The sequence below is a fragment of the Desmodus rotundus genome, chromosome 3, assembly GCF_022682495.2.
Source record: "Desmodus rotundus isolate HL8 chromosome 3, HLdesRot8A.1, whole genome shotgun sequence".
Classification (NCBI taxonomy): Eukaryota; Metazoa; Chordata; class Mammalia; order Chiroptera; family Phyllostomidae; genus Desmodus; species Desmodus rotundus.
Genome location: NC_071389.1, coordinates 56,068,777 through 56,140,865, shown reverse-complemented (window position 1 = coordinate 56,140,865; position 72,089 = coordinate 56,068,777). Strand labels below are relative to the sequence as shown.

Below are 72,089 nucleotides of genomic sequence, written 5' to 3'. Positions count from 1 at the left end.
TTATTAATTTATCCAAGAATGAAAGCACTCTATTTATATTGTAAGAATAAATTAAATTATGCTATAAGAATAAATTTAAAAATTTGAGAGGAAACTACCTAAATGACTTTCCTCCTCAGCAAGTCACTTTCAGTTGAACTGTTCACATAATTGAAGGAGAAGTGGTTATCTTGGCCTGAATAATCCCAAAACTATCTCAGTTCTCCATATCACTTGCTTCCTCAGAAAATCACCCATATTTCTTCAACCTCTTAGATCTCAAATTCAGTTTTTATTATCATCAGTGCCATACACACCACTTGATGATTATAAAAATTCAAATTGGACTTTTTTCACAGCTTCTCTAGAAATACAGTAAATGGTTTCTAGATAGAGAGGGAGAATTCAGAATCATTTGGGGATAAATGCTAAAATCTCAGGCACGTAGACTGTTGTTGAGTGAGAAGGTACATCGCTGCCATAGCTGAGTAAACTAAACTGAAATGAAGGAAAATCAGATTAACAGTAGTCCGCATGACATTGCATCAGTACATGAAGGAAGTTTAGAAATATAAAGAACTCACCCTTCTGATTATATAAAACTGCAAATATAGTGAAGATCTTCAGTGTACCGCTCTCGGCCCTTCATGCCCACTCTCAGCTGATGAGGGATTGAGAGCATGAGTTCAGTCTCATCTTTGCCAGTTTCCTGGTTCAGTCATTAGTTAGTTTCTGGCCAAGTCATCTTGATTCGTATTTGTGGTTATTGTTTTATTCAATAGTTGGCATCATTTGTAATAGATCTGAATTGATGTTATTTTTCTGTCAAAAGCATATAAAAAGATTATAATAAATGGAAACAAACAAACCACAACATATGTGCCCTGAGAAGGAGCAAGTGAAATGAATGCTTTTTAACCTAATAATTAATTATGAAACTCATTTGTAATATTTAGAAAAAAAGTTTTTGATTTTTCATTAAAATATTGTCGGTCTCTCTCTCAACACCCCTTCTTTCCATTTGCAATTTAATGTTCACCCTTATCTCTGACATAGAAAAAAACAAAATGAAATTTATCTTTAAAACAATGGTTGCCATTTTTTTCTACCAAATTCAAGTCTTGTTCATGATATCTATCCTTCAGAAATCTCTGCTATTTTTAACTTTATTATCTCCTGCTCCAACATTCTAAAGGATCATTAATCTACATATCTTTTTCACAATATTAATGGAAGTATAAATTTTGTTATTATTTTTTAGGTAAGATTTATCACCACATATTTGTTTGCTAATCAAAGTGATTCAATAGAGAATGATAAAAGCAGGAGAGGCAAATTTATACGTTTCTCTTTCTTTTTTATGAGCTCTCCCACTGAATGGCAGAGACCCATTAGGGAAGTGTTGTCTGTTTATTGATTGCATTACCTACAGAGCCTAGAAAAGTGCCTGAAAAAAAACAGGTGTTCAATAAATACTTATTGAACAAATAAAACCTATGTTTAAAAAACTGTTTAACCTCCAAGAAACTATTGGAAGTCACCTTGTCCCTCCTCCTTAAAAAATTGGGTAACAAGCAAATAGGATTTAGAGGAAATGAACTTGAAATCCTGAATAAAGCTTAGACTTCCAGAGGATAAAGGAAGTCTGAGGGTGTGTGTGTGGTGGGGGGTAAGGTGCCCGCCTGGCAAAAGGAGTCAAAATAAAACCTGTGTGACCACTGTTGCTCGCTGTAGCAAGTGGAAAAAATAAGTATTAATAATAACAATAGCACTCTCCAAAGATCATTTGAAAAGTATTTCAGGAACAGCAAGTGCAGAAGTGCTTGGTGTACCCAGGGACCAACAAGGAAGCCAGCTGGCCTGGCTGTAGTGAAATGTGGAAAAGGGATAAGGTTAGCCCTTGTAGGTCTTCAGGGTCCATGGTCAAGGTTTACAGCAGGGAGAGGACATGAGAAGCCATTGTAAAATCTTGAGAAGAGAGGTCCAGGCTGCAATATGGGGAATATATTATGAAGGGATAAAGGTGGATACCTGGAGAACATTTGTGAGTCTAGTATAATAATCCAGGAAAGACTGATGGTGACATAGTGACTTAGACTAGGTTGTTGATAGAGTCAGAGTTAGTGAGAAATAGTTAGAATATGATTTAATATATTTGTAATAAGTATTTTAAAATAATTTTAGATTTTAAAAATGTCCAAATAATACAGAGTTCCCATATATCATTCACCCAGCTTCCCCTAATATTAATAACATCTATATGACCTTGATACATTTGTCATAAACAATATTGGTGTGTTACTATTACTTAACTTCAGACTTTATTTGGATTTCAGTAGTTCTTCCACTAATACCTTTTTTCTGTTTCCAGATCCAATCCAGGATACCACGTTGCCTTTAGTATCTCTGGCCTACGACAGTTTCTGTCTTTTCTTGTTTTTCATAGCACCGATAGTTTTGAGGGGCAGTAAGCAGGCATTTTATAGAAGGTCCTGCAATTTGAGTTTGTCTGATGTTTGCTCGGACAGTTAGACTAGGAATGTAATTATCAGAAAAGATACCACAGAAGTGAAGTTGAAATGCCCTCGTGACATCATCTCAGTGAGTACGAGTTATCTATATGACTTACAACTGGTGACGTTTATCAAGATCATTTGATTAAGGAAGTGTCTACCAAGTTATTATTTTCCCACACTCTGTCCTTTGGAAGCAAGTCATCAAGTCCAGGTCACACTTAGAAAAGAAGGGCAGCCTGGGTTGAATTCCACCTTGTGGGAGGGAGAGTAGCTTCATATAGTATTTGGAGTTATATAAGAAGGATTTGTCTCTTCTCACTCATTTATTTATTTATTCAACCATTTATTTGTATCAATATAAGTTCATAAATTTTTTATTTTATACTTTGGGTTTTAAGCCCAAATGTACAAAATAATTGTGAAATTATTTATTCTATGCTCAAATTATTTTAGTTTTCACAATTGTGAGCTCTTTCGGGTTGACTCTGGTGTCCCTTTGTCAGGCCCCCAGCTTTTGTTTTCTGAGCACTTCCTTAATTCTTGTCACTATAAGATATTCATCTTACATTTTCTCTGCCCCAACCCTAGAATAAACCATTTCTCTAAGAAACCCTGCTTCCTTTAGTTCAAGAATTACACAGAGAAACCAATATCTGGGCCCTAGGTGAGTGAGAAAAAAGTTAAAAGAGTAGGTTATTTCTTCTACTCTACAGTTTATTTATCCTGTAAAGATCTGCTTTGTTCTTATAATTTTTATTATTGGTTTGTAAAGCACTTTATTAAATGCTTTTAGCAAACAGGACTTTTTTTCACCCTGTGTCCTGGAACCAGGTAAATAAAACTTACTATGGAAGATCTTTTGCTAAAGATTTTAAATCATTAACCACTTATTTCTTTGATGCTTCAGTAATGTATTTCTGGAATCAATGTGGTTGATATTTTAGAGACATAGACTATGTTTTTGATGTTTTAAAGAAGTTTTAAAAATACTAGGATCTCCAAAAACCTACCCTTTACACAGTCGTCAGGCATATTAAGAACTAATAAAATGAACCTACTCTTTTTGGTGCAGACCTCTTCAATACTCCGTGATCACCACGGTTAGGCATTATGGAGCTCATCAGGTGAAGAAGATGCTACCAAATGTTTTAAAAATCAATGTGGAAAACTTTAAAAGTGGAAATGAAGGCAGTGAGAAGTAAATCAGGGGGAAATCCATTTGCAATGTGCTTTTTATTTACAAATCATGAGTCTTGTACCTTGATAAAATAAATAATAATGATTATTTAACAGATTTAGGCCAGAGACACTATTGCATTTGGGACAAACTCAAGCTGCTTTGAAGAGCATAAATGTGTATTAAATCTTAAATGATGGCTCAGAATCCTGTGTCTACAAAGCTAGGACTGGAACTATTTCTGATGTGCGTGAAATCAGTACGGAAATTTATCCAATCCAGCACATGGAGGATTCCACAAAGCAAACACCGAACACTTCTGTTCCCTGGGCAAGAGAGATGAGGACACTCGCACAAGCACAGATTGAAGCAGGCAGGAGATGTGGAAGCACAGCCGGGAAGGCGAGCACTTCATTCCCAATGGGTGTTGGGGATTATGTAAATCCAAGAGTTTTTGCCAAGTTTTTGGTGTTTAAGACTCCAGTGAAAGGTAAAAATTAGGTAAGTGGAACCCAAGTCTAAGATTGTTCTCCATTTCTTGAGGTGCTGCTTCGTCTAAATTGGAGCAGAAAGCTCAAAGAGACCTGAGAAATAATGAGTCTGATATTTTGATGACAATAACACCAAGGAGTGGCTCGTCAAGGGCTGCTTAGTTTCTGAAGTTAGCACACATGGCAGTGAGTGAGAATTGTTCCTGACAAACTGGTAAAGCACCTGTGTAGCACAGTGTCTGAGGTTTTGTGTATACAATATAGAAAAAAATGTGTATCTCATGAGTATAGAAATATGTTATATATAATAAACATTATTACATAAAACAGCCTTTGTCACTTTGTGTCCTTTTTAAAGAGAGGCAGAATCATCTATTTTTTGTTCCCTTTATATATGCATTCATTGGTTGATTCTTGCGTGTGCCCGTTTTGGGATTGAACCTGCAACCTTGGCCTGTAAGGACAACACTCTAACTGAGGTACCAGCCAGGGCTTACATACTATTTTCATTTCCTTTTTTCTTCTTTGCCAAGCATGCAGTTCAACTTCAAGTTAACTATGCAAATGATATGATTCCTCTGAAAAATATTAATAATTATTTTAGTAAAGCTTCCAGTTAAAGAGTGGCTTCATCTTTACCAGAACTATGCTGATGCTTTGGGATATACTATTTTATTTAATCCATACAGTAACACTGTGAGACAGGTATTCTTGGTCAGTTTCATAAATCCGATCAGATTACACATCTGACACTGGGAGAAGTTTATAATCATGTAGCCAGGATTTGCTCACAGTTCAGTCTGACTCTGAACCTAAGTTAACATGCCTGTCCATGTAACATGAATGTACATGTATGTTATACACACACACATGGTGCCATTATATTTCTCTCTGAATTGCATAACTTGAGTGTAATCAATAAAGTATTATAATTGAATTTAAGCTGCCCCACCTCTTACATTCTGAATTGCTGACTGGAAATCTGTTGGCGAGAAGAATTGATGTCCCAGGACTTCAAAGAGTAATAATGAGAATCTCTTTATATGTTAAATCTTTTTTTAATTTTATATATATTTTATATATAAGTAGTAATCACACTACATCTTTAAAGTGTTGAAAGAAAAAAGTCAACCTACAATATACCCAAATTATTCCTTAAAAAGAAATACAAAATAGATTTTTGGACATAAACAATGAGAGAATTTGTTGGCAGCTGACCCAAATGACAAAAAAAATGCTAAAGGAAAAATTCAGTCTTAAGAGAAATGATATCAGATTAAAAACCAGATCAGTAGGAAGAAATAAAAAGCACCAAAAGTCTAATATATCTTTGAAATATTCTTTTTCCCTTTTTTATTTATTTATTTTAATTATGTCAAATCCTGAAAAAAAAAACAGCAAGAAAACAGAGCACATAGATAAAGAGAACAGATTGGTGTCAAGAACAATTCTCCCAAACATAGGGGGTGGGAAGGGGAAATGGGTAAAAGAGTCAAAAGGTACAGATTTCCAGTTATAAAATAAATAAGTCACAGGAAGTTCAAGTACAGCATGATTATACAGTTAATATTAGTGTATTGTGTGTTTGAAAGTTTAAGAGAATAGACCTTAAAAATTCTCATCTTAAGAAAAAAATTATAATTCTATATGCTGACAAAGGTTTACTAGACTTACTGTACTTATCACTTTATAGTATATACAAATATCTAGTCATCATGGCATGTACCTAAATCTAAAATAGTGTTGTATGTCAACTACAATTCAATAAAAAAGAGTAATGAGAAAGCCACTGGTTCCATCCATGACAATATCCCTTAGAACACACTCTTTGCAGAAGCCTAATTATTGGCTATAGATATTGAAAATATAAATGAATAATATTTAATGAGGCCTGATTTACTCCAGAACTGGTTAATCTGTATAATATGGTTTCCAGTTAGTTTAGGTCATTTATTTGGCTCCCTTTCATATTTGGGTAAATTTGTTTAGTCACAATTTCTTAAACTTGCCCTTTTAAAAAAATTTATTGTCATTGCAATTTTACTCAAGCACTTCCTTTTAACTAAAACTCCCTCTTTACATTTCTGTCTTTTGAAATTCTATTCATGCTCTGCTGGCACAATGATTGCCTTGAAGTTTTCACAATGCGCAATTAAGGCTAGTTCTCCATTCTTTCTTTTCTGCCTCCCTTGCCCACCTCTGGCCACCTCCACCCATCCCCCCAGCTCAGGCCCTCGCCACACTGCTATCTGCATCCACGGGTCCTACGTAAATGCCCTTTGGCCAATCCTCTCACCCTCCTCCATCCTGTCCCCCTCCTCTACTCTCCACTTGAATGCCTATGGTACTTTATCTTATCATGTTATTGGTTATCTACCATATTTTCCACTCTAGTGATTTATATAGATTTTTAAATCTTCTGAAGGAAAAGTTCCTTGCTTCATTTGTCTTTACATTCTCCATAGAACCTACCTCCCAGAGCCCAGGATGTATTTACTAAATAAATGGCTGAGGAATGAAAATGGAAGCAATATACACAGTAATTCTGAGCCAAGTAAAGCAAAGAGTATTTTTTACTATTATTACCACATGAGGACCCGGACAAGATAAGCGTTTGTTCAAGGTCTCTTGGCTAGTTAGTCATGTAGCTGGTGATTCAGAGCTGTCCTGACTTCTGACTTGCCCAGCATGCTTTCTCTGCTAACCCACTTCCATGAGTCATATCAGTTCCAGAAAAGCATCACCTATGCCAAATTTTCATTGCTTTCCTAGTATAATATGGTTAGGAATATTGCAAAAGACAATCTTTATTTTTTTAACTACACTTATATTTCTCCTAAAATAGTTTTATATTCTACTTTTCAACAACTTTCTTACTGAGATGAAAACACATAGTTCAGTATTTTAAATTTAGAGAAAGGTATTAACTGGTTCAGGTAATCAAAAAATTTTAATTGTAAATATACATATCCATTTTCTTTGTTGTGTGAAGAATTTAATTATGACCTTTAACCTTGAAGATTTCTGATTAATTTATTCTGGGAGTGTAGTACCATAAAATGCACACCATTTTGCCCAAATTTTTGATGGAAAAATAAGGATGCACATTATAAATGTATATTACTAATTTCATACCTATATAAATGTTTTTTATTCTTTTATTTATGCTTAGGCACTAAAAACAACTCTAGAAAGCAATAACAATATCCATATGTTCACTAATAAATACTATAATTCCTTTATAGTACAAAAAACAAGTATCTAAATATAAATAAATAAATAATTGAATTTTAAAAATTGAAACAAAAGATTTTTTCCTGAAAGTTTGGACCAAAAACATGGGTGTGCATCATACAAGTAAAATATGGTATTTGATCCTCCCTGGCTATCCTACTTTTCCATGAATATGAATGTTCAGGAGGCAGTAGCCATCTTGACTTATTCTCTTAAAGATGAAGGATACATAGTAGTATTGATTACTCTTGGGATTTTTATTTTATGGCTTTCAGTTCCAGAACTTTTCTTATAAAATTAGTGTCTAAGGTAATAGTACACAGAAAAAGTCACAATTGAGAACAGGAAAAAAAAAAAAACATGCTCTGCTTATCTGCATACTTCCCAATATGATGTTAAGGACTTTTAGTATGCTATGCAAAACATTTTTGCTGCAGCTAAACCATTCTTTTAAAGTAGTAAACAAGTTAAACAGTCTTTTATCCTATTATAAATTTTGACCAAGGAAAACTTTGTTTAAACAACTTTGTTTATACATTTTAGTTTTGAAGACACTAGTGTATGAACACAGAAATCCTGAAGGCACAAAATACCAAAGTCAGAGAGAAAACACAAACATGGCACAAGAGCCCTTCCTAGTGTACGAGAAAGCGTCCATGTCCAGAGCTGAGTCATTTCTCTAACTGCACTTTCTGCTGGCTGCCCCCGAGTGCTGAGCTAAATCAATTCTTTGTGATTTCTCATTAGATAAATTTCTTCATCCATAGCAATAAAAGAAAGTGATACAGATCATTTTAAACTGGGATTTTGCAAGCCTCTAGTACCACATTTGGATACCACACTTTGGTAAGTAAGAGAGTAAAGTCACTTAGCATTACCATGATGAAAATTAAACTTAGATTGTGGAGAGATTGACTATCTCAGATTCTGTCTTGTCCTGCCAACCAACACTTTGTCGGTGTCATTCTCATAACAGTTTTTCACTGTCATTCCCCTAACAGTTTTTCAGGGGCTTTGCACGGCGTTGAGAAGTGTTACTAACATAATCCTCTGCAACGTTAACATTTAATACTACAGTTATGAGGCGATAAATGTACCAAACCTTTTTTTTCAGTTTCATTGTAAAATAGTGGTAATACATGTCTCATGGGGTTTCTTGAGGTTTAAAAAATGTGTATAACCAGAAATAAACCCACACATTTTTAATTAATCTATAACAAAGGATGAAAGAATACACAATGGGAAAAGACTGCCCCTTGAATAAAAGATTTTGGGAAAACAGAACAGTCACATGAAATTAGTGAAACTAGACCACCATTTTACATAATACACAAAAATTAACTCAAATAGATTAAAGTCTTGAATGTAAGACTTGAAACCATAAAACTCCAAGAAGAAAATATAGGCAGCAAGTTTCTGACATCAGTCTTGCCAGTGATGTTTTGGATTTGATTCCAAAGCGGAGGTAATAGAGGCTAAAATAAATCAGTGGGACTATATCACATTTACAAAGCTTCTGCACAGCAAAGGAAATCACCAACAGAATGAAAAGATAACCTACTGAATGGTATAAAATAGTTGGAAATCATATATCCAATAAGGGGTTAATATACAAAATATGTAAGAAACTTATACAATTCAATAGCCAAAAAACCATCTGATTAAAAAATGAGCAAAGGACTTGAATAGACATTTTGCTATAGAAGACCTACAGATGGCCAATGGGCACATGAAAAGATGCTCTGCATCACTCATCATAAGGGAAATGTAAATTAAAACCACAATGAGATATTACCTCACACCTGTTAAATGGCTATCATCAAAAATACAAGAAATACCAAGTGTTGGTAAGGATGTGCACAAATGGAATTATTGTGCAGTGTTGGCGGGATTGCAAATTAGTGCAGCCACTATGGAAAGCAGTATGGAGTTTCCTCAAAAAAAAAGAAAAGAAAATGAAAAATAAAAATAAAAGAAATGATCCAGCAATCCCATCAGGATTTATGTGAAGAAAATGATGACACTAATTCAAAAAGATATATTCCCCCACATGTTCTTTGCAGCATTATTTACAGTAGCCAAGATCTGGAAACAACCTAAGTGCCTGTTAACAGATGAATGAATAAAGATGTGGAATGTAATGGAATATTTCTCAACCATAAAAAAATGGAACCATAAAAAACATGGATGAACACTGAGGACATTATATTAACTGAAATAAGACAGAAAAAAAAACCATACGGTATAATTTTACTTATGTGTAAAATCTAAAACAAATAAACAAAAACAAAAATAAGCCAGACTCACAAATATAGAGAATAGATTTTTGGTTGCCAGAGGTGGGGGCAGGGGCACGAGATCAGTGAAGGGAATCAAAAGGTATTAAAAAAAGATATAAAATTCCAGTTATAAAATAAAATAGATAAGTTGCCCTGGCTCTTAAATAAGTTGGTTGGATCATTGTCCCATAGACCTAAGGATCACAGGTTCAATTCTTGCTCAGGGCACATACTCAGGTTCTGGGTTCGATCCCAGGTTGGGGTAAATAGGAGAAGGCAGCCAATAACTGTTTCTCTCTCACATCGATGTTTTTCTCTCTCTGTCTCTCTCTCTCTCCCTTTCTCCCTTCCTCTCTCTGAGAGCAATAAAAAAATGTCCTCAGGTGAGTATAAAATTTTTTTTAATAAATAAAATAGACAAGTCATAGAAATATAATGTACAGTATAGCAGCTATGGTTAACAACATGGTACTATTATTTGAAAAATAACATTTGAAAGTTACTAAGAGAGTAAACCTTAAAAATTCTCATGATAAGAAAACAATTTTTTTGTAATTGTGTATGGTGACAAATTGTAACTAGATATACTGCGGTGATCATTTTGCAGTGTATACAAATGTTGAATCGTTATGATGTACACCTGAAACTAATATAATGTATGTCAATTGCCCCTCTAATTAATTTAAGTAATTAAAAATTAAGCATTACATTAATTTAAAATTTATATATAGTAAACATGGATGCAGAGAAAGGATATAGCTTTATAAAAATATATTTTTCTTTTTCACCCTTCACATTTTCTCCAGTGGAAGTCTATTAAATTTGAGGCAATTAGAAAAATGAAAATAAGACTACTTACCCCTGCCACACCCCTCAAAAAAGAAATGTGCATCAAGCACAATGGCTAGAATAGAGTATATGTATTTTCTACTCTATGCCCTACACACACACATTTCCCCTTTCCTGGCTGGCCCCTTGCAACTGGTGTAGAAGTACATAAGCACTAGCAATGGCAAGTGATTTTACAAAACTTCTTAAAGCCAATTATCAACTGGAAACAAGTACTTATTTTAAAGAAAGTATATCCCTTCTGAATGTTTATTTATTAAACATATCTACAATGCAGATATTTCTGAAAAAATAAAACGAAAAAATTAATGAGTAGCATATGGCATAGATATACTAAATATAAAATCCTTTAAGAACTTTAATTAACATTAGACAAATGGGATTGTTGTTAATGCTTCCCATGTTCTGTTCAGTAAATTAGGTAATTTATATGCTCTTTAATTCTATCACCACATTTAAGTTTTTCTTTATGGCAGCAGCATAGCCAAAGCTTCAGAGAGTGGTTTTAATCCTTTCTCTCTGCTTTTAAGCTAACAGCACCTCCAAGCTATAGATTTTGTATATTTGAAATGACACACTAACATATGGAATAATCATACCAAGTAAAGGCAAATTAGATAATTGATATGTTTATGAATTTAAAATTTCAGGCAAGAGCATCTGATTTTCACAACTTGATAAAGAGACCTACTCATGGTCAAATCCAGTTGGTCTCAGGGTACAAGCACAGTTATTGGCAACCCTAGTAATGACAGAAGGAGAATCAGAAATCTCAGAGAAAGGCCTAGCTGGTGTGGCTTAGTGGATTGAGCCCCAGCCCATGAACCAAGAGGTCATGTGTTTGATTCCCAGTCAGGGTGCATGCCTGGGTTGTGGGCCAGGTCCCCAGTAGGAGGTGTGTGAGAGGCAACCACACATTGATGTTTCTCTCCCTGTCTTTCTCCCTCCTTCCCCCTCTCTAAAAACAAATAAATACAGTCTTTTTTTTTTAAACCTTTAAAAAATAAAAGAAATCTCAGAGGAGGGAGTATTGTTTTTAGGCTGCTCAGTCTCATCAGAAAGGATCCACTACAGATAAGATAAAGAAGAGCTTTGTATATCATGCTAAGTAGTTTGGACTTGATTTTGAAGGCAGTGAAAAAGAGAAGTAATTTGAAAGCAAGTAAGTAAAATACTCATAATAATTTTTTAAGAAGAAAACTCCGCATTCAATGTGAATGGTGAAAGTCGTTACCCTTTGGTGAACAAACTGGTGGGGGAAAACAGCTAGGCAGCTATAGATCAGGTGAAACTTGATCTGCAGTGGCAATTGCAAAGAACAAAATTAAGAAGCATATACGTTGGGACTCAGTACCCATTCACCGTCTCTTAGACAACAGAGCAAAGAATGGTTTATATCCTTAAATAGATGTATCAGGCAAGTAGAAGTTGAACTGTGGGGTTGGGTTTTTTTCTCAGATAGTACTAATAGCTACAAATTTAATAATGGCTGTCTCACCTACTTGCAAAATTTACTCAGAATTACAGTTGAAGTATTGAATTTCAGGGGATGATAATAATCTTGTAAGCAATTACTGGTAATGCTGATGGGAGTTGAATTCCAAGAGCAATCTTGTCCTGTAATGGTAGATCATCTTCCATTCTCGAAGTATGCAGAAACGTTTCTTCTAAAGCTAGAGACATTAAAACCATTTTCCCCACGTGCTTACCCTCCACAAATCAGGATTATGGAAAGTTCCTAAAGACACATACAGGTCTTCTAATGACAGCAATTCCAGTCCACAGGCTAAGGGGTTGTCATTCATTAGGTCAGAATGAATTGCTATCGCCATTCTGGATTGAATCACAAGCCAAGATAAATTCTCCATAAGTTCTCATGATAAAGGCAAACTGGTCCAAAATATTTTAGTTGAACATAAACTACAGTGGACGTAAATAAATGCAGCATGACTGACTGGCTTATTTCACTTAGCATAATATTCTCCAGGTCTATTCACACTGTCGCAAAAGGCAAGAGTTCCTTCCTTCTAACCGCATAGTATTCTATTGTGTAATGTATCACAGCTTTTTTATCCACTCATCTACTGATGGGCACTTAGGCTGTTTCCAGATCTGGGCTATTGTAAATAGAGCTTCTATGAACATAGGGGTATATATCTATTTTCTTTTGTATTGATAATTCAGGGTTCTTAGAATATATTCCCAGACATGGTAGCTCTGGGTCAAAAGGGAGTCCCATTTTTTTTATTTTTTAGAGGATACTCCATATTGTTTCCAATAGTGACTGCGCCAGTCTGTATCCCCACCAGCATTGCACTATACCACATGATTTCATTCATATGTGAAATCCAATAAAAAAGATAAACTAATAAGCAAAATAGAAACAGAAGCATAGATGCACGGAACAGACTGACAGCTGCCTGAGGGCAAGAGGAGACTGGATAAAAGATGGTAAAAGGATTAACCAAAGCACATTTGTGCCTGGCCCACAGACACACACAACAATACGGAGATGGACTGAGGCAAGGGAGGGTGTGGGGCTGGGTGGAGGTGGGCAGAGGGGGAGAGAGAGCAGAACAACTGTAATAGCATAAGCAATTTTAAAAAAGCAGATTGAAGGCTTAAAAAATAATAAAATAAATACAGCACCAAAGCACCCGCAACCTTATTTTCTCAGGCATGGAGGATGGGTTAGCATGTTTAAGGAAACATCTTGAGAGGCTAATATCATTAGAGACAAAAGCCAATTGTTATACCACTTTATCACAGAACAAAACCATAATCACCCATAACTCCAAGCTCCTTTTATTCAAGTCCTTGGCACATGGGGTTCTTCTTGAAAAACTCTCCTCAGTCATCACAAGTTTCTGATTATTGCAGTTAATAAGGGCTGGGAGGCAGGCGCCACAAATCAGAAAGAAGATAAGACCCACAGAAGCCTTAGATAGATCTGGAGAGGTCTATCTCATGGGAAATGCCATTATTTCTTAGGGTGTCACTAAAACACCACTAATGGACAATTTTAATATCTGCATAACCACAATTTGGAAAGCAGATCCTTATGTAGTACTTCTAATTTTAGGTCCTTTAATTCTTGCTGTATTTTTGAGCTCTCTGTTTTGCATTTTCCTTTGACACTTGCTCTGAGGAAATCTCTAATCTTATAAAACCAGAATCATAACGTGATGAAAAATTGTCACAATATTCAGGAGACTATCCTGTTGTTGTTTTCAACTCTTCTAATAATCCAAGTGTTACAAATTTTACACCAAGATTTCAGAATGATATATTTAAAGTGACTAGTTAAAACATTTTTATCTGTGTTTATGTTTGCCTTTGTTAGTCTCCCAGGAACCAAAGATATATGACTCTTAAAAGGGAGAGAAACTTTTTCCTGGGTAGAATTGTATTTTTAAAAAGCACAGCCTGGACTTTTATTTCTGTAGTGTTTTTCCCCCCCTTACCTTATAAATACCATTTATTTGGACTCATATGAATGACCTTGTACAGTATTTTTTTAATGCTTGTAGAATGCGATTTGTGTGCAAGTGTTTTTATTTAGTTTTGGCCCACTTATTCTCTAGTTTCATTCTGATTGTTTTTAATTCACCACACTGATAATTTAATTGTCTTGAAAGTATTAATATTATATTATATTTGAAAACTGAAAACGTTTCAGTATCCCTTTGGGAAGAAAACAACTGACTAAAGATGTATTGAATTAGAGCAGAAGATTGTTTTAACACCAGATGGACTCACACAAAAGTGGAAAATGCAACATCCAGGAAAATTATAAATGTTGGAAGTGTAAGAAGTAAAATGTAGAGTTTATCCAAATAGCCTTGTACTTTTTCTTTTAAAAAAAAGGAGGGGGGCTTTTGGTTAGAATTATAAAATGTAAGCAATATTTTCTGACTACGATGGAATTTTGCCTGTCTCCATAACAAAAATCCTTTTGACACCTGTAAAAGATTTGCAACCAGGTAACCATGGCCTCACTTAGGTCGGCTTTTCCTTTTTGTAAGGGACTTTCACTATCAATCTCTATCATCCCATGTTTGTCTGTCCCCTTTCTGCATAGTTCTTTCATTTTTCCAGGTCAACTTGTTTGGCGTTGGAGGAAAAAAAAAAACATATTTTGGAAAGAAATTAAGTTGCCAGTACTAAAATAGTGGTGCAATTTTGTATTGTCAAAAACTTGGCGGTTCTTTGTTAGTAAGATTCATATCATGCCGTCCATGGCTGCTTAGCCTAAATAGGCCAGGGTTCCCAAAGTGTGTTCCCGAGACCAGCATTACCGGAGACGTTCCCCTGGAACCTCATTAGAAATGTAAGTTCCCTGGGCCTACCCAAGAGCTACTGAATGAGTCATTGGGTCAGGGCCTTGCAATCTGACTTAGCAAGCCCTGCAAGTAAAAGTGATGCCTGCTAAGGTTTGAGAACCACTGGATAACAAACCTGAATAGGCTCAGTCCATGAGCAGGCCCCTTATTGTAACTTTACCTTAATGGCACTGTAACTTTAAGAGGCTTAAATCCTCTTGGCAGGGGCTAAATTGTATCCATCCAAAATGCCCATGTTTAAGTCCTAACCCTCAGAGTGTGACTGACTTTGGAGATAGAATTGTTGAAAAGGTAATTGAGGTGAAACAAGGTCACCATTCGAGTGGCTCTAATCCAATATGACTAGTGTCCTTATCAAAAAAGGACATTGGACCTGACCAAAAGAACATAAAGGGAAAAAGACAGCCATTGGTAAGACAAGGAGATAAGACTCAGAAAAAAAGTCTACCCTCCTGGCACCTTGATCTCAGACTTCTAACTTCCAGAATTGTGAAGAATTAAATCTCTGTTGTTTAAGCCACCCAGTCTGTAACACCTTGTTATAGCAGCCCTAGCAAGCTGATACACCTCCTAACTACCCACTTAACCATCTAGAAATTGTTGTTGGTCACAGAAAATATATATCAAAAAAGAAAAAGTAGCATTACATAACAGTATGTTCTTTATTAGGAAAATAACTCAAGGGCATGTCTTAATGGTGATAGGCCTTAGAGGTATTGTTGAATACTAAGAGTAATATTGTTACCAAACAACAGTAGGGTTCAGCTGCCTGTCACCACCCATAGGAAAATCCCGGTGGCACAGGTTGGTGGGGAAGGAAAAAGGTCTTTATTAAAATGTTGCACAATTTGGGAGGCTGAGACTCCCCATCTCCAGGCTCACCCCAACCACAAAACACAAAATCCAGCTGTTTTCAAAAGGACTAAAGCTCCCCCCCCAATACCCTAAATTCCCACTCCATCCTTCTCTGTCCTTCGGAGCCCAAGACTGCTACGCAGGTTGCTTTCCAGTTCAGGCTCCCTCCTGAAGTCTGAGTGTGTTGTCAGGACCGCCATCCACCGCCTGGCTTCCAGGACCAGGCAGTCTGCAAACACTCTGACCCACACACCTGCCAGCTGGACCCAAAAGGAATAGAGTATGTTTCTCTCTTCCCTCTGTTTAAATCTGCTATCTGTGTGGGCCAGCCGGGTCCTCAAATTTCCGCACGCTCTGGGAAGGTCTGTCCTCCCATCCCAGCCAATTCCATCTTTTTCCCAGGCTAGACTGACAGAACAGCAGCACCTCCCACTTCTGCTGTGCTGACTTCTACCGTCACATGCGACTGTGTCCTCTGGTCGCACCCACATCCAGAGACCAGAAGGGAGTAGGAGAGTTCTAACTCTATGCAGACTCAGCACAGTGACTTCTTCCTGGCGCATCTTTGCCCAGGGGGTGGGGAATCTGTGGTCAAGCACCGGGCTAGCCTCCTGTGGCCCCTCCCCTCTGCTCCCACTTGCACTCCTGGACCAACCAGGCTACTGGTGTCGATATTACTTTTATTATTGTACAATCCAGACTAGTGTTTTCCAGCTATAGTTCATAATGGAAGCCAAGTGAGCTAAGTTCAGTATTTCACAAAGCTTAATGGAAATTTACCCAAAGATTTCTAAGAATATAACTAAAAAATTGTTTTCTAAATTTGTAATCATGTTGAAGGGTCTGTTGGTTACACATCTAGGTTAAAAAGAAAAGTTAGATTCTCATCTCACAAGAAACAAAAACAAACTCCATGAAAAGTACAAAATCTAAGTGAAAAAACAAAACTTTTTTATTGTTGTTCAAGTACAGTTGTCTCCATTTTCACACCACCATGCCCCCCAACTCACCCATCCCCACCTCCCACCCTCCAACCTACCCCCCCTTGGTTTTGTCCATCTGTCCTTTATACACGTTCCTTGATGGCCCTTCCTCTATTATCCCTTATAATCCCCCTCTCCTCTCCTCTCTGCTTACTGGCAATTTGTTCTTCATTTCAATGTCTCTGGTTGTATTTTGCTTGCTTGTTTGTTTTGTTGAATATGTTCCAGTTAAAGGTGAGATCATATGGTATTTGTCTTTCACCACCTGGCTTATTTCACTTAGTATAATGCTCTCCAGTTCCATCCAAGCTGTTGCGAAGGGTAGACTCTTAATTGTAGAAAATGTTATAGGAAGATGTATTTATTATCTTTGAGGACAAGAAGACTTTATAAACAAGAAACAAAACAAAGAATTCATAAAAGATTAATTCTGTGCCTAAGTGCAAATGTAAAATTCTTATATAGTGAGACAACTTCAATGCAGAAGAAAATGGTAGCCTGGGAGAAAGGTACAGTCATACTTTGGTAGTTGTCAGCTTCAGAATTCATCATATCCTGTACTCATCACATTTTGACAAGAAAAAAAAAAAGTTTCAGCACTCAGCACTTGCTCAGGACTGGTCACACTTGTATGAGTCACAAGGCTGCCCTGGAGGAAAAAGTGCTTCAGCGCTCAGTACTTGTAAGTCTTGGCACCCATCACGAGTTCCAGAACAAATTAATAACAAGTACCTAGGTACCACTGTATTTGTAACATATATTTAAAACAAAGTGTTAATATCTGCTTTCAACTAAATTGTTTGCCTCCCCTCAATTACCAGTGATTGATGGTTTAATCATTCAAGCCTAGGTGATGAAGCACCCATAAAAACCTAAAAAGATGGGGTTCAGGGAGCTTCTGGGTTGGTAAACACATGGAGGTGCTTGAAGAGTGGGATTCCCAGAGAGAGAAAGAAGGGAATCTCCACACCCCTTTCCAAATACCTTGCCTTTTGTATCTCTTCCATCTGGCTTTCCCTGAGTTATATCCTTTTATAATAAACCTGCAATCTAGTAATTTGCTTCTCTGAGTTCTGCAAGTTGTTCTTGCAAATTAATTGAATATAAGGAGGGAGTTGTGGGAACCTCTGATTTATAGCCAGTTGATTGGAAGTACAGGTAACAACCTGGACTTGTGATTGTCATTCTGAGTTGGGGGATCATTGGAACCTCCAATCTGTAGCCAGTTAGTCGGAAGTACAAGTAAGAGCCTGAGCTTGCAGCTGGCATATGAAAGGGGGGGGCGGAAGGGAGAAGGAAGTGTTTTGGGAATTGAACCCTTAGCCTGTGGAATCTGATGCTATCTCTTGGTAGATGTTGTCAGAACTGAGTTGAATTCTTAGACACTAGCAGGGTGCACACACACACACACACACACAGGAACTGGGCCCAGGAACCCAAAAGACTAAGATAATATCCTTAACAAATAGTCTTCCCAAAAGTCAGTAAAAAAATTAATGTATTAAAAATGAATAAAGATCAGGAACAAGCAACAGACAAAAGAAAGGCAAATGACGAACAGAAGTATAAAAAGAAGCTCAACTTAATTGGCAAAGTGTGACACAAATATGATTTAGTTTTGGCAATCAGATCAGTAACAATAAAAAGATTACTGAAATACATGGTGGGTGATGTCAGGAATAGGGTGTTTTTCTCTAGAAGCACACATTGTACAATTTAGCAGTACGTATCAACAGTGAAAATGAGGATGCCTTAACCTGCCAATTCCACCACACACACACAAAGAAGGTAGAATGATATTCCTATTGAAATAGAGTTATTTGAAAAAAACAAGTAGCATTATTTGAAAGAGGGATGTAACTGGAAACAAAAACAGCTGTCCTTTAAGAGGAAATTGTTGAAGTATGGTACATTTACATTATGTAATACTATTTAGCTGTTGAGAAGAATATCCTCTGTGAGTTGACGTGAACTAAAAAAAGTGCAGAACACAACAGCACATCTAGTGTAATGTCATTTTTTAAAAATAAAATTATGTCGGTGTATGAAGGGGGATCAAAAAAACACAATTTATTTATAAAAAATTGTGTATTTATTCTTACATGTTTGAACTTCAGTCACATTTAAATTCCTCTCCATTTGATGCAATACACCTATTGAGACACTGTTTCCACTGTTCAAAACAGTTTTTGAACTCATCAATTTTGGTGCCTTTTAATGCTTCTACCATTTTTTTGTTTCACCTCTTCCACATCAGCAGAACCTTTCCCTTTGAGAATTTTTTCACCCAGGGAAACAGAAAAAGTCACTTGGGGAGAGATCAGGTGAGTAGAGAGGATGGGGTATGGAGGTCATGTCATTTTAGGTCAAAAACTGCTGAGCGCTCAGCACTCTGTGGGCAGGTGTGCTCATAAATCACCCATCATGAAATGGGCAAATATGTTGAAGTGTCTTCAAAAAAAAAAAAAAATTCACTAAAGCCTAACGAAACCTCTCACAACACCACCAGCAGGTACACTAATACAAATGGATTCCTAGAACACTCACCTAGTGGGAGAAGCCTGTACTACAAGGGCCTGCCCTCCAGAAGATAATTTCAGGTTTTGGGGGGTCCCCCTCATATTGAGTGTGTAGGATTGCTTCATTTAATGTGAGAAAGTTAGTATGACAACAACAGTGTATTTTTTAAATATTTGAATTTATTTGAGTAACATTTGGGGTATTGTCTTAATTTGGATTTTACAAAATGCTGAAATTAATTCACGTGAAATTAAATATGAAACATAGGACTGAGTTTATATTCTTTTGTAAGTAGAAATGTAAAATGCACTCCAAATCCAAAATATATTTCTTTTAGATTTCAATAAATCTGCCTCCATTTTATTAATAAGATGTATGTAAAATGGTCTTTTCATTATTTTTTTCATAAACTATCTAGATTATTAACTAAAAACCTAGCAAGTATGAGGTGTTTTGATAATGTAAAAACCTTCAAGCTATTTCTCATAATTGCATGTCATACCTTTATCACATTACATGCAGTTGATATTTTCGCATGGCAGACAGTTCCCTGTGGAAGCTTTAAGCAGAACACTTGATACATAAACTTACATCTCCAGATTACTAACATTTAATTTTAAACAAGATTCTGATTTACTTCCTCTACTGTCATGATTGGGATCAAAATGAAAAGACTGTTCTCACTTGGAGAAAAAGAAAAAAAAGTAGTTTCATCTTGTTCCAGTGCTATTATATTACTTCAGGCTTTCTGACAGTTTAATTAAATTCAATGCCATGGGGTATTTCAATTACAAAGAAACTGGAAGTGCAAAGACAAAAATATGTTTCAAACATCTTTATTAGAAAAGCAACAATTTCAGGCAATGCTGCCACTGGGCAATGCATGGGCATGATGCAGAAATGTCTCACTTCTTGCATTTTTAAGAACCAAGTTTTTCACTCTTTATTTTATAGTGGTTTTTCATCATCTAAAATTTCTATTAATTGAAAACAGCATATGTGGCATGTATTCTGCCTTTTCTTTATAAATTGTAAGATATTGAGAGGAATGAGTCTTGAGGGTTTTCATCTCCGGATATTCCCAAATAATAAAAATTTTTTAAAAGACAAACAAACGTGTTTCCAGTTTGAATTATATTAGGAAGGCAAGAATGAAAGAAGTTGTCACTTCATGTGGAAATCATTAGTGCTGTCCACCACTTATTTTCCGTTCTTCTCCTGGGCGTGTCAGAGTGTTGCACTTACCTGTCCCCCATGAAGCTGGTGGGACCGCATCACTTGCTTTGGCTAGAGGTGGAGCAAAAGTAGTATGTGTTACCTCCAGGTCCAAGCTCTGCCGTCCAGCGCATGACCCACCATGCTGTTTTTGCCCTGTAGCATGGTGAACAGCAACAGATAAGGTGGCAGCTGCTTTGTCACCTGTGTCTCCGAGTGCTTACATTGAGCAGAGGTTCCCCTCTGAGTGGACAGGGGCCATAGGTGAGATTCAAACCTTCATGGGTTTATGGCACAGAGATTTGGGGGCTGTTATAACAAATATACCCCAGCTATTCTGACTAACTCATCTAGGTCTTTGTGTCATAGAAATGATCAGATTCCCATCATAATTATCACCTACCTAGGTAAGGTGTGGCAGGAAAAAGAAAGAAAGCAGATATCACAGCAGAATAGGCAGAAAATGATAGCAAAAGGTAATGATGGAAAACAAGGTGAATTTCTTCCCATCTCCTAGCACAGTGATTTTCAACTGGTGTGCCACACACAGTGTACCGGTATGCCACAGAGTACTGGTGTGCCACAGGGTACCGGTGTGCCACAGGGTACCTATGTGCCACAAGAATTTTTAAAACATGCACTACCTGACTGTTTAGTCACGGGGCACTCCCTTAGGTTGACAAATTAAAAAATGACAACAGCCAACACAACAGTGACCATTTGGTGTGAATGAATCAAAATTGTACCTATTTTGCTGATCTGAAAGTCAGATTAGCAAAAAATATATTTTCTGGTGTGTCACAGAATTTCAGTAATTAGTTTATGTATGCCATGAGATGAAAAAGGTTGAAAACCTTTCATAGCAGATAAAAATGGAAGTTTAAGTTCAAGAGTTCTAACTTTTTTTAAAGATTTTATTTATTTTTAGAAGGGAAGGCAGGGAGAAAGAGAGGGAGAGAGACATGAATGCGTGGTTGCCTCTCATGTGCCTCCTACTGGAGACCTGGCCTGCAACCCAGGAATGTACCCTGACGGGGAATTGAACCAGTGACCCTTTGGTTTGAAGGCCCATGCTCAATCCACTGAGCTACACCAGCCAGGACAAGAGTTCCAACTTTTGTATGACTTTCTTAAACAATAACCACTCTTGATAAACACTGGTCCAAGTTTATTATAAAATCATTTGTTTGAAGTTTTAAACTAGTCATATCGCAAAAATTACTAATTGAATACCAATGAAAGCAACAAAATATATCATTATTTACCCTCTCACACAATCCAACAAGTATGAAGAACACAAAATATATTTATTCACATAGGACACAAAGCCACTGTCAGTTGATGTGTCAGTAACCAGTTATGTCAGTACCAAGTTGAAGTCCAACACTATCTGCTAGGTGGTAAAATATTCTGATACCAGATGAAGAATTAAGAAAATGTATGTTTCCATCCTGTTTATTCCGACCACAGTTTATTGATTTGGGGCAATAATGGCGACACAGGTGAACCTAGCAACGAGTGCCACAAAAAGTTCATTGTACGAATCTAACAAGCGCTCTTACTTGGGTTCTAAGATGAGGCACACAACTAAAGCAAGTTTTTGTTTTAAAGTCTGAAAATGAGCAAGCAAGACTATTTGTTACACAGGACAGGTTGTGTGTGTGTGTGTGTGTGTGTGTGAACTTTTAGGTATCTTCCACTTCAGCAATATGGATAAATAGAATCAAATTTCCGCCTTTAGAAAAAAGTCTGAAAGAGCATATTTCTGTCACCTTAGTAAACCCACCAGTAAAAAGTCTGATGTTTGGGATCACATCCATAGCTAATTATGAGTCATCATTATCTGTCTTTGTGTTCATAATTAGAAAACCCACTTGCTGTTGGATTTCTTTTTTTAATCTTATTTTTCTAAATTCATTAACATTAGGAAAAGCCTGGCATTTTCAAGTCATTTGCCTATAATAATATAATTACCCAGAAATAAGATAACAAATAATACGAGAAGTTGCTCACTACTTTACCCAAGGACAAGGGAAATTCAGTTACTCTGGTCTAATTGTGAATTTCAAAGTAGAGCTTGAAACTGCAAAATCAGTGAACTTGTTGAACACTATTTGTACTACTTATTTCCAGTAGTCAAACATATATACTTCTACTTAAAAAATATGTATAAAAGTTATTGGTGAGTGCTCCGCTCTATTATTTTTGATGTAATAAACTGCCTACCAATGCTGAGATATGATTAATAACAGGAGTAAAATTCTGAAATCAGATAGGCATATGGTTGTGTTACCTTTGTTTCATTTTCCTTGGGTGAAAGCCTAAAACAATGTAAACATATATTCTTCTACTAAACATTTTTTTCAATTTTCAGTGTCCACTTCTTGGGTTTAACATCATCATAAACCAAATATAGTTGTTCGAATCCTGTGCTCAGATAATAGAGATAATTCTTCCAGGATATGTGCAGAATGAGTCCCCGTCACTCCCCAAAACTTTGCGTGCTCATGCATTGCCACACGTGGTCACGTCCCCAATGTCCTCCCTACAGTCACACATGGCCAGGGTGACATCACAGCGACAGAGCAACAATTCTGCCAATCAATTAGAAAAGCCTCAAGGGGAAGAGGACTGGAACTCTGAATGAGGGTTTCTCCCCTGCCCCTCACCAGGGTCACCATACAAAAAGTGGTCACTGCAGCATCTTCCCCAGCCAGCATAAGGAAAACCAACAGAGGTCTGGTTCCCTGTGTCTCAGTTCACAGGGCACCCGTATGTTTAAGCAGCTGTGACAAATAGATAACACCTGCGAACTGGGCTTTAAGTCCTCTTAAAACACAAGAGAACACTTAGGAATATAACAGCAATCATAAATTGCAATGGCTTTTTTTAAGCATATACACTATACACACACACACAAATATATGTGCATATGTAAAAATATACAAGTACATATGCATATATACATATATACAAATACATATGCATACATCTCACAATTACTACATGTTAATTGTTAATTTAAATTAAAAATGTATAAAATCTTTGCACTTCCATGCTCTTTTCATATTTAGAAATTCTCGAGATTCAGTTTGGCAAGTATGTATCAAACCTCTACTGTGTGCTCTATAAATAGAACAACATAAATTTATGTGATTACTCATTTACTGATCTTGAATTAAGAATATCACATAGCAGTATGTATATGCAAGTTTCCCTTCTTTAAATTCACTGAATAAAATGGTTGCCATTAAATCTTCTTTGAGGCTATTCACTTAATCTTTTTTAACTTATTCATGAGAATTTTCCAAACTTCACAAAAGTAGACAACTTCTAATATACATTACCAGTTAAAAACCAAAACCTGTGAATATGACTTAAGTCTAGTTGAACTGCCCAGATTTCACAGAGAATCTGAAATCAGTCTCACAGGAAAGATTAACTCTGAAATTAGCCCCAGTTAATGAAGGCAATAGAAATGCATTTCACTGTTATAAAGCAGAACACCTACCCTATGTTCTGATGGACGTAGGACATTTTGAAAGGTTACTAAAGCTCCATGGGTTGAATTACACAAACAAGCAAAGAGAAAGTCTAAAGTATTCACAGGAAATTTGGGGAAAGATTATTACCCCTTGAGCTCTTGGTTAACCACTATTACAATCTCCAAACACCTAGCTACTTCCAATCCTTCCCGTAACACGGGGAGCACAGGCCTTAGAAGATGCCATCTGACAGATTCAATGAAGCCGCTTTCAACAGAAACGTTTGATGTCCTGTTGTTGCTGTGTGTGTGTTTGTAAGTGGAAAGCAGAAACATGCCACCTGCAGACAGAAACACACCACCTGCAGATAGTCTTCGTATATTTGTATATAGTGTTTCTTCTTTTCTCTGACACAAGTGTGATTACTCAAAGTAAAGTGCCTCCGTCAGTGCTCTTGGCACCCACCACTGCACTGAAGTTCTGTCTGCATTACCCATGGCAGAGCTGCTTAGGAACTGCTATAATGCAAATCACCTACCTCCACATGAGCTAAGATAGAGCCTTTGTTTCTCTGAAAATTATTCCTGTGCACTTCAATTTTCAAAGGAAACGGGGATTATGCGAAACCTATGCAAATCTATGACTTACCAAGAAAACCTTCAAATAACAATTGACCTTCATACCAATCCATGTCAGCAGTCATATCTGTCAAATATGACAAGGACAAGCTCATTCTAAACGGGGTCACTAGACCAGGCAACCTGACAGCAACACCTGGTGTGTACGGAGGTTGTTATAATAAACCACAGTGAAGGCCGTGTGACATGACTGTGCATATATTAACTGAGGGTACATAACGAAGGGTGAAACAGGCCAGATCAGAATATGAGGGTGCTCCGCTTCAATGAGCCTAGTCAAGAAGGAACAGCTACAGAGCAGTGGCCCCCAAAGAGTCATTTTACAATGCAGGTAGTTTTTAAGACATTCTTTGGCAAATAGGCCAAGTAAATGCTTTAGGACTTAACAGAGTCACTCATGCCAAAAGCATAAATAACACAGATAAGCCCAAAATTGTTTTCAATTTGACTTCCATGGCATTATTTCATCATGTTTATCTGCAGTTGACAAAACAAAGTGAAAATGTACAATTATACAATTAATTTTACAAATTTCAAAAGCTGAATCTAACCAAAGTGCTCCCCAAACTATTTGCTGACACCTAAATTTTACAGTTAGGCTTTATATACTTATCCAATTAACTAAAACATTGCCAAACTTCTCCTAATTTTGTCCTAAACTTACACTGAATTACTGCCCTATTAAACTAGGTGATTGCTGATTTATTTTCTCTGCAACTGGTGACTCAGAAATTGCAGAAACCTTTAAGGAATTTTTAATGGAGCTAAGCTCCCAAACATGTAAGCTGATGACATGCACTCCACAAAAGCGTCTGGCAACCTTGTAGAGATTCTTAAGGACAGCCTTCCGTAGAAGAATATACACCCAGGGATCTAAGATTTGATTCCATGTTGCCATTCGGAGAGCAAAAAGTGTTGTTTCACAGGTCTCGGTAGAATGACTTCCATTTATTCCAATGTTGGCCATGGTCAGCTGCAAAACGAACAACAAGGGAAATTAGTTGACAGACATTTTCTTAGTCCTACAGTTTTGTTTTTTTTTTTAACTTAACTAGCTATGCTACATGGTATTCATTTCACCTTCCACATTGTTATATTATTTTGCAAAATACTGACAAAAAGAAATGAACAATGTCAGGAACATTGATGCATACATCTGAATCCTTTGAATTGAAATTGAAATCAAAACTAAACAATGATAACTTATATGGTAACTCAAATGTGCGCAAATAAAAGACTCGAGAGGACAAACACTGACAGTAGTACCGTTTTTTTTTTTTACTTCTGAGAATAATAAGCTCAAAGCCAACATACATTTGTATATTTCAATTAAAAAAAATCTAAAATGTATTTGTGTGAACAAAATATAGTTAAGCTATATTATATATAACCTATTGATAAGGGTTTTTTAAAAATAAATTTAGAGCATCTAATAATTTGCACACGGCATTTGATATTTTTGTGAAATGTTACTTTTAGAAAATTCTTCTTGATAACTGCAATGATGCCAGTGTCTACCATTTCATTTTCCCTGTCCTGCCTCTGTCATAGCCTGAGCTCAGCTAAAACATTCCAAAGAGTCAATGGAATTTTCTAAAGGCTTTGAGGAAGTAAGTTCCCCTATGTGCTGCCATTGAGATTTAATGTAGATTGGTCTCATGTGTCCATTTTCTGACCACCCATAATGTAAGAGACCGTTCTGTGGAATGAGTTCCATAAATGGTCCAAGCTACATGTTAGAATTCAAATATGTTTGGTCTAATCCCTGAACCCAGCTTTGGACCCCAAATAAACAGTTTCAGAACAAACAATTGTTGAAAAGTTTGGCTATAAAAACAAATAAGAAAGAAATGGCCCTGACTGCTGTGGCTCTATTGGTGGGAATTGTCCCACAAAGCAAAAGGTCCCTATTCAATTCCTGGTCAGGGCACATGCCTGAGTTGTGGGTTCCGTCCCCAGTCAAGGCACATGGTAGAGGCAACCAATCAAGGCTTCTCTTTCATATCAATGTTTATTTCCCTGTCTTTCTCCTCCCTTGCCCCGTCTCTAAATAAATAAATTAATAATAATAATAATAATAATGAAATGAACAAAAGGTGAAACAAAAATTAAGATAGGCTTGGACCGTTATGCCTGCAGGATTAAGAGAGGATATAACAAAGACTAAAATCCAAATGAGAAGAAAATCAAGTCTTCTTGGTCTTCTTAACAGACATTATCAGAAAGAAATGTCTTAATTTGGCCTGATGATACTAATGGTTGCAGGATAAACATCCCTCATCAACACCTTCATTATTTACACAACAAAGTACAAATTCCTCAGCTGGTACCTTGATTATGCCTCTGCGCAGCTCTACAATCCACTCTCCCTGCAATACCCTATGCTCCAACCACTGTGAAGGCTTCACCTGTCCCCCATGCACCACATCTTTCTGAGCTCTGGCTTGTGTGACTCTGTTTTGAACTGCCTATTGCCACTTTCTCTGCCTGACATACTCTTATTCATATTTTGAACCCCATTGAAAAATGAGCTACCTCCATGAAACATTCCCCAGCTTCACTGAGATGAATTAGCAAGTAGCTCCCTCCTTTGTGCTTTCTCAGCATCCAGTACATACCAGTTATATCACTTATCACTCTGCAAGGTCATTATGCCGTGTATCTGCTGTGTGTACATATATGCTGTGTATATGCTAATTATACTGCAGTAATTGTCTGTATATCCATGAGCATCTCTTCTATATTCATTTCTAATACCCAGAATGAAGCTGACACCTAGGATTTATACAGGAGTGTTGGAACAAATAAAATTGTATTATTCTTATTCATTGAGGCTATTTCTAGAAGTCATCAGAGAAACATCTGGTCAGCCATCACAATAGTCTAATATTTTAAGCTTAAAATGTTTCTCAAATGTCAATACAACAGCACCCAATAGTGAAGGAGTTCAAGGTGGTTAGTTGTCACTAGAAGGGACAGGATCCTACAGACCATGCAGATCCCTCAGGACATGGTTCTTTCCCTCGAGGATCGTTTCCCAGGGGAATAACGTACCAAACAGCAGACCTGCAGATTCTGTCTATAAATCAGGTCAAGCAAGTTGCAACACAGAACAAATTACAGTCCCCACACAGTAGTACCGGGGTCAGGTAAGACTGCTGCTCCCCAAGTTAGCCAACAGGATTGAAGAAATAAACCTGCATGGGCCCAGTTTCCTTTAGCAAAAAGCAGAGTCAAGACCCAAGTGACAGTTGGTTGAGATAATATTACTAATATTTTTTCTTTACTCATCAAATATTTACTGATTATCTGCTATGAGCCAGGCAATGTGCTTGGCACTGAGGATACGATGGCAGAACAAGCAGATGCGTGCCTGCCTTCATGGAACTTAGTCTATTTGCTAGGTTTGGGGGTTGGGGGCCGGCGGGTGGTTCAAGAATGAATGAGTAAATATTTCTCTTGCCTCACAAGTATTAAATGCATGCATTTCCAGGTAATGACTAGGTGTGTTTCTGAGGATCCCAGAGCCCAGGCAAGATACTGCTCTGCAGAGACGGAACGAAGATGGTCATTAGAAATCACATGAAAGAGCTGGGCCTGGTTTAGAGATGAGCCAATGTGAAATGCCTGAGTTACCTGGCACGCACTCTTCTGACCCTCCTCTCTCTTCCGTGAATTGCAGTGTCCTGCATCGAGTCCTCTGCTGAGAGAAGTCAGGGCCCAGGCTTCTCTCCGGAACACCTGACAGTGCCCTGGCCTTTACGCTCACTCTCTCCCTCCTTCCACCCCTTGCCCGGCCTGGAAGAGAGGTTGCTCTAGGGCCTGGCTGGGAGAAGCACCAATCACTTAGCCACCAACAAAGATGTGGGTGGAGTATTTATGTCAAAGGATGATCATTAGTACATTATTGATAATAGTGTATCACTCAATGTTTGGGATGACTCATGTATCCAACAAAAAATAAAAACATGGTGATTTCATGTCATGGAAAAATATGCAAGCATTAATGTTTGTGATTCGGTAACATTTTAAAAAGCAAGTCACCAAATTATATTGACTGTGTGATCCCAATTTTGCAAATTTTATATGTGTATAAATATATATATATATGTAAAAAATATCTGTAATTTTGTGCATGCATAGGAAAAAGACTGGGGTATGGCAGTGTGTTCATTGGTAAACTCTAGATAGTAGAATTAGAGGATTTTTATTTTCTCCTTTGGTTTGTCTTTAATTTACTAATATTATTAGATAGATCATGCATTGTTTTTGTAATTTGTGCTTTTCCCCCCAAGTGATTTATTGAAATATACTATTGTACTAAAGAATCAGAACTAATGTGCATTATTTATGCACGTCTCTGTGTATGTGAGGGAGATACACAGACTTCCCTGAAAAATCCAATCCCTGACAAGACTGGCAGAAGCGAGGACGCGAGGGTGAGAACGAGGAAAGTCTGCCATTCCTCACGGGCTCTGTCAGCAGTCACTGCACGAGCCTCGACAGGCTTCTTCATCGGCCAGCACACGTCACGTACATAGTCTCGTCACACGTATAGCTTTTCATCTGGTTCCCGAGAGTTACCTGGCACAGTGAATTATTATGTGTTATTTTCTGAAATATCTTTCTCTGGACTTTGACATGTAACAATTGTTCATCATTGTTGGAATGATGAGTAGAATTCTGAGAAGTGGACAGGGCCAAGTGTTCAGATACCCTATGGAAAAATCAATTAATTAATAGGATACCTCTGAGCCACTCAAAACTAAGATAAGAAAGAAATACTGAGGTCCATGAAATGTATGAGAAGAAAAGTTTATGTTCATTAGCAGTTGCAAAGAATGAAATAGTTAACACTTGCAATAAAATCTCTACTTATGTAGGCCACATAATACAATTATGTCAATTGCTGAGATCACCAATATTAATGAATCTGCCAGGTCACTTTACTCATAGATAACAGAGCTCACGTTCACGAAAGTCGTATTCTGGAAGGCATTCCATTATCCCTCCCCCTACAAACTTCCTCTGTGTGTCTGTTGGTCAGTGTCAGGACTGCACTGCCTGTTTTCATTTAAAGCAATGGTCAATTCAAGAATTATGTGTGGGGGACCTTTCCAAGCGTGGGAAATGTGGCTCAGCTCCCACTTGGAAAAGCCAGTGGGGAGCCAGGTTGGCGGGCAGGACCCACGTCCATGGATAGGTTCTCCAGTGGGAAAGCAGGCCTGCATTGTACCTAGACTGCTATGAGACTTGCTCTTGCTACAACTCCCTCACTCTGAATTGAGGCAGCAAATGTTTACTGAGTATCTTTAACTTCCTAAAGTCTGTGCTAAACCACCCAAGTATGGAGTGTGAGCAGCTTCCCCCTTGAGCTGTAACATCCTTCTCTTTGAAGTAATTAGCGGTGTTCTGTCCTTTGTCATCCTTAAAAGGTAATCACCTGTGGTGAACCTGTGCATAGTAAATGAGGATCGCCCTGAATGTAATGTGCCCAGAAAAACAATAAAAGCCTGTCCATGTGGGGTCAGGAGCCCTCTCTCTAACTTGGAGAGCGGCCACGCAGCCCCTTTTCCTCCACAGGATTTCTGTAGTCCACGTGTATTTGAATATTGCAACCACAACAGATCCTGCTGGCCGGGATCTGCATCAATTATGCTTCTTTTTTTTTCTTTTGCATAATCATAAAAGTAAACCAAAAGAGCAGTGAGTAGTTTTTGAGTGTCTACTGTGTCCATGTATTGGGCTAGATGCTAGCGATGCACAGATGAATATTTAGAAGAATCTATCTAACATATGATATATTTTGTTTATTTATCTAGTTTTTTCTATCTCTCACACTAAAATGTACTCTTGAAAGCATATTTTTGTCTGATTCTTTCTCTGCAATAGTCCTAGTAACTGGCAGACAGTAAGGAAGTTGATATTTGTTGAATGAATGAAGTCCCTCTGAGGAAAGACTGACAAAAGCAAAATTATGATGCTTTAAGTGATATAATAAAGACATGTAACACATGTCACAGGCAGGGCTTTTTACTGGTATATGACCCCAGATGCAGTATTAAAAAGTGTACTTTTTTTGTAATTTTTCTAGTACATCAAAACTTCAGTTATTCAGACTGACTAATTTTGAATTCATGGCGATTCCACTGTAGTTTGTCTGAATTTCTCCTTGGCACTACTTTTTACGGAAATTTAAATGAAAATTTAATCAAAACCACTTCTGGTGGAATGTCCAACTTCTTTAGGTACAAAACCATCTTTAGAATATTATAAACATCTATCTTCACATGGACAATGTCTATCACAATTACACATGGTGTCATCCAGTCTCTGAAGTGGGTATTTCCTTCTTCCAAGAAGCAGACCATCCTTTCCTCCTTTGTGTCATCAAAGATGACTAACTCAGGGACAGTTCTTTGGGGAATGAAAGAGTACACAGAAGGGTAATTCACTGACGTACAGGTTATTGTCCCTTATAACATTATCATCCAAAGACTGACCTTTAGGGTTAGCACTTGAATAATCACAGAGATAGGGGGCTAACTGTGATTATGTGATTACAATCCAGCCCTACCGGACGATGAAAAAGTCCATCTGCAGGCTTTGCCAAGGGACCGTTCATTCTATGGCATCTCCATGTGAGAACATTAATCTATGTGTTAATTTGGATACTCCTGACTAAAGAACTATGTATAAATAGTTGGTTTTTTAATGTCACAGCACGTGTGAGTATTGGCAAAGGAGAAATTTCATTTTAATTTAACTTCAATGGCAGTTTTGGAAAAGGTACCAAACCACCAAATCTATATCAATTCAACAGATGACTTTTAGAGTTAAATATATTTGTGGTGATTTAATTTAATGGTGTTTATTCTTGAAATTGATTATTTTATCTCTGCAACAGGGATCACAAAAACCTTCAGGAAAAAACTTACTCTTGTGCAACTCCAGAATAGGCTTAAAAATAAAGTTAGTATGTTGAAATGTAGAGGCTCTGACAGTCTGTATCTTTTCAACTATGAATTTAGACATACCTAAATTTTATAAATGTCTGCATCGTTGAATATAGAAGGTAATATCATTTCAATCCATTTCATTTTCCATTTATTGAATATTCATTAAAACTAAGACATTATTTTACATATATGAATGATTTAGAGATAACAGAAATATTACAAGAGGAAGTAATAAAAAGGCAAAAGGGTATAGTAGTTCTTATATGCCAACTTGTGAACAGCTATGAAATGTTGCCCCCCCCCCAAAGTGTACTTCAGTGCTCCAAGATATAAATAGTGGTGCAGATGAACTTCTTTCTACTTGATTTGTTGGGAGAGAATTAACCAATGGCCAAAGGACACCACATTCCTGTCTTTGCCTGCAGACTTTGAAAGTTGCAAAGAAATGAGAAGACAGGACATTCAAACTACAGGTATATACAAACTACTCTCTTCAAAATGGGACGGTTCCAAATCATAAGAGTTTATATGCCTCTTCACTCCTTCATGTCGGCTGAGGAAAGAATGTGTAAAATTTTTTAAAAAATCAAGCTGAACAGTACATAGAGGAAAAATGATACCTGAAAAACCAAAAAGTTAATCTTTCTAGAGAAGGTTCGTGTGCAGAATCCATTTGTTTTCAGATCTGTACTTTTTTTTTCAGTCTGTTTAGTGGGAAGATCTGTGTCAGAACTCCAAGGAATAATTGTCCCCAGTTCCCTTCTGCTAATCCTTACAAAATAATGCTGTAATTTCCTTTTATGACATTTTTTGAGAGAACAAAATATAGTCATCTAACCTAGAATACAAAAATAATAAACATTAAAAATAAATAAAATTTATATATGTTACATTGCAGGGGGTGAATTAAGGGAAAAATAGGAAATATAAAATGAATACAATGATAAAATATGTTCTACAGACCAAACAGAGATTGTACTGAGTAACAGTGAAAGTAAATTAGCCAAAACTGAATGAGAACAACTGCAGACTCTATCACAGAACTTGACTGCTATCAAAACACAGGCTAGCACCAACTCATAAGAACTGGTCATTCTAGCAGTTCCAGCATCCTGAATCACAGGAAAGGCAGAAAGTCTCCTGTAAACCACAGCACCATGCGATCCCACCTAGGAGTGATAGATTTGGTCATCAATAATAACAACAGGAGCTAGAACTAGGTATTTTAATTCTAGCTTCTATTTATTTGGGACCGACATTTTGCTGAGTTGTACATTTAACAGCATTGTGAATTCTGGCTCTTTCTAGCCATGATCACCTACCTCAAACCCATAGTTAGGCTAACAAAATATTGGTTATGCTCTAAACACTGGCAATGATAGATGCATAAGACACTTCCATCTTAATCAAGAAATGTTTATCTAAAATGTGATAACTAAAGTAATTGTTAGTAACTCATATATGAAATAAAGAAAAAGCAACTAGTTAGAAATCACTTGAAGTATTGGAAGCACGCTGTTTTTGGAACAAAAGGCTATTTTGGTGGCAATACTGTGTTAATAGCAAAAACAGATTGTAGCAGTACAGTGTTTCAGTAAAACATCCACCCTGAAATGCATTATGTTTTGCCAAAGAGATCTTTCCAACTGGCAAAGCTGGTTTATTGCTACAGAAGTTTGTAGTGTTATGTCAATAACATTAGGGATAACTTTTATTACATCTTCTTTACAGATGAACGAATTGAGATGCACAACACAGCTAGAAAGGGTCTTGGCCAGGATTATAGCCAATGTCTAATTAACCCCAAAGTTTAATATGAGTACAGTTAAAAGTGAAATCAACATACACTTCTGGTCAGGCAAAAAATCAGACCTTGCAGATTACCAGTCGATTTAATTAAAAATAATTCCATTTCACGGTGACACTTGAGTCAGTCTGATAGTTTGGTCACAAAGATAAAACACAGCTGCTTGATCATTAAGATTTTTTTTCCTGAACTTATTTTTCTGGAATTACGTAGTTACACTTTTGATTTTTCTTTATGGCATCTAAATGGCAAACCGAAGTTCATCTTCCTTAGGTATAACTCAATTCATATTCCAGCATTCACCTGATAACATCCCAGCGGCCTAACTCTGATCAAATTTACCCTCTCTCATGTAATTCCCAGCACTTCAGATACGTATCTGACGTTGATTCAGTTCCCGAGTGGAGAGCACAGTTGAACCCACCCAGGCTTCTGACCTACAGAACTGGGAGATAATAAAGTGGGCACTGTACTGCTAAGTTAGTGGGGATTTGTTACGTAGCAATAGAAAACTAATATAGTACTTATGAGGGACTTAAATTAGGAAACAGTAAAGTTTATATACAAAAATCTACAATAGTCATTAGTGGAAAAAATATAGGTGCATTTTAAGATCTGGAACAAGACAAGTATACCCATTATTACCATCACTGCTTAACATAGTGTTATAATTCCTGGTTACTGCTATAAGAAAAAAAATGAGGTATATAAGAATTTGAAGAAAAGAGATAAACTTTTATTATCTGCTAGTGAGTAGCACCAATACATGATTAAAACCAGTAAAAGAGTTAAGCAAGTTGGTAAAGACACGACTGACTTAGAAAATCAAAAACACTTCTCTATACTAACATTACAAACCATAAACTAGAATAAAAATACCATGCAAAATAGCATAGAAATTATGAAGTATTTAGGAATTTACTAAAGAAATAAATAAAGCTTTTAAAGGGACTTACACTTTTAACTTCTTCTCTGTATTTCTCAAACTTTATACAATGAAAATACATTATTCTGCTAATAAAAATATATCATATCAATGGTAATATCTAACATATTGGAACAGTTGGCACCAATCAGAACAGCACAGGCAATAAACAAGTAGTTCAGCCACACAAGCATGTGCCTGGTGAAAAAAAAAGCCCGGCACCTTATTAATCAAATTGATTATTTGATTTAATTAAGTGATTATTATGCCTCTCCCAGACTTGACTGGGAAGGACAAACTGTAGTCTTCTACATGCTCTGAAGAATTTATCTCAGTATTTTTCCTGTAGTCAGGAAAAAGAGGCTAGGACACTTTTAAATCCATAGGACAAGACGGCTTACCTAAAAGACTGCAGGGAGCAAAATGCAGAGCTGGCATAAAAGGGAGAAGAAGGTCTCTATGGAGCTGGAGAATGGGAATGGAAGAAAGGGGAAGTATCACGTGGCATACCCCTAACCAGCAGGCTCCCCATCCTATCCAGACTGAGGGGACCAAGCAAAGAAGTGTAACAGCTCAGACTGCCCCCCCTCCCCCCGCATGAGCCCAGTTGTTCCCAGAATGTGAATGTTGCAGACCTTGACCTTACCTGTCTCCAAATTATGAAATAAGGTTGAAAATCCCTCATGGTGCTTGATTTTTCAGAACCAGGGAATAATCCATAGATAGTAATGAAAGCACATCAACAACCTTAAGTACTTTTACAAACAACACCAGAGTATTAAGTAAATTTAACATAAAAAAGCAGCTTAAGAGGTCAAATTGTTTTCACTTTATAAACACATTTAAGACTAGGCTATTGAGACACCCCCTATACACTTTGACTGTGATTGAGCCTAAACTGAAGGCAAATGTCACCAAACTGCACTAATGACTCACTCATATCCCTAACAAAGGTCTCAGTAATCTAACAGGTAGGTCTGAACGTGACCACCAAAGGCATCAAGATGGTTCTCCTTCCCTTGGGGAATCATCATCAAACCTCAGAAAATTTCTTCCTTGTACTACTGGGAAACTGTGGCTCCAATTCCAACTCCCTTCTTTCCATTGTATAAATTCTCTGTAATTTTTTCCATCAAGCTACCAAGTTTTGTGGTATTATTTGCAATACCAGAAATCCAAGCCCTTCTTCTGTGGTTATATAGAAGACATTGTATTCTTCAGAGGTTTTGCAAGTAACACCACAGAAATGGCCTCACTTAAAAGAACATGACTTTCCCCAGAATAAACAGGAGGAGATAAATATAGGAAATCCACAAGAAATTAGCTTTGCATTCAGGTGTGTGATTTGCTAAAGAAGATGGTCTGAACTAGCCTTCAGATTTCACTGGTGGGGTTAATGAGAAAAAGATACAAGATCCAAAACCCCTCTAATTTCCAATGGCAACGGGCTCCAAATCTGAAAAGGTAAAATTGTCTCTGGTTGGCACCTGAGAGAAGAACTGACCTTATTAAATGCATTCAAACTAAGAAGCACACCATGAAAACAAACGTGGTATTAAGCTAAAATGGCATTTGCTCCAAGTTTATGGAAAATAAATCAGCGTGAAAAAGATGAGGTGATTTAATCCAAGAACGAAAAGAAAAAAAGTTTATAAATCAATGATTAAATCAAAAGATAAGAACTGCATTTCTAGAAAAGAACTCACTACTTCAGTAAACCCAAAGACCACCAGAGACCATAATGAACCTGAACTCAAGAAAACTTTGCTCAAGAACTCTCTACCCTTATTCATTAGACGTAGGCTAAACAAAGACGGTTTCTCAGCAAAGCTGCTCCTTGGGAAGCCACGGGCACTTGCTCACAGGGTTCTTTTGTAACAAAGTGGTTCTGCTCATGCCTCCTCAAATAAACTATGAATTCCTTTGAAGTTGGGATCCCATTTTAGTCATGTTTATATACTCATGTAGCACATGTGCAAATGTCCATGGTAGTCACTCAATGAATGTTTTTCAAATTACCACTGAGTTTAGTAAAACTCAGTACCAAATGGAATACTTGTTATAATAGTAATAATAACAATCATACAGCACCTTTCACTAGATACTTACCAGGTGGGTATCATGTGAAAACTCAGATGTTACTGGATTAAATCAGTGATATATTCAGTGTTAGTGTCCATAGCTTTTTTAAAAAAGTTAAAATTGAAGCTTGCAAAGATCCTTAATAATTTGCCAAAGGACATGTGGCCAGTATGTCCCAACTCACACAGTCACATATTTCTACACCCTACAGTAGGCATCAGGAGCCCACCTAATTAGAAAGAGATTCAAATACAAGCTTAGGCGATTCAGCATAGTCCTATGTTGTAGCATCAACAATGGTAAAGATGCTCATTGGTATAGACAACATAAATTAAGATATCTTTGCATATAGTAGGTGCCTGTTAAATATTTGGTAAGTGAATGCAGAATTGAAGTGGGAAACTCAATTACTTTTTCAAGTCAGGACCTATGAAAGGCCTAACTCTGGAACAAATACCACCAACTCTTTCTTCCCAATAACACAGGGTGGAGAACAGTTAAGCACCTCGACTCAAAAAGCCCAGCCTCTTCTTGAGTCCGAATTTGCTGAGGCTCGTTAGGTGGAGCCATTTCTCTTTCTCTGCCCAGAAAGATTCACTTCTGTGGGGCATTCAAATTTTAAAATGTTTTAAGGCTCTATGGAAAAGTTCTGCAAAATAAAATGACATGCTTTGTTCATGTTTTACACAGTTTAAACAGTGAGAACTGTGATATTAAAATCAACAGTGTTTTTTTTTCATTCCAGAGTCAAAGGCTGCACAAACTCCAAACACAGGAAATGTCAGCTCCAGGCCCACGGCCCAGCTGACATGCGAGGCACACTCTCCCACCAGTGTGTGTGTGTGTGTGAGTGTGTGTCCTTCACAGTTTAGTCACCAATGCAGTAATGGCTTAAATGTTCTCTTTTGTAGTAGATAATTATCAGGGCATTTCTCTATGGTCAAGAAACAGAAAACAATTTATAACTAAAACACGGAATGTTCTCCTTCGTGTGTGTGCACGTGCACGCGATTAAAAGAGCCAAATAACTTCATCTCAAAAGCAAAATGCAACCGGATAATTTCATATTCTTAATTGAATGAATGCTCATCAAGATGCCCTTTTTATGAAACCAGCAGAGAAGATATATTGAGAGTATTAACCAAGTAAAATAAGGCATAAGTAAATATGTTTCTTTTAAAAATTTTGCCACAAAATATAATTTTATTTCATGCCTAGTGGAGAATAATTTTGAAAGTATTTCCTTTGTTACTCACAAGCTAATCTTTAGTTAACAATGATTTATCATTTACCTTACTTCCAAATGTAATTTTGAGCAAAGTAATTTATTCATTACTCATATGTGCAATGAATTTCCAGCAAACAACTTTCCTGCTATATTGCTGCTCCGTTGTAACCCATTCTCTGTCCAGCAGCCAAAGTGCTCTTTTTACACCATGTATCCGATCATATCATTCCCTTGTAAAGAAAGCCTTGAATGATTTTCAACCAAATTTTAACCCAAACTCACCATGAAATACAAAGTCCCTTCCTGTCTATCCTCAAATCCTACACTTTCACCCTGTGCTCCCCTTGGTCCAGTTAATGGCCTTCCTTTCATCTCTCACTATAAGCTCATTTCCACCACCCTGGGTTTTGTGCTGGTTGCTCCCTCTGCCTGACCACCCTGCTCACATATCTCTCCTTAGCTGCCTCCGTTTGTCATTCAGGGCTATCCCCATGATGAGACCTTCCTTGACCATCCAACCTAAAAGAGCCCTGTCTCCACCCTCAGTAACAGCATTTACCATTATTTGAAAACAGCCTGTTATTTGTTTATTTATTATCTCTCTCTGTCCAAATAGCCCCAACCCCTGGCAACCACCCCCCCCAGAAGAATGTAGCCTCCTTGGAAGAGGGGATGTTGCCTGTCTCATCCAGTTTCACGGCTTTAGCACCGACAACAGAGTCTGACACACGGGGGACACCAAGGAAAAGACTTAATGAATAAATGAATGAGCATTTTTAAACAGATTATATTTATGGATGGGTTGTAAGTGCTTCTTTGTAGTCAATTCTCACTAGGGTCATATCTTTGACTCTCTTTAAAAGTCGAGGACTATGGCATCCTCCAGCTGCAAACACGCCTGGGTATGACTGCAAACAGCAGTATCTTGGTGGCAAAACTACCACATTTTGCAAGACATTTGAAATCGACAGGCTGCTCGATTTCAGTGAGAGAAGAACTGTTCAGTGAGAGATGAACACATTTTCAAAATGAAAGTTTGTTTTCTTGTAATCGAAATTCTGAAACTGGTTCCTCTCTGGTTTTAATCAAAGCCCCACTGGTCCCACAAAACATTCAGCAAGGACTTTTCTTCCCTAGAAGGGGTTTAACCTTTCAATGACAAAAGAGAAAAAACATGTCTCAAAGGGTAAAAATATTCTGCACAAAATCTAGATCATTTTAATGCTCAAAAGAAACTAACAAAACTGTCAAATTTTTTTAATTTAGAATTTTTTAATTTATCCAGATAAATTAAGACCCATTTAGATTGGGGAGAGAGGAAGGTGGGCAACTAAGGCTGTTGTCAGTGCTCTGGAAGGAGGGAGAGAAGCAAATTTTTAAAACTTATTAAAGGCAGCTTTTTTGTCAAATTTCTTCAAAAATTTACTCTTCATCAGGCCGATGTAGTATAGCCATAAAGTATAAAATAATCCTTCTTCTAATCATGTTTATCTTTCTGCACAAATCCCAACCAGTTCCGTGTCTTTGTGCAGCCTTCATGTCAGAACTCCTCCTCACACACCTTGACTTAGACCTGAAGTTGTTTTCATTTTCACACAATTTCCGTTACAACACACGGCGATGATGCTGAACAGCTGCTCATGATGCTGAACGCAAATCATCCCAAGCCCTACATGATTGTACCCTTTGTCTAAGCCTTCTGAACATCCAGAGTTATAAATATTTGCCATGTCTGAGGACATACACAACTGAAAATGTAATAAGGCTTCAATGGGTTAACATCTATAAAGCGCTGATGTTGGCATAAAGTAGGAGCTATAGATGAGGGTTTTTAATTTCTTGCACTACAGAGCAAAATTTTAAGCAAAAACTTTATATTGAAAATGATCACCACAATTACAGTTTTACAGTTATATTTCAAAAACTTTACTCTTTTCTATCAAATAAAACATTTAAAAAATAAAATCCTTGTGTGATATCATATATCTTTAATAACCATAGCTATATGAATGTTCTTTAATTCACTGATTTCACTTATAGTTAAAGGATTCTAACAAATGAGTGGCATATTCCTTGAACCTTCCAGGTGGTGGACCAGGCACCGCAGGAAACAGAGTAGAAAAATGTGGCCCTGACTTTCTCACTAAGGAGCTCCCTATCCATTTAAGAGATTGGACAGTCACGAACAAAGAGTACAAATTTTATGATTACATAGAATTTGATGTTCTATTTTATCCATAGAAAGAGAGATAAGAATGAGCACTAGAATAATCAGAGAAGGTTTCCAGGTGAAAATTATTACAAATTAAATAGAAACACATCAAGGCTTTCAGAACTCATAAAAAGAAAGTCAGGTTTGGATCAATGTAATGTACTCTAGTAATATGTTCTTTGGGACATGGATTTTAGCCAGCAGCCACATATACATTTGACTACACTTCATGTTATACCATGGAATATTGGCATTATGTTTATGAAACACTGGACTTTCTAATAGCAAGTTTGGAAGAAAAAAATACCTGATACCTTTGCCAGCATTCATATGCGAGCATTCTGTTTTACTAATTTTAATTATAAAAGCATTGTTTAATGAATGATTTTTCCCTGTTCTTAAAGTCATAATAGCACATTCACCCCTCCCACCCCTCTGGAGGCTGGGTGGTAGGTCTGTCACTGAGTAGGGGGGGCTAAAGCCACGTCTCTCCCACTACCCACCACAGTGAAGGATCCTAACTGTTTTCCACAGATTCAAGTGGCCTCCCAAAACACTGACGTTTATCCTTAAGGCTAAAGCATTAGTGTTTTAGTGTTTAGTGTTTTGACCTTACAGTGGGGATGGTGTGGAGACAGGGGTAATAAAGAAATACCTCAGGACTCATTGGTCTCTAAGCTTTGCTCAGTACCTGAATAAACAGTGCACCATTCAGAACTTGTTCGGAAGCATCATTTTTTAACTGATAGCTTTCTTGTCTCTTTATACTGTTTACTAGATAAATAATCTCTAGGTGAGTTGAATTGATTTAAACTTGAGTGTTAGGCAACCATGTAAAACAAACCAAGAAATGCAAGAGAAAGGTGGCATCAGTGCTGAGGTTTCACATAAATGTCAATTTGTACTTAAGGGAGGTATTAGAGACAAGGGCACCAGTATGGGCAAAACAGGTTATTCATTCATCTTTATAACCAAATATAAAATAGCTTGCTAAACAAACCATGTGGAAATCCACGTCAGTTTAAAACTATCTAAATAAGCAGGCTGGCTCTTATACAACTACTATTTGCCTGAGACAGACAAACCTTAAGTGGGCGATTAGAAGGTAAATAGCACACACTGCTGTCGTTTCCATCATCCAGGAAAGCTTTTAGCAAGCTGGCTTCAGCATCTGTACCCATTGACCAGCCTGCTCTGAGCTTACAGAGATGAAAGAAAAGGGCAAAGATCTCCTCTAAATGCCGTGCATTTAGAACTGCTTGGTGTATTTTTGTTGACTGAAAACAGCAGTTCTTTATACTCCCTTGAAATAAGACACAGTCTGCCTTAGCTCTGTTTAGACTTTCCGTGGAGAAGAGAATCACTACATTCTATTAGAGCTTTAAAACCACCACTTGCTATCTAAGTTTATAAAAACTGTAGAATTGTTTAAATATATTTGGTATATCACGTAGTTGGGTTTTTTTTTTTTCAGAAATACTACATGAGAGAAGTATTGACCTTGTCCGTCACACGATGTCATTAGAGCAGCATGTAAAGATAGAACTGTATTGGAAACTAATTTCCCGTTCGCTGCCGTAAACACAGGAAAACTGATGGAGATATCTGTTGCTATTTTCATGTTGCAATTTGGAAAAAGCTTTTACATTAGGAAATAAGGAGGAAGAAGGCAATCACACAGTTTCTTTCTATACACAGTTCTCGTCCAGTTCCCCCCACCCACCCAAAAAGTGCATTTCTGATTGAAGCAGATCAAAGGAAATGCTAAGTTGGAGGAATGTTCTCAGAATGTTCCTTTCTAGTCTTGAACAATTTCAAACTAACACTTTGAGCAGAACTGGGTAAGAGACAGGGCACTTACGGCTGCTGAGGTCCACTGTTGTCTGCAGTAGAATTTTCCTGGGCCTAAGCAGAACTGACCCTGCTCTTCGATTCACTGACTCCCTTCTGATGTAACTTCATACTTCTCAAACTAGCAGAACTAAAGCAGCGGCCAGGATACAGGCAGCAGAATATAAGAAGAAATTTACTCCCCACATTGCATTTTTTTTCACTACCAGAATTCTGGAGCCTAACCAAGAGGTATTGGGGGCATAACAGAGGGGCAAGGGTGGGGAAGGTCTACTTGTTCTGTTTGAATATTATGATGATGCTGTATTGCATTAATAAGAATGTCATGAGAAGTTTCTTAGATGATACCAATAAGAGTAAATGCTCAAGAAAATCCAAATTACTCAAAAGGTCTATTGCCATTATTTCAATAGTAATACTTACCTTCAGTATGAGATGAAGAAGAATTCAAGGCAAAATGTTGCAAAGTGGAGATTTATAAAGTGGAGTATTTATAAAGGGAGTTATCCATAACAAAGATAGAACAGACATGAATTTTTAATCCCTAATGACACTAAATTAAAGTCTAAATCATCAAAATCCATTGAAAAACATTAGAAATACATATATAAACTAACAAAACACAAGTGTAACGGAATTTTAAGTTCTCATACACATTATTTGACAGAATAGTTTAAAAAGTAAAGAAATGGACCCTATAAAAATATCTTGATTTAATAGCTATGTGTTGAACTTTGTAACTAATAAAAAAGAGAGAATTTAGGTTCTTTTCAAAAGCCCATAAAATATTTACAAAATCTGATAAGAAGTCAACTAATTTGAAAACAGTAAGATTTATAAGTTGGTATAAGAAATTATTAAACTATTAAACTAGACAACCCTCTGTAAAGGCTCATTAAAAAAAAATACAAACGCTACAAATGTTAGTAGAGAGTAGGAAACAGGGAATGACTGCTTAATGGGTATGCGATTTTCTTTTGGGAGATAAAGATATTCTGGACAAGACAGCAGTGATGGGCGCACCGCATTGTGAATGTACTAAAGGTCACTGAATTATACCCTTTAAAATGGTCAAAATAGTAAAATTTTTGTTAGGTGAATTTTGCCACAATAAAAAATAAATGTGTCCAGATCAGTACTTTCTTATATACTGTTATGAAAAAACTACAAAATTATTATTCAAAACATGACTTTTATAACAGCGCAGCATGATAATGATAATGAAAGGGAGCAATCTAGACTGCAATTGATAAATTGAACACAAGTCTCAATAAATTGTGAAAAAGATGGTAATTGCACATAAAGTTAAAGATAACTCAGAGATAACTCAGGGGAATGTAACAAAGGATCCAGAAAGACCCAAACACATTGAATAATTTCAGGGATAGTAAAGGCAGAAATTTAAAACAGTTGCAGAAAGATCATTCAGTAAATGAGTTGGGGACAACCAGTTAACCATTCAAAAGAAAGTTCATATTATTAACTTGGAAGCTAAACTATAAATGTATTAAAACATAAATTAAAAAAATGAAAAGGCAAAAGTTCTATAAGAGAGATAAATATTGATACTATCTTAGCCTGGGGAAAGTATTTCTTAGCAATGAACAGAAAGCAGTAACCACAAAAGAAATTATTGTTTAATTTACTACTTTTATAAATTAAAATACTAAATTAAGAGGCTATACATGAGCCTGGAAAAACTATTCCTTTTATATTAATTTTTACATATTAACATCATCTGTTCTTTGTTAGCCAAAGAGTTCTTCAAAGTCATTTGCAAATTCCCCGCACATGCACAGAAGAAAAAAAGATAATATCCAATAATATAAGCAAAAAAAGTTTAAGTACTCTATTAACCAAAGAAATTAAACTAATATATTTTCCCTTACTGTAGGAGGAAAAGGAGGCACCCAGAATGCTAACACTGGTTATCTGTCGCAAGTATGATCTGAAAGGTTTTTCTATTTTAATTTATAGTTTATTTTATTTTTACAATAAAATTTTACAGTTGAAGAAAACGCTGTATTTTTTAAAGTAGCTTGAGGAAATATAACACACAAAATTTAATACTCCTCTATAAAGAGAGTATGTCCGTGGAAATAAAGGGAGGTCTTTTCTTTCTAATGGAGTTCCTCTCTCCACCCTTCTACCCATAACGGCCAGCTTTCTGCACCCTGGTCCCTGCCTCTCTCCCTCTCCTGCGTTCTCTTTCTCTGTCATTTATGTGGTCTTTATTTTCCTTGTTTTCTGGTCTTCTGTCATGAACATAAATGTAAGAAGCAAACTAAGGGAACATCCAATCAAAGTAATAATAAAAGCTGCTGCTGCTGCAGCTACAGCAATGTTATTGTTTAATACTCGTCAATGTGCCTTTGGGCCCGGAGGTCCCGCCACTTTTACCGCAGCAGTCAGTCCCCTGTCTTGTGCCCACACAAGGCCAGAAACACACCGTTATATTGTTCCATATTAAAAGTGGAAAGAAAGAAAAAGAATGATATGCATAAGAGTTAAAGGTTGGAGAAAAGAGTTCAAAGATCATGGATTAAATAAAGGAGCTAGAAAGTATTATTCTCAGAATTTGCCTCAGGATTATTTTACCAGGTCAGGTGTCTGTCTCTGTGATTTACTCTCCACCTGGAGAGACACCCAGCCTTTTGTCCAGCAAAAGCCTGCTGAGAGAATAAATCAATGAGCCAGATAACAAGTAAATTAAAGCATAAATGACTTTTAAAATTTTTTATTCATTTATATTATTAGTGTTCACAGCAATCTGTTTTTCCTTATTTTCAGTTTTCTCTAACACTTTCTTAACCTAAATTCTTTGAAAGAGTTGGTGATTTTTGTAATGTTCTATTTCACCATTTATTTCTTTTCCAAACTGAAGTCAGGTTACTTATCAAAAGGCTGTATAAAATACTAATTTGAATTATTAACTTTTTATTATCTGATTTAATGAAACATGTTTTATTACTCATGTTTTTATTAGAAAATGTTTCCAGCTTTTAATATTAATTTATTATAACCTGCTGTATTTTAATCTTGTTCAAGCCCGGCCCAAATTCTAAAGAGTTTCTTATTTATAGTTTTTTTTTTTACCTCTAGGAATTGTATACATTATCTCTTTTCTCCCTGGTTTTTACAACTTACATTATTTAACTTAGGATCACATTCATTTCCAGTAATTTTTCCTTATAAATGATACACTATAAAAATTTTCCCTTTTATAAGTAATCAAAAATAATCTCATTCCTATACATCTAACAACAGAATACTTGCTATTCTAACAGGAAATATAATTGAATATCTTCATATTTCAATTTCCGACCTGGCCTCTCTTTTCACTGTCTGTAAGTACTATTGCTTAAAGCCGTAGGTACTGTGAACAGTTAAATCCCAGAGCACCGGCTGGCACAGGGTCGGTGCTCAACAAATATTTGTCAAATAAATCAACACACTGTGCACCACCAAATAGGAAGCGACAGTTCCCTACTATAGCACCCATTATTCATTTAATAAGCGATTTAAAAGTGCTTTTGAACATCTTGTTGACAGACAAGATGGCTGACAGACAGCATTAACTTTTACTATCAATAGCAACAATAATGATAACAGTATAATAACTGAAACATATGGTAGGTAGTTTCTATGTCAGGCACTATTCCACTTACATATATTAATTCATTTAGTGCTCACAACAACCTAAGGAGACTATTACTATGCCTCCTTCACAGATGAGGACATTGAGGCACAGAGTGGTTAGAGTCACACAGCCAGCAAGTGGAAGAAACAGGACTTGAACCCAGACTCTTAACTAGTACATTATATTGCCTCTCCAAGAGCCAATATCTTAACTCTTGTCTTAAAAGACAGGATATGTCTTTTACTCAACTAAATGAGATGCTCTCTAAGGAAAGAACTTTATCTTTTAATCCCTAAAATATTACTCCAAGACTACTGCCTTATACATAACAGTCTCAATAATTTTTTGCTCATTTTAACTTGATTCTAGTAATTTATAAATTAACACCTTATAAATTACTATAACTATAAATTATTAGAATATTTAAATTTGAACAGCAGGTAAAAGATTAGCAGACACCTCCACGTCTGGTGAGATAGTGAAGTAACTTCAAGTGGAAATGTCCCAGAAAGTTTTCTGGAGCTATGAGCTCCCTCTGCTCCTTTCCACTGCAACCAAACCTTCATGAGAGGAGAAACTAGAACACATCCAAACTAAACACAGGCGATGATTTCTAAGTGAGATGGTGGGTGACAACAGTATCAAAAGACTTTTGGGGGTATTTTAGTTGTATTGAATATTTACCATGTGCCAGTGGCTGTGTTTATGGGATTATAGGAAGGTCAAATCATTTTTTTGGTTAGTAAGTAATGTTATTATTATAGTAAGTTCACAAATGTGCAAAATTGGCTTAGAGTGGCTACAGCTCACATCTAAGAGGGGGTGGGGCTGGGGCCCTGTCCTTTGTAGGTACTTGAGTAACCACAGCTTCCTAAGGAAAGGCTGAATTTGAGACTGCGCACAAAAAGCTAAAAGAAATCCCTCTACATAATCTGACTGTCTAGGTCTCCTTTACTGTCGCATGATAGCCACACTCCATTGTGGCATCCCAATCTGGATTGTATTTGGGAATTCAAGAACTTAGGAGGAATGAGGAGGAAAACACCATCCTCTCTGTATAAAGCCGTGATTATATCCATTCCTCTGTGGCACCACCCTTACACCCAGGAGAGAGGACAGACAGAATGACACATTTACACAAGCTTTGAAAGATAATATTTGCATTTCTCCTATTAGATAAAGTCCTTTCTAAATACAGATAAATGGCATTGATATACCAGGTAAAATTTGGTACGGTTATAAATGCCTTCCAAAGCAAATATAAATGGAATGCATTTTATATACCTGCTGTAAGGATAAGACTAAGCAAATACAGTTAAGACTGATAATGCAGAGAGATTTTAGTCAAATCAATATCTTGAATTGTTCTTCAAATGTTTTGGAGCTTAATAAAAAAACCCAAAATACATTTAGTTAGATTTTTATATCCATGAGGGTATAAATTTAATCTACATGTTTCTGATTTGTTTACACTGGAATCATTCACGTAGTGTTTTGTAAGTGCTGTCTCAATATCTACAATATCTTTGGGCATTTTTATAAATCTTTCTCCTTAAAAACAGGAAGTGATGCTTTGCCAAGAGTTAATGAACTTAAAACACCAAAGTATCCTAGACCTCCATGCATATCACAAGCCACAGACTTTTGTATAAATTCTTAACCTTTTATTGGCCTTTCCTGGGCCACTTTTACGCCATACACTTCCATGAAGGGGGATAATATACACAGCTCAATATATTTATCAAGCCACACTGTAAACCTGGGTGTAATAAAGTAGTCTATACTTTACATATGAACAAATGGACTTCTGGAAGATTGTCCTAAGTCAGACTCTGAGGGAAACAGACTTTGAGGCAGAGTTCTCACGTAGAAAGTTTTCTGGGGACTGGGAGGCAGTAAGGGGACAGGGTTTGGCAGAGGAAGCAAAACTGCAATGGAGGTGCAAGGAAGGCCTCAGCAAGCTCTGAAGCATGGGGAACCCTTCCGAAATGTCCCAGATGAGGCAAGGGGGTAAGCTCTCTGCATCTCCATATCCACCTGTCACTACACACAGCGTGACCAAAGACAGGGGTGCACAGCATGGGTAAGGCAGCTCCCCTTGGGAGAGGGTAACTTCTCCAAGAGCAAGACCCACCCAAAAGGCTATGCGGTTGGGGCACCACAGTGTCCACTAAATAGGGCTGTTGGAGTTGTCTGCGAATTAATCCTCTGTGAATATAAAACTTACCCAATCATTTAGTCTGATAAGCAATCAAAAATGAGCCATATATTTTCTCAAGCAGCTGGTAGAGACTCGAGGTAAGCAAACCCATTGTATAGAAAAATGTCAACACTTACTATAGAGATTTTATTTATGGTGATGAATGACCAATATCTGTAGTTCTTTACTCAAAGTTTTCTCCTTTTGTTTCCTGACAGGATCCCCTCGAAGATAAAACACCAGTAAAAATAAATGCACTGGGGGACGGGGGGTGTGCATGTACAGAGAAAGGCAGTGCTAAAGATAATGGAGCAAAAAATAACTTTGAATAAGTAATATCACCTAATTTAATACTTCCCATTCAATACTTGGTTCCTAGTTTATTCATTCAACAAACATTGGTTTATGGCCTACCATTTGTAGAAACTAAAACACAAACCAGTAATACAGAACCTAACCACCAAGGACCAATACTAACTGAGGATATTCACATGTAAACAAATAATTGCACTATCATCATAAGAGAATGATGTGATTGTAGTTTATCCATGAAATCCCTCTGAGTACTAACAAAATTACTAAATTCTGGCACCAAATTCATACGGTAGAACGTTCAGGATTCTCCAGGACTCCACTTTCAAGGAAACTCTGAACACAGCTGTACCTCTCAGATGTCTCCACTGCAAATTCCAATTAGAAGAAGGAGACGTATGCTTGGGGCTGACCAACCGAGTCCTGACCTCATCAGTAGAGTGGTTCCCAAGTGGCAAAGCATACTGTCACTGAGTGAGACCTCCTTTACAGGAGATCCATTTAGCAAATTGTTATTGACCCAAAAATGTGCCATTCGTTTCCTAATCAAGGAACTGGGACACACCAGTAAACAAGGTCCCTTTTTTCAAGGAGCTTCCACGATGGAGGCAGAAGCCAAAAAACACTAGAGAAACACAGAAATCCTGTGGTACTGGTTACTGCTAATATATCCTGAGAGAAATAAAGCAGAGGAAGGAAAGAGAGGAGAGAAAGCACACTTATAAAGATAGCCCAGATAGAGGAGGTGATGTTTAAGAGAGGAGTAAGGGAGAGAACACCAAGGCCCAGGAACAAGAATGTGCTTCCAAATATCCTAGAACCAGTCCTCTGCCAGCGTGTGTCATCGACTTCATGCCACTTACTCCATGCTCACGCAAACACGAAAGCAGCCCGAATTCTCATGCTGTAAACTGCATTACTACAGCTCTAAAATATACGTTTTCTGCTTGATATTAATGTTGAGTCATAAGTGTCTCAGCGTTTAAGAATTTTGTAGACTAGAACCCAGGTGTCATCACCAGTCCTTTATCCCAGACAGCATTTGCTGCTTCCACATCCCAAACACGGGAGCACATCCTACTTCACAAAGGAAACCGGCTAACACAATACATGGCAATGTTACCTCTGCAATCAGCAGCGATCCGGGACTAAAACAAGAAGACCTACTTTCCGAGACCTGACATAACACTTTAAAAGAGTCTATTTTGCTTTTCATTTTAGAATGAAACCCATTAGAAGCCCTTTCTTTCACTTAGATCTAATGGTGGATTGGTCAACTAACTTTCTTAACTTGGTAAACAATTTACACACGCACACATTATGATGTACATGTTTACGCGTTTCCCACACTTCCTTTTTACTTAAATGTGTACACCCACTCACCACCTTTTTTGGTGCAGTGGCAAATGCACATGATATTACACAGGTTTCCATGGCATAGTCATAAATATGAACATGAGGGCCCACCCTGCAAAGAAAACAGTCTTCACTCATAGCCAGGACCTGCGATGACACTGCTTTGCTCCATCATTTGCCATTAGCCGATATCTTCAGTAATTCAGTCAATTAACCACCCAAGTCTTTGGTTTCCATCTGACAAACATCTTGGTGACCAAATGTTTAACTACAAGGACTGGAAATACTAGCATAAGAGTAGCAACCTTACAAAAATCAAATTCAAACTCTGCATATGCAGGAGAACACATTTCTTAGGTGACCTCACCTACGTAAGAAACCATTTTGTTCTTCATATACTTTATTATTCTTTTTCCAGTTCAAAATGATCTTCTATCCCCAAGGAGAAGGTAAAAAGATCACTGAAGTTTAATAGTGTCAGAAGTCTACAGGTGCTAACTTAGGGAACAGATGAAAAATTACCATTTGGTTTCAGCATTGACTTAATTAACTCTTAACCAGCAAAACTCCGAATCCACATTCTGGTCAATCATTTGCAATCTCTTGACATCCGTGCTGCCTGTGTTACAGTCAAGCAGTCAACAAGTATTTATTGCTCTGCCAAACTGATGCACTAACCATGGCAATGGTAACGAGTTCTGTTGAGGGTTATATATTCTAGAAATAAAACTTCTAAAAGCATCGTTATCTGTATAAAGACAGAAACAAAGAATATTAAGAAAATGTCACCTGATAGCGCTAGTAAATGTCTTTTTCCTCCTCACTCGTGAAATACTGAAAGAATGTCTTCAAGACTCATTTTTTAAGGAAAGTGGTTCACCTAGTAGGCACAGAAAACAATTTTATAATTGTCATTTGACTCTCAAAGATCTTTCTGTCAACTTATTGCTAAAGGGAATTACCAGCTAATAAATGCCTATTGTCCTTTCCTGTATTTTTCAGTTGGAGCTATTGTTAATTTATATGTATTAACCATGTTTAAAATTTTAAAATCCAGACACTGTAAAATTTGAAAAGTCATTAAAAGTTATATTTTAAACTAATGTTATGTTTGTACTACATTTTGAAATCTCAATTCCTGACAACACACACATATTTTTCCCCTTAGGAAAAGTGACGCATTAAATTAAAAAAAGAAAGACACCACACGGGATTTCTAGGGCAATGAAATTATCCTGTATGACAGTGTAATGGTAGAAACATGTCAATAGACATTTATCAAAAACCACACAATGTAAACTAAGAGAAAACCCTAATATGAACTAGACTTTAATCAAGAACAATATATCAGTATTGGCTCATCAATTGTAACAAATGTACAACACCAGTGCAAGACGTTAACAATAAAGATGAGCGAGGGGCAGTGGGAGACAGAAGGGGGTAGATGTGAACTCTGTGCTTTCCACTCACTTTCCTGTAAACCTAAAACTAATCAAGAAAAAGAAAGCCTATTAAAAACAGAGAGAAAGAAAAAATTCAAACATCATGATCATCTCACCTTTGTATTTAAATTCAATCATCAAAATCCATAAAGTATCACCTTTGTCATCAGCTACGAATTTCAATCATTTTAGAAATGACGCTACTACTGACCAGTTTTGGTGCAATAAATCCTGTGAAGCACAAACCCCATCACCTGAATTTCCTCCTTTTAGTCTGTGCACCTGTCTTTTTGTTCCAGTTTCCAACTTGAAAATGACAGTGAACATGGGTCGAAGAGTGTGTGCAGATGTTCATTCAAATTACAAGTCCAACAACTCCTGCTTATCAATCAGGAGAGAGGGCACACGGTGTACGTTACAGCAATGACCAGGAAGCTGTCGCCAGTATAGTACCTCTGTGGGGATCCAGAGGCCTGGTTTCAGAGGTGTTCTTAAAACTAAGAAGCTATTAAAATAGAGGGTGGAGAATAATGCCTCAGTCCTTAACATCTATGCCATTCTTCTTAGGCATTTAAGGAAAAAGGAGAAATGTTCCAACTCAGATATTCATGCTGGGTGTTATTTTAGCGTTCCCAAGCCTGGGTTTTTTACTAGGGCTCCATCTAGAGCAATCTCAGTGGCCTCAACCTAATGCTCAAGGCCCTTGTGTCCAGGCCAGGGAAGGCATACATCCTTCAGCATGAACTTGCCAAGAAGACCCAAGTCTCCACGAGAAACACCAGGAGTGCAAAGAATGCTTGAAATAAAATATCGATCCACCAAGGAATATCTGTGGTGTACCTACTAGGCATCTAATGCAGAAATAATTTTCATACTAAATAGAAGTATTGATACATCGGGGTAATAGGTGTATCAATAATTCATAGATAAATACAATGATGACCTCTGAAAACGTTTCATGAAAATAAAATTGTTTCCACTGGGAAATATGTTCAGAACATAAGTGAAATTGTAATTTCCATGTTAACAGTGAAAGAAATTTAAAAATTTAGGAAAAACATAATTAACTATCCATGGTAAAACTGAAATTTGTTTTAAAGTAAATAAATAAATAAATATCATCTACAGTTAAGGAAAAAAAACCCGAAATTTGCTGTCTTCCGTGGTCTTAACAGTAGTTACCCCATCACTCTGATTTCTCAAAGTCAAAGCCAGAATTAAGCAAAATTTTAAAGGTGACTCAGCACAAATAAAACCAAAACAGCAATGAATACCTCAGTTTTCCAGATTATATCTCTCATGGATTCACAATTTCAAGTATTTCCGTTTTTTTCCATAACTATGACTTTCACTTAAAGAATGTCTTTAAATATTTTAATTACTTCTTTTCTTCCTTTCTTTGTATTCCCTTTCCAACCCCCAAATTAATTTGAAATCTACTCAGACTCACTTTTTATTTTAAAAAGCTACTCTATTTCAAAGTTTAAGGGGGGGGGGGGAAAGCATTTTTCTAAGGAAATTCCCTTTGTCAAGTGGAACAAATTAAACTCTTCCGAATGAACACTGGAGGGATTCCAAGTATTGATAGAACTGTTCTCTGCTACTGAGATTCAAATAACTACACCACAAGCGCAGGCCAGACCCCAGCGTGGGCTCCCCTAAGGCATTCTAAGCTGACAACAAGCAGGCCTCGAAATGTTAACTTGCCACTTACAGACTCACCTTAGCCTCCCTCCCCTTGGTTGGGTTCCTAGGGCCAACTCAGGAACATCATGAAAAAACACTTAAATGACTTAACCATTCAAGGAGCCAAATTCAAATGATGAGGAAATAATGTGAATAGAAATAAAGAAACATTCAGAAAGTCCAAATCCTTCTGTAAAATAAAATTGGCTATCATAGGATCTTTCTGTGGCAGCCGCTCTCACAAACCTCCCTGGGCATCAGGGTTGTTCATTAAACTCCACTGGCAGCAGTTTGCAGACAACGGACCTGTCGGGGGCTTAGGAAAACTGCAAGAGCAGTAAGCACCTTCACACTGCCATCAAGGTACGACCATGACCTTTGTGTTATGTTGACCTTCGTCTCATCCCTTTGCCTCACCTCTACCTGTGCATCACCTGTATCACCGTCACTGGGTACCAGTCTGTTTCCCCACTGGTACAGAAAAATGAATGAAAACAATCTTTGATGCCACCAGTAGCTATTTACAGAAGGATTTGTTTCTCTTTCATGGCATGTTGTCACTCTCTCCATCCTAAAGGAGACTGTTAAAGAGAGTTAAGGTCATACTGATCGATCTTAAGTATTTTTTTCTTCTACCTGGAAAATTACATAAATGACTTACGTTGTTGCCCATTCCTTAACTTTTGCCTTCATTTTGAAATAAAAATATCAAACTGTCAAATATAGATTTTGGCTAAATTATTTTTTTAAAAAGGAATGAATGATAAGGGAGGAATCCCTGGCTCTCCTGCTGATCGTACCTCTCCCTGAACTACTGGCATTGTTCCAGGGTTTGTGAACTCGTGATTTCTTCACCTGATCGATGCTGATAGTTCACCTGAACTATCCAGCTGTCTCCACTCATTGCCTCCCTTGGCAGGTTAAGACCTGGTTATTGTGTGTTTAGAAAACTGGTAGCTAATATGCCTTTTCTATAAAACAGAAGTTTATGTGACTTTCTACTAAGACTTGCAGGGGTCCATTCCAATATTGTATTTTTCACATTTAGGAAACTAACCATATTCAGCATATTAAAACTATGTTACTTCTGTAAAATTACTTCATACTGCACTGCAAGTAGGTAATAATACACTTAGAATTCTTTAGCAAGACATTCCTGTCAACACAGGGCTTATGGGGAAATAACTGTGTATTTCATAAATAGCTTAATTCAAAGCCAGAGCTGAGTGCTGAAATAAGTTGCAAGTAGGTGTAAATCCCAGCACTTACAAGATTGAATCGTGTTACCCATCAAGACTAATAATATTGAAAAAGACAACAAATCTTGTATTGAGCATGGAAATACAGAAGAAAGCAAAACTTGTCAAAACGTTAGGCTCTTACCAGAAACGGACTCCAGCAAATGCAGGAGACACACATGATAGCCAGGAGCTGGATGACCATTTCGAAATGATGAGACCTGCCTTGTCTGTGGTGCTGACTTTTAAATTTCAGTCTTAAGAGTGTAATTCCTGTGATGGCATTGCACAAGAATGAGACACCAAGGGCTAAGAGCCCCAGGAAAGAAAAAAGTAGAAGATAAAACCTATCTTCCCAGTCTTGGACATGTTCTGTTTTGTAGAAACACCAGGTCCTTGATGCTTGAATTTTATAGTCGTGATGCCCAAAGATGGGCAGCAAAGCTATGAAGACAGCAAACAAGCACACAGCACTCAACACCACTTTCACATGCTTGGACGTAATTTTTGTAGAATGAAATATTGGTTTGGTGACTCCAATACATCTCTCGATGGCCATCACACTGCCTAGGAAAAGTGGGCACAGACCAGAAAACACCATGGAGATACCAAAAATACTACAAAGGATGTTAGATTGGTCAAAGCGGATCCAGTCTTTATCAGAAGCATATACAAATACTGCTATAGTTCCGTTGACGAGGTGGCCGAAGAAGTCTGTGATCACCAGGCCACTAGCCAAGAGCAGAAACGATGCCTTGGACTTCTGTCTAAATCTCTGATAGGCTTTCATGAGTATGGCAATGGCAAGGCTGTTCGATAAGATTCCCACCGTCATGAAGATTACTGAAAAAAAGACTGAAAGCCGGTTTTCCGCCTGGCAAGTTGTATTTGAAAGAAGCCCAGCTGCAGGAGACACTGGCTGTTTGGAATTGTTCATGGACATCGTTGTGGGGAAGAAAAAAAAGCCGGCTGCTCAAGTCATCTCCCTCTCAGAATAGCGCAGGCTTGGAGTCCAGGCATCTGTGGCATAAAGACAGGGGGGGTTGAAAGTGTTTGAAAACTGCCTAACTGCTCATCTGACAGTGAAGACAGCAGGGCCCCAGCACCTTGTGGTAGGACTCAGATTTATCCAACCTATCATCAGCAAGGTTGTATCATCCTGAAAGCAGCACACCTCTGCCTCTGGTTCCACATTCCATTTTCAAGGTGAAGAAGCTGCCAAAATTGAGCTCCCTTGATTCAACTCTTCACAGGTTTACAAAATCACTAACAAGATTAGCTTTACACCCAATCATGTTTTTAAAAGTATAAGAGTCTATTTAAATAACTAGATGACCTTTTAAAGTTTCTGCTTTTTTCTCAACTGGGCTTTGTCCCCAAACTGCAGATTATTTCTTAAGTGAACTACCTTTTGTCAGATAGACAAAACCATCTTCTCCAAACCTTGGGAGGGGGCAGCAAGGTCACTCTGGAGCTTTCCTGAGTAAGTTCTAAACCTATTTGATTGAGATCAAATACCAGCACACCACACGCATCATTACCCATGGAAGGCAGAGGGGTGAGTCTCTAGGAAGGATTTCTGGTCCAGCTACCACCTGTGCAGAAAAAGAGGTGAGTTGTGCTTACTGTGAGCACATCTGCCCAGACGGTGTTGATTACGCTGCAGCCTGAGCGTAGCAACATCCAGAACGAAGTATTTACTGTCCCTCTTTCCCTAGTGAGTTGAAGCCTGAGTCACAGATTCTCCAAACCCACGACCACAGCCATCCCCCGCCCCGCCCCCGAGGTAATCCGATTGGCGTTTCCTAGCAGCTTTCCCGGAGGCTGGGAATTCTGGACCCAGCCTTTCCTGCGACCCATCTGGAGGGGTCTGCCCGAACTGCCCCGAGGACGGCCGCCTCCTTCAAATCTTCATCCCGGGCTTTCTCCCGTTACTATCCTGTCGCCCCCATACGTCTGCTTGCAACATCCTTCCCGAACCTCCTAACTTGGTGAAACTTTCTGCAATCGCTCAAATGCCAGGGGGCCGGTTTTCCCAATCCCATCCCAGGAGGGAGCCAAAGGCCTGCGCTGGCCGGGGTGCCGGACTCAAAGTGTGGTGGGCACGGAACCACGGGGCGCTAAGGGGATCTCTTTCTTGCCCATTTCTCTACTCTGAGACCTTGTCTACCTGGCCCCCAAGCCGCAGCTGAGAATCCGCACGGATCAGCCCGAGTACCCTCTCCCTACGGGTCTCCCCAGCTAGGGGCACCTGGTCCAAACTTGTTGCCACGCGCAAGCTAGGGTGCTCTCCAAGGGGGCAGTCTGCAGTTGGCGCCCGGCGCCCGGGGCTGGGTGGCTAAACTTCAGTTGCGTTGAGCGTCAGGAGGCCAACGCTCGGGAATCCAGGGGTTGGAGGAGTGGTTACCTTGGCATCCAGGGCCGCCGGCTGGTCTCACCGCGGAGCAGAAGAGCGCGCCCCTCCTCCCTCCGCTCCGCCACCGCGGAAGGCTCCCCTGCGTGCAGCGCCGCGCTCCCTCTCAGGCTCCCGGCTCCTTCTCCCGCCCGGTCTCGCCGCGCGTCAAGCCTCCTGCTCTTCCCGAGCGTAACCTGCCGATCGCACCCGCCTCTTCGGATCTCTCAGCACCTAGCGGCGCTCTCAGTGTGGGCGGGATGGAGGACAAGGGTGACCTCCGCCCCTTCCTCTCCTCTCTCCTCTCCGCCCCTTTTCCGTGAGCCGGGAGCCCGACTGGGAGAGAGGAGGGCTTTGCGCTCGGATGCTGTGGCCCCTAGCAGCATCGGGTTGCCTTCTTCTCAGCCCGATCACTTGGGGAAAAGTTTTGTTTTAAACTCATTTTCAAGCTAAAGGCGCCATGTCTAAGGCTGCAAAGTAGGAATCTGGAGATCTGAGGAAAGTCTACAGACAGCTGTGACAGCGTGTTGGACTGTCAGCCTGTAGCTTGCGGACTGAACTCATCCCAAACCCAGCTCGAAAATAAAGAAACCAGGTAGAAAGACGGAGATGATGTATTTGAGGACGGGCTTTGTGACCGATAGCCTCAGGCAGTTAAAAACAGGGATTCGAGCCACGTATTGTGAGTGGAAACAGTTACTGCTTACGACTCACTGTCACTTAGAGGACTGGACTATGCTGCAAGATTTCCAAGTAATGTGAGAAGAGAAGAGGATGTGAAATATTATTGAAGGATGCCTGCAGATAAGGGATTAGTTACATTTTAATGATTTAAGAATTTCTAGTGATATTTTTACCCAAAGAGATGTGAGCCTAGCAAATGTTGTGGAGATAATTTTACGATCAAGTAAAGAAATATCCACTACTTCATTGGAAATTATTATTTCAGCCATTTTAGTTCTGTGACTGCTTTTGCCAATATTGTTTTGACCCATACCTATTAATTAGTTCTCATTTTCCAGTTAAACAGGTACAGGAATCATTACTGATGTTTGCTCTTTTTATTTTAGTAAAATATCACCACCGTCTATGGGAAAAACCAGTGCCACATGGAAATAAATCCTCTTTTCTCCATTCTAAAATCAGAAGGAGCCTCTAAATTCCTGGAAATTAAAAAGGATCATAAAATGCTTAAGCAAGATAAAATAAATTAGCCATTTACTATAGAAAAGAACAATTGCAGTTTTCCCCTGTGGTAGATACTAAGATTTTTTTAATGATATGTTTATAACTTGTAAAATAAACAGATACTCAAGTATGGTCAGGAAATTGTCCAATTTGGTTAATCAAGTATTCTGGTTAGGATGGAAATATTACATGTGGATAGCTACTCTCCAAATATATATATGTAATGAACCACAGTAAAAATGTGAATGACCTAGAGCACTCTCTTTTAATGATTAATAGCACTTAATTACTTTACATTGCAATGATCTTCTATCTATGTCTTTCCCACTGAGCTGAATTCCTGCAGGTTTGTTCATCTCTTCATCTTCACATAGAGTCCTATGTGAACCATGCTTGGTCGCTTCTCAGACGATCTTTGAATTCATCGATGTTACAATCAGCATTTCCAGTATTGTAGTTCAATGTCTCTTACGGCAGCACCTCACTGACATCAGCAGTTCTATCTACTGAATAAAAAACAACAACAAAAAAAATTATTAATGCAATGTCACATCATAACATCAAATCATTCACTATGTAATATATTCAAAAATATTGATTTGGTTTTCAAACTACTAGATAAATCCAACTTTTAAAAAAACTTACCTATTTCATATGCATTCTTGGAGTTCCTTTTTTAGAATCCATCCCTTAATCAAGATATATTTAACCTGAGTATCTATAAAAGACTCTAAGGCATCCACACCTTTTCCCAAGATGGAAATGTAATAGTAATATATAGTTGTAATATGGGAACTCACAGTAATATTTAGTTATAATTTGGGAAATCAAACAACTTTGTACTCTTAAAAGAAAAAATAGACACACACAAGTGCTCAGGTTAGAAGAGCTGGTGAATCAGCAGATGAGGGAAATAAACAGATCAAAGGTTAGTGGATGTTGGGAGTGGCTGATAAACTCTTTTGATAAGTGGTAGCTGATATTGTCAGTTCTGAAAAGTGGAAACTCACATAAAACTATTCATTACCCCTTCATTCAACAAATTTCTTGAGCACCTACTTTGGGATAGGCACTGATTCTACGGAGCAGAGGTACAGCTGGGCAAGCAAAGCATACCAGCCCCCGCTCTGATGTGGCTTCTAGGCTGGGGGAAGGCACTTCTGTGGCTTGCATGCATGCTCAAAACCTTGATGTGATTTTAGAAGTCCAGGATTCCTTGTGTTAAATGCCAGCCCCTCTACAAGAGGATAACATACCAGGACCATTCAGGATTAGATACAGGACATTTTGCTCAAAAGATGTGTACGCTATAATTAAAATCAGAGAAGCAGGGACTCAGTGACACTGAGGTTGAAATAAAAACTCTATAAAAAATGAAAGGGAGTGTTGGAAGTTGATTTTTATAGTTTTAATAAAAATGTCAAGAAAAGCTTCTCTCTAATTTGCCATAAAAGACTAATAGTAGAAACATGCCCCAGTTTGGTAGTAATGGAAATAATAATAACTTCTTTTGTCATTTTATTTTTATTATGTGGCTATTTGTAGATAAGAAGTAACACATAATACACTTATGTGTTGAACAATAATATAAAATAAACACTCATGAACCAGCTACCTGCTAGTTTAAGGAGACATTCATTTCCTAGGGTTGCTCTAATAAAGTACCACAAACTGGGTGGTTTAAACAACAGAAATTTATTTATTTATTTACTTACTTATCATATTTTTCGGACTATAAGACACACCCCCCACCCAAATTTGGGAGGAAAATGGGGGTGCGTCCTATAGTCCGAAGGTAGCTTACCTGGCTCGCTGGGGCGAGGATGGGGGGTGCGGTGGTGGAGAAAGGTCACAGGAGGCAGGAGCAGGACCACACATTTTGCTTCAAAAATTTTTTTCCTATTTTCCTCCTCTAAAACCTAGGTGCGTCTTATGGTCCAGTGCGTCACATAATCTGAAAAACATGGTACTTACTTATGTACAGTCTGGAAGCTAGAAGTTCAAAAACAAGATGCTGGTGGGGCTGGTTCCTTCTAAGGGCTGTGAGGGAGAATCTGTTCCATGTCCTTTGTTTAGCTTCTGGTGATTTGCTGGCAGTCTTGGACATTTCTTAACTTGTTGTTGCATAATTTCAATCCCTCCCTTCATCTTCTCATCTCATTCTCCTTGTGTCTCTGTCCTCACATGATCATCTTCTAAAGACCCCAGTCATATTTAAGTAGGGGTCCGCCCTACTCCAGTATGACCCAATCTTAATCAATGACATCTGCGATGACCTTATTTCCAAATAAAGTCAAGTTCTGAAGTTCCGGGGGTTAGAACTTTGACATATCTTCTGGGGCTGAGGGGAGCAATTCAGTCCATAACAAGAACTATACTAGAACATTACTAACGTTATTGTATCTATCTGTATGTTTCTGCCTCCATTCAAACCCTCTGTACCCTTCCCCAGAGATAGCAGAGATAACCACTCTCCTAAATTGTTTTTGTCATCATTCTCTTCCATTTTATTGTTCTGTCACATCAATGTGCAGATAAGCCAATACAGAATTTAAGTGTTCTCGTTTCATAACTTAAACTTCTGGAACTTGCTTCTTCTATGTAACATTTATAAGATTCATGCATATTGTTGTATGTGGTAGTCGTTTATTCATTTACAAAGTTCTATAATACCTCACAGTCTGGATATCCAAATATTTTAAATATTATTCTGTGATTAACCATTGGGGTTATTTCTACTTTTTTGTCCTCGAGAAATATTCTACTATGAGTGTTCTTACACTCAACACCCTGTGCTGGAGTTTCTCTAGGACATATACCTGGAGAGATAGTACTGCTGCATGGGGTATGAGAATGCTCCACACTACAGGGGAATGCTAAAGTCAATTCATACCACTTCAAATCGTTCCCCTTCAGCCACATTCATTACCATGCTTGGAACTGTCTAGCTTCTTAATTATCATTAACTAGATGGTTGCAGAATGATATCACTTTGTGGACCTAAGTTATATTTCCTTTTGGATTCATTTTTCTTCTATGAAATATCTGCTCATCTCCTTCATCCAATTCTTTATTGGGTTGTTCATCTTTTTCTTAATTACTTATGTGTTCTAGACACTAATCCTCTATCAGTTATGTTTTGCAAACATCCTTTTCTAAATCACAGCTTGCCTTCATTTTTATGCTATCATTTTTTACAAAAAGTTCTTAAGTTTAGTGTAACCAAATTTAAATATATTACATCTCATTTTTATGTTTTATTTTAGCATTTTTGTGGTGAATCTTAAAAGTCCTTCCAGAATTATTTCATGGATTATAAAGATATTCTACTACATATTTTCTAAACATTTTAACATTTTTGCCTCCCACATTTAAGTCTTTAATATTTCAGATAATAATTTTTTAGTATTATGTGAATTAGAAATCCAAGGTTTTTCTCCATATGAATAACCAATTTTTGTGAGATCACTATTAGTTAATCCCCCCACTATGGGGTGGATTTTATACCCCCCAAATTTATGTATTTAAATTCTAATCCCTAGTACTTCAGAATATAATCTTATTTGGAGATAAGGTCTTTACAGAGGTAATCAAGTTCAAAGGAAGTCATCAAGGTGGGCCTCAATCCAATAGGACTACTATCCCGACAAAAAGGGGATTTGGAGACAAACATACAGGATCAGAGTGTGAACATAAAGATGGCCAACTACAAGCCACCGAGAGAGTCCTGGAACAGAACCTTCCCTCGCAGCCTTCAGAAGGAACCAACCCTGCTGACACCTTGATTTTGGACTTCTAGACTCCAGAACTGTGAGACGATAAATTTCTGCTGGTTTAATCCACCCATTTTGTGTTACTTTATTATGGCAGCAAATTTATTCACTCTCCCTCCTCCACTAATCTGGGATATATACATCTCTTATGTATCAAGTTTCATATATGCACAGAAAAATTATTATTTATTGACTGCTTACCATATCATAAAAACTATACTAGGTGCTTTAATCATGTTATGTATTTAATTCTCTAAACAAGTGTATGAAGTCCAAATGGCCATTTTCTCTCACCTGAATTATGGCTACCAGCTCCTCCTAATTGTCTCCTGCCTTGTTTGATTCCAACCCATTGCCCCATGCAGTTAGATTGATCTGCTGAGTATATGCCTCAAGACCAGACTGGCCAAGTTCATGTTCAGGACCCTCCACTTATAACTAGTTTCATAATCTTAGAAAATCACCGAATTCTTTTATGCCTTGGTTTCCTCATTTCAGCAATGCAAAAATAGCAATAATAACCACCTCATGAACTTCTTATAAAAATTAAATTAGTTAAGAATAAGTATCTGTTTAAAAATAAGTATCTGTTTAACATCTAAGTTTTCTAATTAAAATTTTGTTTCATTTAAAAAAATTAGTTAAATGCTTTGAAGAGTACCTGGTTGTTTTATATGTGGTAGATACTATGTCTTTATAAAATGCAAACACAGTTATGTTGGGCCCCAATTTACAACCATAAAATGGCTTCCCATTTCTCATCATTTCCCCCAAGCAGATTCTCAGAGCCTCAGTTCAGAAGCAATTAATTTTTAATATTAATTAGGTTTAGGAAAACTGTTCAATTTTTTTACCAAAGAGTGTTAATAGATACTGATGTGCACTGTGAATCTTCTAAAAGGGAGCAAACGCTCACTGGGCCCCACTGGATTCAGTCCCCCTGGGAAATACTGTTTGGAAAGTGTGTTTGTTGTCCTGAGGATAAACTCTGATTCAAGACAGCTATGCCTCCCCTGGAGCTTAACCCTCATTCCTCACCCCTAGAACTCCTTGCCTCAGCAGCACTGACATTGTCAGCTCCTGAAACCTGCCTCTTAGCCTTCATTCATCCTCGATTTTGAACAATCTTCCTTCAAAGCTTCACACATTGCTTGACTCCTGTTCAGGCTTCAGGGCTGAGCACCCATGGGTTAGTGTGCTTTCTGTACACCAGGCTAACCACATGTCTATCATCACCATCGTGTTTTCAGCACCCTGCACATGCTGTGGAGGCACTCAGGAATGAATGAATGAATGAATGAATGAACTAATGAATGAAAGGAGGCATACCACAGATGTGGAAACCCAGACACAAAGAAGTTAAGTAACTGAACTCGCCTGATTAGAATGGCAAGCACATGAGACAAAACCAAGTTTGTTTCACCACAAAACCTGTACACGTACCAACTTTTCACATTGCCTCTGGGTTTAATAAATCACAAAGTGCTGTCCTTTACACACAGGGCTTGTTGCTGCTAATCCTGCCACCAGAAGAACAGATGCCTGTATTGTTGGGGGTTTTTTTTTACGGCAGAAAATTTTTTAATAATCCATCTATGTTCTTTCGTAATATTCAAGATCAAGAGTGGCACCTTTTTTTAGCACTAACATTTTGTTAACTCTTCATGACAGGAGCAGAATAGAAAGTCTGTGAGGTGGAAAGAAGGGGAAGGTTGGAAGGCGGTGGAATAGAATGGTAATATGCATTCATTTCCTGCCTTGTGCCCAGCACTGTGACAGGCTCTCTTAATGCACACATTAACACCACCAGAAGGTTATTTTTATGTGCACTATACACAGGAGAGATGAGTAAACCAAGCCCAATGAGCATGAATTATTTGCCCAAGATCACAAAGCTATGCCGAAAGTACCATACAACACAAACCTGGAGTACTCAGCTCTTTCTGTCCCATTCGGAGGATACGGAGCAGTGCAGCCCTCTCAAACCTCCTGTGGACTTCCACCTGCCCTTCAGCCTGGACTCTGCTTCTGGCCACTCCCTTCAGAGCCTGGATGCCTACCTCTGTTTTTTATTTACTCTACCAGTTTGTTGGACTCTTACAGTGAGCAAGGCATTGTGCTAAGGACACTTAAATGCAAAGTCATGTAGCCCCAGTTCTCAAAGAACTTAAGATCTAGAGTGGCATGCTAGTTGTTATTAACAATTCCCTATTTTTTAAACTTGTTCTTATTTTTTTAATGTATTTATTTTTAGAGAGAGGGGAAGGGAGGGAGAAAGAAAGGAGAGAAACATCGATCTATGTGTGGTTGCCTCTCGCACATCCCCAACTGGGGACCTGGCCAGCAACCCAGGCATGTGCCCAGACTGGGAATCAAACCTGCAACCTTTGAGTTCACAGGCTGGCACTCAATCCACTGAGCCACACCAGCCAGGGTTTAACTTTTCTTTCCAGTTCACCTTCATCTTGTTCCATACTCCCATTTGCTCTTTTGGACTTTTTCTTCCTGACTTACCAGATTTCAATATTTTATATAGATGTCTAGGATTCAACTTAAAAATAAATTTAATCCATCCAGTGAACTAAATGGCCTTGAGCAGGTGGGACACAAGACACACAGTGTTTGACAGGAGAGAAAATAACAAGCAAGAGTTTGCTGCATGAAACAGAATGGACCAGACACAGCAGCACAGAAGTGCCTAAAGGCCCCGAAGCCCCCAGCACAGGGTGACCGAAAGGAGGACAGTGTTATGCAAAGCACTTTGCCTCCTTCACTTGTTTTGCTCACATTTGCATATGGAAAGATATAAAATTTACATCTATTGAAAACTAAGTCTCAAGGACCATGCTAAACACTTCACATGTATATTTAATTAACTTTTCACAAGAACGCTATAAAAAAAAGGCAAAACCGTGATTCTAATTTTGCACAGGACGCAACTGAGGTGCAGAAAGGTGAAGGTGTTAACTCACATTCCAGTAGAGGAGGAATTCAGTCCTAGGTCTGATCAACCCTGAGCCCCTTGACCTTCACCCCTGGCCCCTCCTGCCTCACTAAAAATGATAAGCAGCCAAGACTCCCCTGCACACTGTGCTGGGACACACAGGGTTTTCCGGGGGCTGGTGGCTGTCTGGCAATGTCTTTTTGTGGCTAAGTGGTAATCGGGGTCCTCTTGATTCCTTGACTGCATTTAATACTTGTCCACAGTTTTCACATGAACTTCATTTTAGTAAAGCTTCAAAACACCAACAACCAAATTCAAAGTGAATCTGAAACCACCATGAAGAATAATGAGATCACCCTTGGAGAAGTAAAAACACTGATCTCTTTTTAAAGAACTTGAGCATTAGTCTTTTTTTTCTTTTTTTTATAGGATTTTGTTGAACATCTAATTTGCTTTGGGAAGTATGATCGTTTTAGCAATTTGTTCTTTCCAATTTTTCTACACAATTTATTCTTCCATTTTTTTCTTGCCTTTAATTTTTTCTTCAGTGTCTTATATTGTTTTACTGTTGTTCAAATACAGTTGACCTCATTGCCTCCCCACCAACCCTCCTCTACCCCATCCCTCCCTGCCTTCCACCCTCAATCCTACTCCCTTTGGCTTTGTCCATGTGTCCTTTACACATCTTCCTTAGGGCTCTTCCCTTACTTTCCCCATTACCCCCCTCCCTCCACCTCTCTGGTTACTGTCAGTTTGTTCTTTATTTCAATGTCTCTGGTCATGTTCTGCTTGCTTGTTTGTTTTGTTGATTAGGTTCCACTTATAGGTGAGATCATATGGTATTTGTCTTTCACCACCTGGCTTATTTTACTTAGCATAATACTCTGCAGATCTGAACATTAGTCTTGAATGGCAATTCAAGTAGAGACTGAAAGGGGAAATACTGATAGGTTCCCAGTTCCTCTAACTCAGCGCAAAAACAAAACTGCTTTTCTAGAAGATGGAGCCCTCACTGTGGACAAAATAACAAAACCTGAACTCCAAGGTAGGACTGGCTTCTCAGGCATGCAGTCAGTGCCATCTTGAAATTCTGAGTCATTTTATCTTTGAAACTGTGTTTTGTAAGTGAAGTCCAGTGGGACAATAGAGCATGCACCAGGGCTTAGAATCTCTGGTTCCTTCCTGCACAATCCCTCCTCACTCTGATGAGCCTACTTGGGATAGGTTCTCAGCTACCAAGACCCCAGCCAGACTCCCCCTCCCTACTTCTACCCTATAATTGCTACCACTCTCCACCTAGGAAGGAGCCTGGCCAAGAGCTTGGGTAGGGTTGGAGTTAGGCACATAACCTGTGGCATCTCCAGCGCTGCTGCCAGTTCCACTCCAGGTGAGACTTGTCTGGGTGAAGGCAGAGACAAGCCTCCCACCCACCCTCATTCAGGTATTGAAAACATCTGGGCACAGAGGCTGAAGACATTTAGGGGTCACCCATCTATCATGGGCTGGGGTGGTGGGTCCATGGAAACAGGGGACACCTGGCCTGACTCCCTTGGCCCCCACCCCCTGCTGGGGCACTGTACATAGGTCCTTTGTCTGTTGGGAGGAGGAACTCAGTAGCCATGAAGCCCAAGCAAATACACACCCCAGATTATAGTGGGGGATCTTTAGGTAACTGTGAGGGTCTACACGGGCCCCATGAGTATCTCTGTGCCCCAAGTGTCCCTCTGCCTGCTCCATGCCTGGGGGATCCTCTCTTCTTCCAAACTTTCTCATTCATTCTGTCTTAAGTTTGTCTCTGACCAGCTAGAGGCACCCTCAAAGGACAAGCCCTAAAATACAAAACATGTGATTTCAGTGACTTCACACACCAGGTGAAGTCACTGACATTTGCATTTGAATCAGCACTGAACAATAGAGATAAACAATAAATGTCATGTTAATAATTAAGCATTTTTTATTTTCTTTACTTAGAACACCAAATAGCAAATAAATACCACCCTGACAAGATGCTAAAAAGATCACAAAAGAAAAGAAAAAGCTTTATATTTTTTACCTCTAACAGCACTTTTTTCTGCTTTTTCTCTTGGCTCCTATACATTGAACACTGGATCTTAGTCATCCATATATCCCTATTATTGTGCCTATGCTATAACATACAATCAATAAGAATTTGGTGAGTGGATAAATTCCTATAACAATTTTCCCTTTGGCACTAAAAACTTTCTACCTGCTAAATTGCCAAAGAGGCTCTGTCCCCTGTATTTTTGTCTCATCCATAAAACTTAGTATAATTCCTTTGTTGATGTTTATTAATGTATATTAAAAATCTATATATTTTTTTCATTTGTCTCAATGACCATATCTCTCTAGATAATATGAAGTAGAAATAAAAACCACAGACTGAATATATCAAAACAAAAAATACTCTCAAATTATCCAACATACCAGGGAGGAAAAAAAATCAGAGGAAAAGTGATTCTCAGCCTGAATTGTGCAACTGATTACCCACATTCTCCACAACGTGATGTCCAGGCAGAGCTGGAGCATCGCATCCCATTTTCTAACAGCCGGTTATTCCACACTCTAACGCGGCTGACATTGTTCCTTCCATTGTAAAATTTTTTAAAACAAATTGAAAATTAAAAACACCATATGGTCATGAATTTTTTGAAAGTTCAGAACCATCTTGGCTTTCAGAGCGTGGCTTTCTCTGACAATAAAAGGACCTCCTCTTGTGAAAGTGTCAGAGCCACTTATCTCTAAACAGAGAGAACAAAACCGCTGTCAGAACATTGTGTCCTTAACAAAGGGAAACTTCGACTTTTTCATGAATGTTGGAAGTTTGTTCTTTCATGTAATCAAGTCTTTATTCTCAATAGGATAATCATCAGACAGAAATGTCTCCCTTGCCAGAACTCCTCTCCTCTACATTGAATACCTTCAGCGTATCTCAGCCACAGTTGATGCTTTAAACACAACTGAATAAGACTAAAACTTTGTCTCAATGTAGATTCTCCTGACATCTCAATTCCTTTAAATAATCCCAGGTATCTAGCTGGTCAATATACTAGTCGTTGTCGAAGCCTCCTGTCTCCCCACCTCACCAATAGCTCCACACGCCAAGTCATGAATTAGCTGATTATCTTGGACACATCACTTGACTCTTCTGAGCTTCAAATGTCTTATCTACACACTGGACCGCAAAATGCAAAGGAAAAAGGAAAAATACCTAAACTAGAATGGTCTTTAGGATTCTGTATTAGTCAAAGTTCTCCAGAAACAGATCAATAACAGGTGTGTATGTGTGCATTCCTACATCAGGGTTAGCCACGGTGGGGATCCAGAAGAGCCGTGCTCCAGGCTCAGTCCCAAGGCAGTCTTCTGTAGAATTCTCTCTTGCTTGCGGAAGCCTTTTGCTCAAGGCCAGTGTTCAGTATGCATATACACACACACATATCCTATTTGTTCTATTTTTTCTGGACAACCTTGCTACAAATTTCTAATCCTGCTCATTGGCCTGCTAAATGAAATGGGCCCACCCATATACCATACAGGAGGGCAGGGCACCAGCCAGTTGGGAAAGCATTCCATACAGAGAACCAGCCACACAAGCAACTAGAGCATAGAATAAGAAACCAGGAGAAAAGCCTGTTTGTAAAGACTGGGTGAATGTAGTGAAATCAGTGAAAGATTCATCTCACTGGACGTGCAGGTACCTGGGCCTCATCCCTCATACCCCATATACAAGGTCTGCTGCAGTAACCCTTGGCTACTGGTCTCAGTCCACTAATACACCCCTATCTAACATTAGAACAGGCCCAGGGATCTGCAAAGAGTCACTGGAGAGTACAAGAATAAGGCACTCCTTGCTAATATTGGTTTATTCATTTATTTGACAAATATATACTTGTTTAGCTTAAGCAAAACTCTGGATGCAATGATTCTAGACTGTTTCTGGAGTGAGTTTGCCATGAAATTATAAAGTCAAATTTTAAGTGGGCAAGAGACCTTTAGTGAAACTGGCATGGTAGACATAATCCAAGTCTAACATGGGAAAAGGCAGGAAGTTCAGCTCATAATCTCACCGTGTCTGCAGGTGATTTTAGATTGTAACCATGTCAGGATGCGGAATGGAAAACACATAGGATAAAGCCTGCTGCCATTGCAAGGCTGCAAGTGCTTGGAATATCGAACGAGCCACTAGGCCAGGACTGTGCTGACAGCCACTGCGTTGTTGCCATCAGTCCAGGCCGTTCTGCCATACAGGTCTGCGGCTGACCAGGCCACAACTTAGTTCTTAAACTTTGACGCCTATGCCTCACACATGGAGTCTGCCACAGTTTCAAATGCCTTAAATCCATATATAAACTACACCAAAATTGGGTACTGTCATCCAAAACCATGTGCCCAAAGAAGAAAAACATGTAAGAAGAAATTATTTCCTCAAAATTATGAGTTTGACCTTAAAATAAGCAATCAAAAATTTATAAAATAAAAGAAGGCATTGATATCAGGGCTGAAATTCAGCTGGCTTCAAGTAGAGTCCTTATATACTTACACTCAAGAGCAATGGATTATATAATGTCTAATTACTGTGTTGTACTTCTGAAGCTAATATTATATGTCAACTGTAATTCAAAAGTAAAAAGTTATTTAAAGTCACAAAAGAATAAATAAATAAGTTGCAAAAAAAAAGATGAAAAACTTTTGTTTGACACACATAAGCAGTTGATTGATATTATTCTTCCAAACTGTTTGATGTTCTAAAACTAGTTTAGATGTCTGTGTGTCCATGGTTATCCTCTGGTTTACCCAATCAATAATATATTTCAACTGAAAACCATTAGGCTGAACTGACCAGATAGGTATTTTCTCGGAGAAAATAGCTGCTGGTAAATCTGTAAAGTGGCTTCCTCTCCCCAATGGCAGGTTTTTCCAGGCCTGTGCCATCAGCCTGCAGCCACCTATCTGGTCCTCTGTCACTGTCCCTGTCCTTTAATCCCCCTGGCCTTTTTTCATTAAATGCCTCAGGACATTTGTACTGTGGTTCTCTCCACCTGGAGTAATTTTCCCACAGATATCCACTTAGCTAACTCCTTTACCGACTTCCCGTCTGTGCTCAAATCTCACCCTCTCAGTGAGTCTATTCTGTGGATACTGGTTATGCCGTAAACCATCCCCCCACCCGCCACACCTCAGCAGCACCTCTGCATGGATCAGGTCCCCTCTGTCCCTCTCACCCAGTGCTTCTTTTCTTCCTTCTCACTGTACTTTTTACCTTCTAACATATCATGTGATTTATTTATTTATCGTCATTGCTGTTTACTGTCCATCTCCTTCTGTAGAATGAAATCTCCATGAATGCTTTTGTTTTTCCAGGCTGCTATAACAAATTACCACAAAATTCGTGGCTTATCCCAACACAAATTTGCTCTCCCACAGTTCTGGAGGTCGGAGCGTGAAATCAGTTTCACTGGACCAAAGTCAACGCATGGGCAGGAAGGCTCTGACGGGAAACTGTTTTTTTCACCTTCTCGTAGCCACCCACATTTCTTGGCTCGTGGGCCCTTCTGTCTTCAACATACACTGCTCCCATCTTCATTACATCATCACATTGCCTCTTCCTCTTCTGAAGGAAAATCTTCCTCTGCCTCCCTCTTGTAAAGGCACTTGTAATTACATTTAGGGTTCACCGGAATAATCCAAGATAATCTTCCATCTCTAGATCCTTAATCACATCTGCGAAGTCACTTCTGCCACATCAGTTACATGTTCACAGGTCCCAGGGATCATGAAGAACATCTCTTGTGGGCATTTTTCAGCCCACCACAGTGAGGATAGGAATTTCGTCTGTTTTGTTCCCTCAGGTATCTCACACCCAAACCTGGAGCACAGTAGGGGCTCAATAAATACCTGTCAGATCAGTAAAGTTAAACTGCTATAAAAAGTAGCATCATACAGGCAGTTTAAAATATTTAGTTTAGAACTTGAATGTATCATATGCTATATAAGAATCATTCACAGAGAACTTTACAATTTGCTAAAGGCATCCAAAGAAGCCACATCTTAGAATATTTCTTTCTCTCAAAGAAATGAATTCTCTCCTGAATTAAATATTCCCTGAATTATGAGATTGAAATATGTTCCCCTTTCTGCTTTCTTTTTTAATGATTATTTTACCTTTCTGTTTTGTCTATTTACAATAAAATATCTGCGAAGCACAAATTCTCAGGATATATACCTTTAGATTAATTAATTCAGAATGATTAGCTAGCCAGTCAACGGTTAGAGCAAGACATACTAGACTCACCATGTTCTTAGAGATGCTTATTACCTCCCAGAAAAGAATTACAACTCCACATAATAATCCACAATACTGACTCTCAAAAATGTCTATATTTCCCTTGATTGTTTGGGATTCGTAAAACTGGAAACAATCAGAAGCAATGGTCACTCTGAATGAACAACTATTGCATCTTTAATCCACTGTGTTGAGCAATTTATCAAGCTATGAACAAAGGCTTTATTTATTTATTTATTTGTTCTTGTTCCACTAAAGATCTGACTGTAGCTTAAAAGAGGCTGTTTGAATAAACAGATGGAGAAAAATGCAAGTTTAGAATTAAAAATCAAGACTTGGCAAAATACAAATAAAAAAATTGACCATCAATACCAGAAAAGCTTAAACACATATTTTATCAGCATTATGGTACTACTATATTTAAGCCTCAATTTGGATCTAAGCTTCTTAATAGGCATTATGTAAAGGAAGAAATAGTCATATGGTTGTTACAGACAGAGAAGGAAGGGGGAAATATCAGTTCTTGGAGGGAGAAAAAACTTCTTAGCACAGGAGAGATTCTGTGATGAAATATGCGTAATATGATACGACAGGTCATATGCAATGATGACTAAGAACACTGGAGACATGAAGATCTGGGTTTGAAAACCAGCTTCACTACTTAATCTCTGTAGGCCTCAGTTTTCTCATCTGCTAAGAGATATAAAAAATCTACCTTATTGTATTACCGTAAATGGTAAATTACGTGATATGTGCAAAGCAATCGGACATGGGCAGCAATATCTACCTCGAAGAACTGCTGTACCAAGTGATGCGAGTGATGAAAAGTAATCACTGTCAGGCACAGCAGCAGGCACTGCGCCCGGAGACTCAGGCAATGCTGGTTATTGTGACTGTTCACTAACGTGTTACGTATAAAAGAAATATCCTACATGGGTGACTGGTAGCTTAAAATTAAATATGCGGCTCTAGTGTACTGTTTGTATGAATAACAACATGACGGAATTAGTGGGACAATTTCTAAAAATATCATCAACTTTACTATAAATCATAATATCTAATATTTATTAAGTATCTAACATAGAGCCAGTCATTGTTCCCAGTAACTCACATGTGCCATATCACTGAATTCTCATTCCAACCCTATGGGATAAATACTATTCTGTTCCTCACTGTAGAGATAAGAAACTGAAGTTCCAAGAGTCTGAGGAGCTTCCCTAACCGAGCCCAGCAAGGAGCTGACAACTCCGGCTTCCTGAGTGTTAGACACGGAACACAGTCTCGTCCTCTCATACCCGAGCCCAGAAGCTCGGACATTAGTCGGCCCTCACTCAGATCTTGGCCCCGCACACAGCAGCTGCGCTCCCAACCTCGCTAATAAAACCAACATGGATCAAGGCCGGGACAATACTTAGTCATGAATACTAAGAATTAAAGAATCGAACAAAACTTAGAGAATGATTACTGCAAATTGCTACCCACTTCATGGATACACAAAATTGTATGAATTCGTAACAATTTCTATTATAACTTTTATGTATTTCACATAGAAAAAATATGTATTTACTTTGGGTAGTAAGCACAAAATGCAATATATAGATTATGTATTATAAAATTTTACACTTGAAACATATAATCTTATTAAGCAATGTCACCATAATAAATTTAATAAAATTAAAAATGTTTTTATAATATACATATTTATACTTTAAATACTTTGTGTATCTACATTTGTCATATTACAATTTCATTTTAAATCAATTTTTTCACATTTCTTTTTAAATCAACCTGTTCCCATACAAGACATGTAATTCTGTAAGTACTTTTCCATACTATCACAAATTAAAAATATATACCAGATACATTATATTGTAGTTTGCTCCTTCATGGTTTTTAAAAGTCACTTCACAGCTGGACATTTTAATGATGTTGATCTCTGTAGGCCTCAGAAATGGCTGCCCGGGATGGAGAAACATCAGTCTGGACGCT

At 38.0% G+C, this 72,089-nt stretch overlaps 1 protein-coding gene across 7 annotated transcripts; it reads right to left on the bottom strand.

Moving 5' to 3' along the window:
* Positions 1 to 21,588: 21,588 nt before the first annotated feature.
* On the bottom strand, positions 21,589 to 56,550 carry PTGFR (prostaglandin F receptor). Of its 7 annotated transcripts, XM_045199590.3 has the most exons (4): positions 55,910 to 56,542; positions 55,044 to 55,097; positions 53,648 to 54,522; positions 21,589 to 25,537 (listed from the first exon to the last, which is right to left on the bottom strand). In XM_045199590.3, the coding sequence occupies exons 3-4, from the start codon at positions 54,443 to 54,445 to the stop codon at positions 25,235 to 25,237; spliced, it is 1,101 nt and encodes a 366-aa protein (XP_045055525.2). In that variant the 5' UTR covers positions 54,446 to 54,522; positions 55,044 to 55,097; positions 55,910 to 56,542; the 3' UTR covers positions 21,589 to 25,234. The 7 variants fall into 7 exon arrangements, with proteins under 7 accessions (XP_045055525.2, XP_024421404.2, XP_045055526.2 ...); XM_024565636.4 differs by lacking the exon at positions 55,044 to 55,097 and having other exon boundaries at positions 55,910 to 56,540; XM_045199591.2 differs by lacking the exons at positions 55,044 to 55,097; positions 55,910 to 56,542 and adding an exon at positions 55,129 to 55,271.
* Positions 56,551 to 72,089: the final 15,539 nt, after the last annotated feature.

Bases quoted from the DNA above. Each gene is read 5' to 3' on its own strand.
- PTGFR (XM_045199590.3), bottom strand. From the start codon at position 54,445: ATGTCCATGAACAATTCCAAACAGCCAGTGTCTCCTGCAGCTGGGCTT. The intron at 25,538-53,647 runs GTAAGAGCCTAA...TTCGTTTTGCAG, and splicing joins TTTGCTGGAGTCCGTTTCTG to CTGACCATGGCCAACATTGG.